Source organism: Mauremys mutica, unplaced genomic scaffold (genome assembly GCF_020497125.1).
Source record: "Mauremys mutica isolate MM-2020 ecotype Southern unplaced genomic scaffold, ASM2049712v1 Super-Scaffold_100186, whole genome shotgun sequence".
Lineage (NCBI taxonomy): Eukaryota > Metazoa > Chordata > Testudines > Geoemydidae > Mauremys > Mauremys mutica.
Window position 1 is genome coordinate 1,034,258 of NW_025423282.1, and position 67,266 is coordinate 1,101,523.

The 67,266-nt window shown below is 50.7% G+C and overlaps 1 long non-coding RNA gene, 9 other non-coding genes and 1 pseudogene across 10 annotated transcripts; 6 read left to right on the forward strand and 5 right to left on the reverse strand.

Annotated features, from left to right (window-relative positions):
• The first annotated feature begins 3,967 nt into the window (after positions 1-3,967).
• Positions 3,968-4,039, forward strand: TRNAD-GUC. Its single transcript has one exon. It is a non-coding gene; the product is annotated as a tRNA-Asp (tRNA).
• Positions 4,040-9,737: 5,698 nt separating this feature from the next.
• Positions 9,738-9,819, reverse strand: TRNAS-UGA. The gene has a single exon. It is a non-coding gene; the product is annotated as a tRNA-Ser (tRNA).
• Positions 9,820-14,258: 4,439 nt separating this feature from the next.
• LOC123359751 lies at positions 14,259-14,373 on the forward strand (annotated as a pseudogene).
• An 18,969-nt stretch (positions 14,374-33,342) lies between these two features.
• TRNAK-UUU lies at positions 33,343-33,415 on the reverse strand. The gene has a single exon. It is a non-coding gene; the product is annotated as a tRNA-Lys (tRNA).
• A 1,239-nt stretch (positions 33,416-34,654) lies between these two features.
• TRNAM-CAU lies at positions 34,655-34,727 on the reverse strand. The gene has a single exon. It is a non-coding gene; the product is annotated as a tRNA-Met (tRNA).
• Positions 34,728-38,165: 3,438 nt separating this feature from the next.
• TRNAV-AAC lies at positions 38,166-38,238 on the forward strand. Its single transcript has one exon. It is a non-coding gene; the product is annotated as a tRNA-Val (tRNA).
• An 878-nt stretch (positions 38,239-39,116) lies between these two features.
• TRNAR-UCG lies at positions 39,117-39,189 on the forward strand. Its single transcript has one exon. It is a non-coding gene; the product is annotated as a tRNA-Arg (tRNA).
• Positions 39,190-44,066: 4,877 nt separating this feature from the next.
• TRNAF-GAA lies at positions 44,067-44,139 on the forward strand. The gene has a single exon. It is a non-coding gene; the product is annotated as a tRNA-Phe (tRNA).
• Positions 44,140-47,783: 3,644 nt separating this feature from the next.
• Positions 47,784-58,536, reverse strand: LOC123359744. The gene is made up of 3 exons (XR_006575913.1): positions 58,476-58,536; positions 50,053-50,170; positions 47,784-47,909 (listed from the first exon to the last, which is right to left on the reverse strand). It is a non-coding gene; the product is annotated as an uncharacterized LOC123359744 (long non-coding RNA).
• A 500-nt stretch (positions 58,537-59,036) lies between these two features.
• On the forward strand, positions 59,037-59,110 carry TRNAN-GUU. The gene has a single exon. It is a non-coding gene; the product is annotated as a tRNA-Asn (tRNA).
• A 763-nt stretch (positions 59,111-59,873) lies between these two features.
• TRNAM-CAU lies at positions 59,874-59,945 on the reverse strand. The gene has a single exon. It is a non-coding gene; the product is annotated as a tRNA-Met (tRNA).
• Positions 59,946-67,266: the final 7,321 nt, after the last annotated feature.

Consider the following 67,266-nt stretch of genomic DNA (forward strand, 5'->3'; position numbering starts at 1 on the left):
AGGGAGAGAAGTTTAAAAAGAAACTGAACCTTTCCTCCGCCTGCCGGCTGTGACTGCTGAGGACATTTTCCTTCTCTGCTCCAGGGTCTCTCTTCTGCCAGATTCTCAGCAAGTCAGGCCCCCTGCAGACTATGGCAGAGCAGTTTGGTAATAGGCTGCAGGACTCACCCCGTAAGAATGTAGCTGCTGTAGCACCTTGACTGTCCATGGGCCAAATCCTGCAGCCCTGGATAACCTCCCACTGATGGCGATGGGAATTGAGCCTTTGTAACTAGCTGCTGGTACCTGCAGTCTCAGCTATGGATTAAACTGGTGGCAAACACAGCTTCAGCCAAAGACGTGAAGGATGTAAGAGCAAAGCTGGCCCTGGGGAGCTGCTGCAGTCCCATCACCACAGCTGGAAGGGAGAAAAGGAAAAACTCCCTAAAGTGCTGGGAGCAACACTGAGAAAAGGAAGTATCAGAGGGGTAGCCGTGTTAGTCTGGATCAGTAAAAGCAGCAAAGAGTTCTGTGGCACCTTATAGACTAACAGACGTTTTGGAGCATGAGCTTTCGTGGGTGAATACCCACTTCATCAGATGCATGTTAAAAACACTTAGTTTAAACTGGAACTGCCTGTTATTAAAGGCTGGTTTCCCCACGTCAGTTCCATAAGCTCTGCTAGAAATGCCCTGGCTTCTCTCCTGCCTCGGTGGGAACTGCAGGGAATCGTCCCCTGCTGCCCTTGGCTCCAGGCTGTTTTTCCTGGGGAGGGGAGGTGGAATTGATTTGTTCGCTGTTGAGAAGGGAGCCAGGCTAGTTCTCAGGGAACGAGAACTCCCAGCATCTTCCCAGCCCAGCCCAGGCTGCTGCCCTGTCCCAGCCTCTGTTCCCCTGGGGGCCCTGCGTGTTTGACTCTGGAGCAGGCCGGGAGCAGCAGCTGAGGCAGAGGACAGCCTGGGCCGGGCAGATAAGAAGGAGTTTAGCAAGCAAAAAAGGTAAAATGGCAGCGGAGTGTTACCTTGGATTCGATGGCATTTCTCCATTGGTCTGTCTGTTTTGGGGCAGGGACAATAACACGGCCTGCTGCTTTCGTTATTTCAAAGGGCAGTTTACAATTTTCATTCTCACACACGGTGCATGTTGTGTATTTGGTTGTCATGGTTTTTGGTTCCTATGGTAACTGAGTTAGATTATTAGGGGATAGCTCAGCCAGCTTCAGCCGGCTGGGTGAGTTCTCTGAGTCTGTAAATAAAATGGTGGTTTTGTTAGCTGTCTGCTGTCTGGCCTCAAGTGATTTCTTCCTAAACCGGCTGCCCCCAAGGATATAACAGGGGGTCATCCGTGAGGGGCTTGGACCACTGACCTATCAGCTCTTAACTCCCAAACAATCAGTAAATCTATTATCAGTGCCAGTGAGTGTAATTTAAATCATAAGAAAAACCACACTGGGCTAGACCAAAGGTCCATCTAGCTCTGAATCTTGTCTTCTGACAGTAGCCAATACCAGGTGCTCTAAAAGGATCTCAACAAGGCACCCCTGGGAATTAAACCGAGATCTCCTGTTTACAAAGCAACTACTTTAGCCAGCTAAACCACCGTGCCTGCCTGTAACTAAAATACAGTGTCTGCTCATACCTGATTCCCTGCATTCCCACCTGAGCCTGACAAGCTTTGCTTGTGTTTGGATTCTGCAAAGCAGAGGAGCAGGTGAGGTTTTCCTTGCAAGCTGTGTGTCTGTGTGTGAATCTTTGGCCAGGTCTGCACTACAAAGTTATTTCAGCAGAATTATATTGCTCACGTGTGTGAAAAACACACTATGCTCCCTCGGTCAGCGGCTTGTGGCTGGTGTACACACTACAATGCCACGTCTGGCGACAAAACTGTCCTGTTTTGGTGACAAAATAAAACGACTTTGATGAGCAGTCTAGAGCTTTTTGCAGTAAACTTAAAGTGAGAGTGTCAGTGTAGACGCTGCTGTTCATTATATCACCATAACTGCCCTCTTCCAGTGTCCCACAATGCCCGCCGTGAACTCGCCTGCCCTGCATTCCTGCTGCAGAGCCATGGGCCCCTCCCCTTTCATCGCTCTGGGAAGTTCTGACAGCTGAGCCTGCTGCTCTGCTCCGGCAGCCAGGAGCAAATCACTGCCGTGGATGCTGCTCTCTCCTGCCCTGCGAACACAGAGCAGGGTGGCGGGAACTTCCTTCAATGGGGGGCCCCGGCATCCGAACTGTGACACCCCCAGGACACCCCTTCCCTAGAGGAGGCTCTTACCTTCTAAACAGGGACGGCAGTTTTCTAGTAAAATCACTAAAAGGGAAGGAGAAAACTCAAAATAGGTGCCTCCTGGCGCTCACGTACCTGAACCCGAATACTCTCTCAGTTCTCAAAGAGAGACCAGGAGAAGGAGACTTGCTGAAGCAAAGCCACAGGGGTCTCTGAGGTTTCCCTGGCCCCTCGCCCCTGTCCTGCCTGGCTGATGTCAGCATCTCTCTGTGAGGTCACCACCTCCCCACCACCTTTGACCAATAGTCTGAGGTCCTGCAAAAGGCCTTTGTGATGTCACTGCCTGTCATGGACTCACAGATCCTGCCCATTCTTGGCCCTGTGCAGTCCATGGGGGGTGCTCCTTTCAGTGCGACAGCCCTTTTCGGGGGTCCACTCTCTCTCAGGGTCAGGCCCCTCCACCTCCTGGAGCCGCACCTCTCTGAGCCTTAGCACGTCTGTCTCTGCCATGGGCCCCGTCAGGGAGTCCACGCGCTCTGGATCCCCTGGGCCTCCTCACCCCCGAAGGGGTTGATGCCCCCTGTTCTCTAGACCGGAGTGACTCTCAGCCAGCATAAAACAGGAGGGTTTATTGAGAGTTGAACACAGCACAGGAAACTCTCAGGGCCTCAGGCCTGGCCTCTCACAGTAACAGCACATCCCAGTCCCCCTGCAGCCAGGTGGGCTCTGCCTGCTTCCCCTCGCCAGCCCAGAGCCCCCCTGCTTCCCAGCTAGGCCTCTTATATCCCCGGCCCCAAGCCCCACCTCTGTCCATTGTCTTTTCTCCAGGTAAACAGGGTTGCCTGGGCCTCCTCTCCTCTCCGCCCCCCTCTGGCTGGAACAGGTTGGTCACGGGGTCCTCTCCCCGCAGCCCATTGTCCTCTCACTGGCCAGAACTGGCTGTGACTCCTGAGCTGTGTCTCCGGGTCACCAGGTCACCAGTCGCTGGGGTCTCCATCCTCCAGGCCATCAGCCGGGGTCCCAAGTCCCTCTCCGGTCCTCTGTAACAACAAACTCCCTCTCCCCTCACCTCGTTAAACCAGTAACACCCGGGGACACTGAGTCCCACTCCCTGTGCATGCGAACCACTGGAAAACACAGAAAACCCCAAGAAAATCCCCAACTTTGTCACAGAGCCCAGCACACCTCTCCTCCTCTGGGCACTTAGAGCAGAGGCAGCTGGTGCTAACAGCTCCAAGGGAAGGCTTAAAAGCCACAGAACAATTGAGGTCAGGGCCAGAGGAGGGCAGGACCATGCCTATGTGTGGCCTTCAGACAGGCACAAAAGCACCCAGCCAGGCTGCTCCCTGCCATGCCAAACACCCACTGAAGGGAAGGATCTGCGTGCCTGGGAAGCTGCGTCCCTCCAGAGGCGCTTGAGAAGCCAAAGGGGCCGTGGGTGAGTTTGTGATGAGGTGAGTGTGAAGTGTGGAAGGGGGAGGGTGGCAAGAGGAGGTTTTGAGAGGAAAAAAGGTGCTGCTGAGCTGGTAGGGGAGGGCAAGGTCCCAGGCGGGTGTTGTGTGAGGAGCTGTGTAGGCCCGGAAAGGCGTCCTGCTGGGCAAGGGCAGGTGAGGAGGGCCAGGGCTGTTGCTGCGGCCAAAGCCTTTGGGAAGCAGAAGAGGGCCAGGGGTGTTGTTGCCTGCTGGGGCCCATGCGACGGTGTAGGGGTACGCTGACCATAGCTGGTCTGTGGGAGCTTGGGCCACTCACCGTGCCCCTTTCCTCGTTAGTATAGTGATGAGTATCCCTGCCTGTCACGCGGGAGACCGGGGTTCGATTCCCCGACGGGGAAGATGACCTCTTTTGAAGGGGGGACAAAGAAATCCCTGGCCTGCCCGCCACATGCCTTGCATTCTCCTTCGACGGCCATTTCCCTTCTGTTATATCCTTGGGGCAGCCGGTGTAGGAAGCAATCACTTGAGGCCAGAGAGCAGACAGCTAACCAAAACCTCCATTTTATTTACAGAGACAGAGAGTTCACTCAACCGGTTGAAACCGGCTGAGCTAACCCATAATAATCTAACTCAGTTGCCATAGCAACAAAAACCATGACAACCAAATACACAACATATTCCTCCCCCCCTAATAAGAACATCCCCTAAATAAAACACACACTAGACTAGAGAAGGAGGGTAGACTGCCTCCATTCCCGGCTAAATCCTGGGGATTATTTTGCCCCATAACTGTGGGTTCGCCCTAGCTAAAGATCCAGCCGATGAGGAGGCCTTCTGTCTCTAGGTGGATTACGGCTAATTCTGCTGTTATTGCACCCAAAAGCACTAGGGGCTCAGGGTCCGCAGCACGAACAGGTGAGGAGGTGGTATCAGCTCGTGCTGGGCAAAGGGGTATCTCAGCTGCCGGCAGTAATGGAGGAGAACAGTCAGAAACAGGTGACTCGTGATTCAGTCCCTCACCAGAAGAGGTGAAGTCAGACCCCTCAACTGCAGATGGGTCCTGCGGACTGGCATGACCTGGCAACAGCTGATCTACATGTCGCCACCAGGTAAGATTCTCTGCAGTCCGGACTGTGTAGGAAACAGGTCCTGTTTGAGTGATGACTGTGGCCGGAACCCATTTAGCTCTGTAAGTATAATTCCGAGCCAAAACTGGCTGTCCCGGGCTAAAGGTTCTGTCTTTTGCTCTGGGTGCCCGTCTGATGACTTGATATTGCTGCTGATGTTGCACAATTTGTCGGGGTTCAGAAGGTTTCAGCAGATCAAAGCAAGTGCGCAGCTGTCGTCCCATCATTAGAAAGGCCGGAGATGCGTGGGTCGTAGCATGAGGTGTGTTTCTGTAGGAAACTAAAAAGGTATCCAGATGCTTTTGAATGGAGTGTTGTCCCCTTGCTGATTTCAAAGCGTTTTTCATTGTCTGCACAAATCTTTCAGCTAATCCGTTGGTGGACGGATGATATGGTGCTGACGTGATGTGGTGTATCCCATTTGCCTTCATAAAATTTTGAAACTCCTGAGAAACGAACTGCGGTCCATTGTCGCTCACAAGTTGTTCTGGCAGACCAAAACGACTAAAGAGTCCTCGTAGTTTTTGGATAGTACTCTCTGCAGAAGTGGACTGCATTATAGAGACTTCTGGGCATTTAGAATGGGCATCTATTGCCACCAAGAACATGCTTCCTTCAAGGGGTCCAGCAAAGTCAACGTGAATACGTTGCCACGGGTTTTCAGGCCAGTCCCATGGGTGTAGGGGTGCCCACTGGGGTGCATTCCTCACACCCTGACATGACATACAAGCTTTTGCCTTCTCTTCAATAGCGCTGTCCAGTCCAGGCCACCAAAAATAGCTTCATGCAATTTCCTTCATGCGCACTATTCCACAGTGACCGGAATGTAGCTGTTCTAACATCTGTGATCTCAGTGGTGGTGGAATAATGACACGTCTCCCCCACAACAAACAACCAGATTGGACCGATAACTCCGTCCGCTTGGACATGTAGGGAACAAGGTCGGATGAGACCGGAGAGGTTTGTCGAGATTTTCCATGCATCACCAGGTCCATAACGTGGGACAATACTGGGTCAACGCGAGTTGCCTTCTTTATCTGAGTAGCAGTGATGGGTGTATTCTCTACCTGTTCAAAGTAGAAGATTTCCTTTTGGGCACTATCTTGGTGTTTGACCGGCAAAGGCAACCTTGAGAGGCCATCTGCATTGCCGTGTAGAGTGGATTTCCGATATTTGATTTCATATGTGTGTGCTGAAAGTAACAATGCCCAACGTTGCATACGACTAGCAGCTAATGGGGGAATGCCTGTGTAGGGTCCAAAAATTGATGTCAGAGGTCGATGGTCTGTGAGAAGAGTAAATTTTCGCCCAAACAGGTACTGATGAAACTTCCGAATTCCAAAAATAATTCCTAATGCCTCACGTTCGATTTGGGCGTAGTTAGTTTCTGCTTTGCTTAGAGTGCATGAAGCAAAAGCAATAGGTCTCTCTTCTCCTGAAGGCATAATATGTGACACGACTGCTCCCACTCCATAAGGGGAGGCATCGCAGGCCAATTGCAGGGGTAAGGATGGATCAAAGTGCGTTAGAACTTCAGAATTTAACAATGCATCCTTAGCTTTGTTAAATGCAACATCACAGGCTTCAGTCCACTTCCAGGCCTTGTTCTGCCCAAGGAGCTCATGAAGTGGTTTTAGCAGTGTGGCTAACTGTGAGATGAACTTTCCATAATAGTTCAGTAGTCCTAGAAATGAGCGCAGCTGGCTTACATTTCGAGGTGGGGGAGCCTCCACAATAGCTTTAACTTTTGCAGGGGCCTTATGAAGACCTGCAGAATCGATGATGTGTCCCAAATATTCAACAGAGGGCTTGAAGAATTCACACTTGTCTTTGCGAACTCGTAGGCCATACTCTTCCAGTCTTTGTAGGGTAGCCTCTAAATTCTTTAAGTGATCCTCTTCATTTCTTCCAGTGACCAGGATATCATCCAGATAGCACTGAACTCCTGACAAGCCACACAAGATCTGGTCCATAGCCCTCTGGAACAGGGCGGGAGCCGATGTGATTCCGAAGGGTAGGCAACAGTATCGATAAAGCCCCTTATGAGTCACAATAGTTAACAGCTCTTGGGACTTTTCATCGACGTGCATCTGTAAATATGCTTGACTCAGATCAATCTTACTGAACTTTTGTCCCCCAGCCAGGCCTGCGAAGAGGTCATCGATGCGGGGAAGCGGGTATTGCTCTGCACACAACACTGGGTTGACAGTGACTTTAAAATCACCGCAAATCCGGAGAGAGCCATCTTTCTTCACTATTGGAATGATAGGAGTGGCCCATGAGCTATGGGTAACTGGTATTAGGACTCCATTGGTGACCAGGCGCTCCAGGTCTGCTTCAACTTTTGGCCTGATGGCATATGGCACAGTTCGGGCTTTCAGATATTTTGGTGGACTGTCAGGTTTAATGTTCAATGTCACAGTGATTCCCTTCATACTTCCCAAATCATCTCCAAAAACAGCAGCATGTTTCCTTAGTATAGGGGTTAGACTGGTTTCTTCTTTAGTCATCTGGTGCACTTCTGCCCAGTTCAGCTGAATCTTCCCAAGCCAAGACCTACCCATTAAGGCTGGGTAGTTACCTCTCACCACAAACAGTGGCAATTTAGCCGCCTGTCCATTGAGCTCCACTTTAACATCAATAGTGCCCAACATGGGCACAGCTTCACCTGTATACGTCTTCAGAACAGTTTTTGTTGCCTTAAGCGGAAGATGCTGTAGCTTTTCCTTATACACAGTCTCAGGAACCAGCGAGACAGCTGCACCGGTGTCTAGTTCCATGCGTATAGGTTTGCCCTCCAATAAGGGGGTTACCCAGTAGTCATGTGAGCCCGCTGCCAAAGACAAAACATGCAGTGGCACTTCCTCTTGTGATGAGGTGTCTCCTTGATCATCCTGGGTCTGCTCTAGAGTATGCAAGGTTCCTCTTTTTGTCGGCCAGACCACAGGCCTCTTTTTCTTTTGTTTACAGGCATACTCAATGTGTCCCTTTTTGCCACAGTGTCGACACACCAGGTCCTTACACCAGCATTCTGATGCCTGGTGTCCTGGCTTACCACAGCGGTAACATTCTTGACTCTGCACCGTTTTGTGGGTCAGTTCTTGTGACACTTTTTGCACCCTAGGGGGTGCACCGATGTATTGTGCCTCCCTTGTAGCCAGTTCCATGGAGACAGCAATATCAACAGCCTTCTGTAAGGTAAGCTGAGCCTCTGTCAGTAGGCACTTCCGTATAGCTTCACTGTACAGGCCACACACTAACCTGTCACGCAGGGCATCATTTAACATTTCTTTAAATTCACAGTGTTCTGCTAGCTTTTTTAGAATGGCTACAAATTGTACAACTGTTTCATCTTCCTTTTGGTCTCTTTTGTGGAACCTATATCTTTCAGCAATTACCAGTGGTTTTGGGGAGAAATGAGACCCCAGGATTTCCACAATGTCACTGTAAGATTTCGTCTCAGGCTTAACAGGGTGCAGTAAGCTGCGTAGCAGAGAGTAGGTTTTAGCCCCTACAACAGTTAAGAATATTGGCACCTTCTTCGCTTCTGTAATGTCATTTGCAATACCAAAAAGCTCAAAACGCTCAGTATACACATGCCACTGCTCTGTATACTCATCAAAGGGCTCCAGGGGCCTGGTCAGAGTAGCCATGATTTTAGTTTCACTTTCACAGTCAGTGCAAACAAGCAGCTTTTTTTGTTTGTTTGTTCTTTACGTTAACTTCTACTTCCTTCTGTTACTGAAGCAGCATGGGAGTCTCACCCTCGTCGCCAGTGTTATATCCTTGGGGCAGCCGGTGTAGGAAGCAATCACTTGAGGCCAGAGAGCAGACAGCTAACCAAAACCTCCATTTTATTTACAGAGTCAGAGAGTTCACTCAGCCGGTTGAAACCGGCTGAGCTAACCCATAATAATCTAACTCAGTTGCCATAGCAACAAAAACCATGACAACCAAATACACAACACCTTCGCACCCCGCACTGATGACTTTCACCTCCGGAGAGACAATTACCTCGCAAGGACACGCTCGCCCTAGCCAAAGCCTCCCCCGGGGCCTGCACGTGGGGGCACGTTTCAGAGCTGCAAAGGGAAATAGGCTGGCCAGGGCCATGAGGACAATGGCCCAGACAAACGGGGAGGGAGTTGGTCCAGGGGTGGAGGAAGACAGAAAAAGGGACAGGCATGGGATTGGCTTCCTGTCTTTTTTCCTTTGCTCAGCATTTGACCTGTGACTGTAATGGGGAGACTTGAGAAAGACCTGTGGCCGCCGGCGAGGTAGGTGGCCGCCCCGAGAGCGCAGAGCTGAGCATTTTCCGCTGGGTTGCTGCCTGCGCCCCCAGCGCCTGGCCGTGATCGTATATTGATGTGGTGGAGTAGGGGCTGTCTATGTGGGGGATGGGAAAACCAGGGAGGATTTTACGTGAGACACAGGTATTCAGACTGTAACATGAGCTAGGCCTGGGGAGGGGAGGTGACACCTCTGCCCAGGAGCTAGACAAAGAAAAGGAGCTGATTGGATAGGGTGGGGTCAGTCTTCGGTTTGGGAGCTGGGTGATGGGTTTTCAGGGGATCCTAGCGAGCTCGGCTTAGAGGACTTGTTTCTCCATAGCAGAACCAGTGGAGGGAGGGCGGTAGCTTCCTAGTCCTCTGACCCAAGCTCACAGCAGCTGCAGAGGGGATACACCTTTCTTCAGGGACAGGCCAGGAGTCGCACTGAGCGGATTTACGTGAAGGAGAGCACATCAACATGGCTAACCTATGGGGCATGGGGTACTAGGTGAGTGGCAGAGGCTTCAAGCGCTGAGAGTTTGCCTGACACCTCAGGGACACAGTGTGAGGTGGTATCCCAGGGATCTCGATGAAAGGAGCAGAACAGGATTGACTTGGGTTGGGGAGAGAATTGAGAGTGTTTCAGGTGGTTGTACAGAGGTATTGCCCAGGTGAGAGACTGGCTAAAAAAAAGACCTTGCTGTGAGCAGGATTTGAACCTGCGTAGGTGGGCCTTATTGGATTTCAACTCCAACACCTTAACCACTCGGCCATCACAGCTGTGAACCCAAAACTCCCCCAACGCCAGAGAAACTGGTAAAGAATCACAACGCCCAGGCGTGAAGTCATCTGAACTACAGAATTCCCACCGCAAACCTGGCTCCCAAAGCACAGGGAGGATTGGGGCTTTGTTCTCTTTGCTTAGCCATGTGCAGTCGCACAGAGAGCACGTTTAAAAGTCTCCCCTCCCACAGAGTGGGAATGGGAAATGATTCTCAACTTGAAGCCTGATGTGAATGAGGATGTCTAGACCACAGGGCCAGGGACTGATATTAGCTAGAGAAACCACTGTCAAGTTTTAGCCAGTTATGACAAGTTAGCAAATAAGAACAACCTCAGGTCTCAGTAACTGCTACAGGTAGCAAAGTCCTACAGGGAGCAGTTTCTGGCACTACACCTGCGCAGCTCTGCTCCCCGGCTCTTCTCGGGCTCCTGCTCTCTCCTTAGCTCTGCCCCACTCTGTCCCAGGCAGTTCCAGCTCCCAGGGAGGATGGGACCCCCTGGCCTGGTGACTCCCTCATTACACTGCCTGGCCTGTCAGTGCGGCTAACTTGGAGCTTTGGCCTCTCCCCATTGCCCCTGGGGACTGTCAGTCTCAGGGTCCTGATTTCCCATTGGCCCTTCCCCCGGGACTGGGAACTAGCCAACCAAACCCCGCCCCCCACCCCGCTAAGTTTTAGTAAAGGGCCAAGAGCCCCCTTACACAAGCCAGCCCCGTGAGGGTCACCGATGTGCAGAGAGGGCAGCATGAGCTGGTCCCATGGTGTAATGGGCAGCACTCAGGACTCTGAATCCTGCAATCTGATTTCAACTCTCAGTGGGACCTTGTGTTGGCTTGTGGTGAAGCCCTGGAGCTTACAGGGCTCAACTTCCCTGCCTCCAGCTGTGCAAGAGCCAGTCTCCCCCCTCCTGCTGGGTGACTCACATCTCCTAGAGCCAGGTCTTTGGCTGCGGTGGCCACAATGGGTTGGGGCTCTAGAGCTTGGTACCCTGATGGTTGGGATTCTTGCTGCTTCACCTGATGCCCACAAGTTTGGCCCTTGTGTTTCCTTCCAAACTTTTCCTCTGGCCCACATGGAGCTTGAAGAAAGGAGGGTTAGGGCTGGGATTGAGAGTCAGGGCTTGGCAGGAGGGAGGAAGAGTCCCAGTCTGGAGCCCCACACACCTTCCCTCCTCCTCTGGGCACCTAGAGCAGAGGCAGCCCAGCTCTGTCTCCTGGACACCTCGGCAGAGCAGGTGAGTTCATGTAAATACAGTCTGGTCCCAAAGCCTCCCCCAACCCTGGTCATCACTAGCTGTCAGGGGAGAGTCATTCACACCTTGCATCCAAACCATCATTTGAAATTCTGAGGTTGGCCAACATTGCCGAAGCCAATGCACCGACATTGTCAGAAAAAACAACAGCTGGGTGAGGAACCCGGCTTTGTCCAGACTTTTCAAACCTATTTTACTTTCTCAGGTACAAGTATTTTTCATACCTTGTATCTGCTTTTAAAGTGTGTGTTAATGTTTCAATTTCCATTCAGATTTGCAAACAGTGACAACATTGGCAGCGCTGCATGTAACTACCTGACCACTGGGGGGCGGGGTGTTGGGGAAATTCGGGGAAGGGGTGCACAGCCCCCTGGCTGGGGGGCGTATAGGAAATGCCGGTTTCACTGAATTGAGTCTCCTACTTCAGCACCTCAGTAGGTCACATCAGAGAGGAGCTGCAGGGTCTAGGCAGTGGGGTGCCTGTGCCTTTAAGAGCCCAGCCCTGGGAAGCCCATGCTGAGAGGTGCTGCCTGTGGGAGGGGAAATAGAAAAGCCCCTCTGCTCCCCCCACCCTGTTTTTGCAAACACTGGAGTCTCAGCCCCCCGGGGTAACTGTTACCCCTCTGCCCCTGCCTGTGCCGGGGTTTAACCCTCTGGCAGCGCCTCCCCCTGGGCTGAACTCCGGCTCCTTCCCCCCTCCCTGACTCTGCCCTTCAGCCCCTCTCCTAACTCTGCCTCCAGCTGCTTGACCCCCCGACCAGTCAATTTCCACCCCCTGCTCAGACCCTGGCCACCCCCTCCTCTGATTTGCCCCCCTTTGCCCCTCTTTAATCCCTGTAAAAAGTAGGGAGGGCTGGGTCCCATTCGGGGGGGGGGCGGCTGGGCTCCTGGCCCCTGCCTCCTCAATGCTCAAAGCGCCCCCCACGATCTTGCGGATGTTTGCCGAGTGCTGCAGGGTCACCTGCAGGGAGAGAGAGATGCGGTTAGGGGGTGATGCAGCCAAGGGTGCCTCACCCAACACTGAGATGCAGCCACCTCTGGGGTGGGTTGCACAAGTCAGGAAATGAATTTGGAACAGGAAATGCACTGAAAGGACCGAGGCAGCTTCAGGAGGTGGAGAAAACCAGAAAAAGCAGGAGCCCTGGATCCCAGCCCTGCCCCTCCCTCACTCTATGCACTAACCCCCCTCCCCTCCCCTCCCAGATTTGGGGGGAGAACCCAGGAGTCCTGGTCCCTAGCCTTGCCCACCCCCATATTCCATCCACCAGCTGTCCCCCCAATTGCAGGGCAGCGCCACGGGGCACACCAGGGGCTGCCTGTTTGCACAGGACAGGCAACACCAGTGCCTTGGGGGAGAGACGATGCTAAGGGAGAAGCAGGCAGCAGACACCCCCACGACAGAGTAAGAAGTGCTAGGTGGCGCCGTGCTGCAAGGAGTGAGGGGGGCTGGCAGGGAATGGGAGGATCTCCCCTCACAGCGGGTGCATCTGTCTCCCCAGCAATTCCTCCCCAGCCCTACCCCGGCCCAGGCTAATCCCGTCCCAGCTACCAGGGTTACATTTGGCCTGGATTCCCCAGCTGCTGGAAGAGGGGTGTGGGGCTGGGAGGCATGAGCCTCTACTCCCCCTTCCCCCGACACAGTTGCATGGGAACTGATCAAAGGAGCCTGCAGCACTGCTGCCTAGAGGAAACTGAGGCACCAGCCAGTGACAGACACATCATGGCTCTCCTCATCCTCATCCTCCTTTCCATATACAACCCGGGGTGGGGGGGGTAAAGTCAGGGCAGTTGCATAGTTAACCTGTGGAACTCCTCGCCAGAGGATGTTGTGAAGGCCAAGACTATAACAGGGTTCCAAAAAAGAACTAGATACATGAACAGAGGACAGGTCCATCAGTGGCTATTAGCCAGGGTGGGCAGGGATGGTGCCTGTAGCCTCTGTTTGCCAGAAGCTGGGAATGGGCGACAGGGGATGGATCACTTGATGATTCCCTGCTCTGTTCATTCCCTCTGGGGCACCTGGCACTGGCCGCTGTCAGAAGACAGAAGGATACTGGGTGAGATGGACTTTGCGTCTGAACCAGCCTGGCCGTTCTTATGTCTCCCTGGGCGCAGCAGTGACACCCAGTGGGCAGTCAGAGTAATGAACAGAAGGTGTTTTCCTTGGCGCAGCAGTGACACCTCGTGGTCATTCAGGGAAATGCACAGAAGGTGTTTCCCTTGATACAGCAGTGACACCCAGTGGCCAGGTGGCGTAATGCACAGCGTGTGTCTGCCTTCTAGGAGCAGTGACCCGCCACTGACCAGTCACGGTAATGCACAGAGTGTGTTTCCCGCCAATCTGGGTAATGCACAGAGCATGTTTCCCATGGAGCAGCAGTGACACCCAGTGACCAGCAGGGGTGACATCAGACTCTTCTCATTTGGTGGGGGACTGAGGTGGGCTAGGCAAAAATTTGGGGGGGCTGTGCCCCCCATCACCTGGCCCCACCTTTCACGGGGGCCATGCCGCCCATGCCTCTGCTCCTTCCCACTTAAAGGCCAAGGGTTAGAGCAATACAACCTTTATTAAAATAAAATAGTAAACAGGGTTTACTTTAAATAATCTAAAGCTGTCCAAATTTTAGTATTAAATCCAAAGTGCTTAAAGATCCCATCAATAACCAAAGCCAAAATAAAAAATTGAAACCAAAAACAATGCTTAATTTAAAACCCAAACACTAAGAAAAACTTTGTTTTTAAAAATAAAAACTAACAAATACCATAAATTAATAATTTCAACTTTTTATAGAAAAGGTGTGCTACAGCAGGATGATAAAATAACATAAAATAAATAAGCCTGACCACTAAAATCTCCTATAAAGGAATCGAATCCTTGAATACTGGCCAAATCTGTATAAAATATGCAGAACAATGTCAAAACTGGTGTTGTAGGTCAGCCATTCAAATCCAGCAAATGTCAATTAAAAGCTCCATTCCAATTTAAAAAAACAAAACAACCCAATAAACCAAAACAGTCACAACCTGAAACAAACCTACACAGAAGCAAAATTAAACCTGTGCCAACATTGGAACAAATGATGTAAATTTCTAATTCTAACTTCTTGTTTCTCCCAGGGGAAAAATGTTTTGCACCCCAGTAACCAGGCTGTCACTGCAGCTTTCCTTTCACTAAATAAGATTTTTACCCAAAAAAGTGGCAGTATCATAACCAATGAAGTTAATCTGAGGTGTGATTATTGCTAGTTGAAAACTTTTCCCTCAGATTTCTTTATGAGAAATTGAAATTGTATCTTCGCACTAATATCCCAAGTGTGCAAGTCCATCCCCTCAGAGCAGCCCCACACCCTGAGCCCAGGGGAGAATCCCAACTGGTTTGTGCATTTGTAACCCTGGGGCCTAAAGCTGATGAGAGAAAGGGAAGTGAGCCATCTTGGAGCTTTCCGATACCACCTGCTGGGAGCAGAGGGAATTGACTGAGTAACATCCTGGCTAATTTTCACCTTGTTCTCCACCAGCAGGCTCAAGAGTGACTTGACCATGGCAGCACCCTATGTACATTTTGGAGCCATTGGGGTGAAATGTGAGTACTTTTGGGGTTGGGACCCACATGAGAAGGGATGTGGACACACTGGAGAGAGTCCAGCAGAGGGCAATAAAAATGATTAGGGGGCTGGGGCCAGGGCCGCCCAGAGGATTCCGGGGGCCCGGGGTCTTTGGCGGCAGGGGGCCCCGCTTCGGCGGTAAGTCAGTGGCGGGGGGTCCTTCCATTCCGGGACCCACCACCAAAGTGCCCCCAAAGACCCATGTGGGGACCCCCCTCCGCCGAATTACCGCTGAAGCAGGACCCGCCGCTGAAGTGCAGCCCCCACCGCAGGTCTTCGGAGCACTTCGGCGGCGGGTCCCGGAACGGAAGGACGCCCCCACTGCCGAATTACCACCAAAGACCCGGCTGCACTCTGGCGGCGGGTCCCGCTTCGGCGGTAATTCGGCGGCGGGAGGAGTCCTTCTATCCCGGAGAGGAAGGAACCCCCGCCAGCGAAGACCGGGAGTGCAGAAGCTCCGGGGGCCCGGGCTCCACGAGAGTTTTCCGGGGCCCCCGGAGCGAGTGAAGGACCTCGCTCCAGGGGCCCTGAAAAACTCTCGTGGGGGCCCCTGCCTGGCCCGGAGCCTGGGGTAAATTGCCCCACTTGCCCCCCCCTCTGGGCGGCCCTGGCTGGGGCACATGACTTACGAGGACCTACAGGCCATATCCTGTATGTTAAGCTAAGGCAAAGTGAGCATCTCTATAGTGTGACCTTTTACTCAGAAAGGAAAATTGACCTTTATCTTGTTACTTAAATAGAGAAATACCCACACCTGTCTAAGACCTTTACCTAGACCTATCAACAATGGACAATGGCATAGGAGTTTTTTTCAGTGTTGTACCCACAGACTTAACAGGTACACCACAAGGGAACTTGTGCATATGTACATGTCATCAACACGCACAAACATACTAGCCTATGAAGTAAGTGTACCCTAATGTTTTGTGGGTAAGGAATGAAATTTGGGCATAGGAGGAAGGATTTCCGGTGCTTGTGCCCTATAAAAGAGGTAACCCACCTCGCTAGAGCACGTCGCTCTATCATTCTGACTTACTTCCTCCACTCTCTCTCTCTCTACTATCAATAGGCTGTACTTGTTCTTAAACTTAAAGTTTCAAAGTAACTCGGCTAAGCTCGGTTTCCCTAAGTTTTTATTCTTTGTTTATTAGGTTTTGATTTTAAGTTTAACTTAGTCAAGTAAACCCAAAGTAACATTAGCTTTTTCTAAGCACTGCATCTTTCACTCAAGAATTGAGAAACCTGAACTGCAAGGCTAGTCCTGTGTCTCTTACCACCAGGTTATCAAGGAAGGGTGTGAGTATATTAACCAATCCTTTGTTGCATATAATGCCATATGTATCTTTTGAATAGCAGTAATGCAACTGTAACTTTATAACTCAATTAAATTAAATAAAATGTAAGCTAATAAATTACATTTTCATCATATTTTCCAAATTAATATTATTAGTACACCCTAAATCAGGCTGCATGGGACAGAGAGTTGGCGTGCAGGGGGATGAGAGCACTGGCTCTGGGGGTGCAGGCTCTGGGGCGGGGTTGGAATGAGAGGTTCAGGGTGCAGTAGGGGGCTCAAAGTTAGGGCAGAGAATTGGGCTGTGAGGGCTCTGGAACAAGGCCAGGAAAAGGAGAATTGAGCTATGCAGGGCCGTCCTTAGGATTTATGGTGCCCTAGGCGAGATTATTAAACTGGTGCCCCTCTGCCTGATCTGCTCTTAGCAACACAAATATAAGCATACAGTATTGGAAAACTTGCCACATTCACGTTATTAAAACCAGTTTAACTTAATTAAGCACACTGTAATGCTGATGCACTAGCACTAAAGAAGTAGCACTATAGAAAAAATTCTGATTTGACAGAATGATGCAAATAATATAATTTTTTAATTTGTCAAAATTTTATTGGAAATTTATATGAAGAGGTATTGAAACAAAGATTTGTTTTTAATTAAAAGCAATCTTTCTGGCTTTTTTGGCTGCAAAATCAGTTTAATAAGCTGGGTTTCCAAACAGTGGGAAAATATAACCCTAGTTTTATTGCTAGGTAAAGCACAAAGTGACCAAAATGAAGTCAGCACAGAATCATCTCATCTAGATTAAGGTAGTACAGAAATGTTACAGAAGTCCTATTGTGCCTTATTTTTGTTTGGAAAGACATTAGCAATAGCAGCACATTCACATGATAAAATACATGCTAAATCACTGCCTCTAAAGTTCCATCAAAAACTGACATTTTCACAGCTCTAGCATGATCTGCTGTACAGATTCTTCACAAGGAAGTGTCCCTGGCCTTTTTAACTCATATTAACTATGTATTTACTTTATGAAAGGTGGAGAAAACATTGTGAAAACGTAAAATATTGTCTGCCCAACTTCTGGGCTGGCAAAAGCTATACTGACTCACAGGAAAAAAAAAAAAGCAGGAGAATCTTAGTACAACATATGGTCAGTCTATACCAGCGGTCGGCAACCTTTCAGAAGTGGTGTGCCAAGTTCACTGTAATTTAAGGTTTCTCGTGCCAGTAATAATATGTCTATATTATATAAATAAACTATCGGTATTATCTGGGGTCCTGGCCCCCCGTCCTGCTCAGGCCACTGCCAGCTGAGTAAATGGAACCCCAGACCGGCAAGCGGGCTGAGCGTGGCTGGTAGCTGGAACCCTAGACAAGGATCCCAGGCCCTGCTCAGCCCGCTGCTGGTCTGGGGTTCTGACCACCAACTCCTGCCAGCCAGGATCCCAGCCGCCAACCCCCCTCAGCCCGCTACCAGCCTGGGATTCTGCTCACTCAGGCTGGCAGGAGGCAGACAGGAGCCGGCGGCTGGGCTGCTGACTGGCAAGGGGCCGGCAGCCGGAACCCTGGAGTAGCAGTAGGCTGAGTTCTGCCGGCACCTCAGACTGGCAGCAGACTGAGCCACTCAACCCCCGACCGGCCCTGCTCAGCCCGCCACCAGCCCACTCAGCCCGCTGCCGGCTGAGTGAATGGAACCCCAGGCTGACAGCAGGTTGAGTGGTTCAGCCGGGGGCTCAGCCCGCTGCCAGCCTGGGGTTCCTTGGGGGTCCCCAGGCCAGCAGCAGGTGCTGAGTGGGGCCGATGGCCGGTATCCCAGCTGGCAATAGGGCAGCAGCCGGAACCTTAGAGCAGTGATGGGCTGAGCCGCTCAGCCTGCTGCTGTGTACCATCAAAAATCAGCTCACCTGCCACCTTTGGCACGTGTGCCGTAGGTTGCCGACCCCTGCTTTATACTCTAGTAAGGAGATGAGCATATTACAGTTGCTGGAGGGCTCTTATCAGGAGTAACAGGCTATAGGAAAGTCAGTCGACATTTTTTGTTTCTCTGATGAAAACTGGCCCACTCCCTGCCTCAAACCAAACCTGTCACTAATAATTGTCAACAACTTTTATCTGTTTTTGGCTAAGATATTGATTTTTTTAAAAAAAATATTGAAATTGGATTCAGGATTGTTAGCAAGAATTTTTGGCAAACAAAGTTGTTAAATGACAATCTAAATGGCAACACAGTCCTACTTTCATGCTTGGCTCACCCTCCAGCCTGCTGGTCCAACAGCTGCAGTAGACCCCAAAATCCACCTCTTGGGGTGCAGAGTGGCAACAGCAGCAGCAAACCCTCAGGTCCAATCACACGCCACTGGGCACCACCACCAGCCTTATGGACCATGGTGAAGTTAGCACAGCATCTGATCTCAGGGACAGGTCACCCATGGAGCCACAGCAGCTCATCCTGCTCTGTGCAGCTCCCCCCGGATGAGATGGATCGCTGGCAGCTGCCAGCCCGGGGGAGAGGCGCTCCCCAGCTAGGGTGATGTAGCGAGTCAGTGAGGCTCCCCTCCTACCCAGCAGAGGGCGCTCCCTCCCAGAAGCCCAGCTGGTCTGAGCCACCACTTCCTGTCCCTGCCCCCCGGAAGTCAAGGGGCGGGACAGGAAGTAGAAAAGGAGGACGCCAAAGCTCAGTCTGGAGCCAGCCACCGCCGGGAGCAGACGTGCCAGCGGGGGCTCCAGACTGGGAGCCCTCTAGGACCCAATGCGGCGATCCAGACTGGCCCCCGCTACCCCGCGCCCGGTACGATGAGGAACCAGCAGAGCTTCCCCGGGATCGGTACTCTGAGGAGCTGCTGAGACTCCCTCGCGCCGGCTACGAAAAGGAGCCGCCGCCGCTTCCGCCCTGCTGTTATCCGGAGGAGCCGCCTGAGCACGCCTGGCCGGACTTCCAGCAGGAGTTGCCGGACCTGCCCCCAAGCCCTGGTCCCGAGGAGCCCATGCAGATGGACTGGCCCGAACTCCCGGCGACCGAGGAGCAGGTACCGGTAGAGGGGGAGATGGAGTGTAGCCCGGGGATAGCCGACCCATGTCAGGCTATAGGCACCGAGGTGCCCATGTCAGTGTGTTGCGGTCAGGACCCCACTGACCAGCGGCAGTGTTAGCCGCTAATAGGGCCCACGGGCTGGGACACAGTGGAGTGGGTGGGCCTGTGTCCCCCCTGCCACCCCACTCACGGGTGGCAGTCTCCCCCTCACCCCAGCGCAGACAGAATCGCCTGCACTGATCCGAGTGGTTGGTATTGCTCAGTTCCTGCCACCAGGACCTGAGCCCCATTGAACTACTGTTGCCCGGCCCCTGCTCCAGAGGGCCTGGGTTTATATTGAACTACTGTAACCCCGCCCCTGCTCCAGAGGGCCTGGGTTTATATTGAACTACTGCTGCCCCGCCCTGGTTAAGGGCCTGGGCTTAGACTGACTGACTGTGTGCCTTCTGTGCAGCCCCTGCCTGAGGGCCTGCACCTGAGAACCTTCACGAGACTGATTGCTGTGCAGACCTGAGTCTAGGACTGCTATTGTGCTGCCCCGCCCTGGTTAAGGGCCTGGGCTTATACTGAACTGCTGTGGCCCAGCCCCCTGATCCAGAGGGCCTGGGCTTATATAACTTGCTGTTGCCCCGCCCTGGTTAAGGGCCTGGGCTTATACTGAACTGCTGTGGCCCAGCCCCCTGATCCAGAGGGCCTGGGCTTATATAACTATACTGACTCACAGGAAAAAAAAAAAGCAGGAGAATCTTAGTACAACATATGGTCAGTCTATACCAGGGGTCGGCAACCTTTCAGAAGTGGTGTGCCAAGTTCACTGTAATTTAAGGTTTCTCGTGCCAGTAATAATATGTCTATATTATATAAATAAACTATTGTTATTATCTGAGGTCCTGCTCAGGCCACTGCCAGCTGAGTAAATGAAACCCCAGACCGGGTGCGGGCTGAGCGGGACTGGTGGCTGGACCCCTAGACAAGGATCCCAGGCCCTGCTCAGCCCGCTGCTGGTCTGGGGTTCTGACCACCCAGTCTGACAGGAGGCAGAGTGGGGCCGGCGGCTGGGCTCCTGACTGGCAAGAGGCAGGCAGCTGGAACCCCAGAGTAGCAGTAGGCTGAGTGCTGCCGGCACCCCAGACTGGCAGCAGACTGAGCCACTCAACCCTTCACTGGCCCCACTCAGCCCGCCACCAGCCCACTCAGCCCGCTGCCGGCTGAGTGAATGGAACCCCAGGCTGACAGCAGGTGAGTGGTTCAGCCGGCCTGCTCAGCCCGCTGCCAGCCTGGGGTTCCTTGGGGGTCACCAGGCCAGCAGCAGATGCTGAGTGGGGCCGGCGGCCGGTATCCCAGCTGGCAATAGGGCAGCAGCCGGAACCCCAGAGCAGTGATGGGCTGAGCCGCTCAGCCTGCCACTGCATACCATCAAAAATCAGCTCACCTGCCACCTTTGGCGCGTGTGCCATAGGTTGCCGACCCCTGCTCTATACACTAGTAAGGAGATGAGCATATTACAGTTGTTGGAGGGCTCTTATCAGGAGTAACAGGCTATAGGAAAGTCAGTCGACATTTTTTGTTTCTCTGATGAAAACTGGCCCACTCCCTGCCTCAAACCAAACCTGTCACTAATAATTATCAACAACTTAATTTTCTGCTTTTGGCTAAGATATTGATTTTTTTTTTTAAATATTGAAATTGGATTCAGGATTGTTAGCAAGAATTTTTGGCAAACAAAGTTGTTAAATGACAATCTAAATGGCAACACAGTATTGATTTCATGCTTGGCTCACCCCCCAGCCTGCTGGTCCAACAGCTGCAGTAGACCTCAAAATCCACCTCTTGGGATGCAGAGTGGCAACAGCAGCAGCAAACCCTCAGGTCCAATCACACGCCAATGGGCACCACCACCAGCCTTACGGACCATGGTGAAGTGAGCACAGCATCTGATCTCAGGGACAGATCACCCATGGAGCCACAGCAGCTCATCCTGCCCTGTGCAGCTCCCCCCGGATGAGATGGATCGCTGGCAGCTGCCAGCCCGGGGGAGAGGCGCTCCCCAGCTAGGGTGACCAGATCCAGATGTCCTGATTTTATAGGGCCAGTCCCGATATTTGGGGCTTTGTCTTATATAGGCACCAATTACCCCCACCTAGAGTGACCAGACAGCAAGTGTGAAAAATCAGGACAGGGGGTGGGGGTGGGGGGGGTAAAAGGAACCTATATAAGACAAAGACCCCAAAATTGGGCCTGGCCCTATAAAATAGGGATATCTGCTCACCCTACCCCCACCCCCTGTCCTGATTTTTCACACATCTGGCTAACCCCAGCCCAGCCCTGTGTGACATTCCAATCCTGGCTCACTGCCCAGGAAGTGAGTTTCTTTCACTTTCATTCCTCAGCAGGCAGCCAGCCTTCCCCCCACCTACCCCCCAGCTCCTCACCCAACCCAGCCCTGACGGAGAGGAGGGAGGGGAGAGAGAGGGATGTTCCTGGGGAGGAGGGAGAAAGGAGGGGGTGCTCCATGGGGCAGGGGGGGAGAAGAATGGAAGTTATGGGGGACAACAGAGGATACTGGTTCCAGAGCCGCAGAGCCTGCCTCACCTCACCTCAGCCGGGGGGAAAGAGTCACACTCACAGGTGAGCTCCTTCCCCAAACCCTACCCCCTCCCCTTCCCAGAGACCTCAGCAGCCGATCCCCTCCCTCAGACTGTGCTGCATTCGGCTCTCTCTAGGATCCAGCAGCCCTGCTCTTACATGCTCCACTGCTTCCCATCTGTCCAGGCTCCCAGCAGAGAAGTGCCCCCAGACCTAGTGGTGCCCTAGGTGGCTGCCTATGGCTAAGGACGGCCCGGGAGACGTGAGAGAGAGATCAGGCTAGAGCAGAAAATGGTTGGGGGTGGGGTGGATAGTTTGAAATGCAAGGAGAAGAAAAAAAAATCTTCCTCCTGCTCCCTCTCATCAGAGCATCTAAAAACCAAGTGAGAGATACCTCTCCCCCACTGAAACATCAACTCTGGTGGGCTCGGGCTGAGGAAGGAACTTCTCTCCCCAGCAGCTCCAGCATGCCTGGGCTGGGCCATGGACACCTCCCCCCAAAGATCTGGTGTGCCTGGCCTGGGACAGGGGAGGGGCTCCTCTCCTCTCCATTGGGGACATGGCGGGATGAGAGATGTGACAGGGCTTTACGGGAAATCTTTATTTGCCTGATTCATGTGCCAGTCCTAGTCCTTGCTGACCGAAACAAACCGTTTATCCTGCATGCTGATGCCAGTTTGGAGGGTCTGGGAGCAGTCTCCTACCAGGAAGTGGAAGGTAAATGTAAATCTATAGCCTTTGCCAGCTGAGGACTGTCTGATAGCGAAACTCGCTATCCCATCCACCAGCTGCAGTTCTTGGCCTTGAAATGGGCCATCACTGAGAAATTTCCAGACTACTTGTCCGGTGCTCAGTTTCAGCTATGGACAGAGAACAATCCACTGACTTCTGTGTTATCAAGGGCTAAGCTGGATGCTACAGGGCAGAGATGGGTGGCTACTTTTGCTAGCAATAACATCAGCATTCAATACCAGTGAGCTGGTATAATAGGGAGTGTGATTTATCAGGATCACCAGTTCTTGGCTGGGGGGAGGATGTCAGTAGGGTCAGAATGAACTCTACCCTGCCATCTGTTGGTGATGTGATGCAAAGGCATTTAGTTGCTGATGTGCATGGTCACACCCACCCCACATTGCATGATGGGGGTGCTTGTCCATTTGGTGATTTTGGCTGCTGTGGGATGCCCAAACTCTTTCTTAATAGGGCAGGAGTAATAAAGTGTAGTAATCCTGGTCATATGAATCAAAAACAGTAGAACGGTACTTAGCAATTCATGATTTCGGGACTCACCAGAACCTACATAAAAATCGTTAGACAAGGGACATGGGTTCCAAAGAATAGCAATTTAAGAGAGATTGAAAATAGCTATATGTGTTTAACGTCATGAGATGCTTCTAAACTCTCTAAATGCACATTTTATGGTTTTCTTCTTTCTTTAGTTGAAAAATAGAATTAATTATTATCCCATTACAAATAATGTGTTAAGCATACGTTTAAAAACTTAGACAGATATGTAAAAAATTGAGTTATACTGAAGGAGGTGGACTCTGACGCTACTTAAAAGCTTAAGTTCATAGGAATATAGCAGAATAAGCACTTGGCAGAAAAGTTTTGCTGGAAGAGTTAGCAGAGCGAGATTGTTAGTCACAGGTCAGTGGGTGGGTTTATGCAAATACTGGACTCTTGGACAGGAGCGGGAGCGGGGGGGGGGGGGTGCACACGACTTCCGTGGCACGTGCACCACCTCTGCAACTAACGTTTGCTACCTCACTCCCTAACAACACACAATTTACCTCTCAGGACCAAAATACACCGTCAAAGAGATCTAACAGCATAAGCTTAGGGTGAGCAACTGCAGCACTCACAACAATTTGAAGAGATTCAAAACCGCCTCTGCCTCTGTCTTTCCACACCAGGGACAGCAGAAAGGACATCAGCAGCACCTGCAAGAGACCAACCCATCCATTTCTACCTCCCTCCACATGCTGCCATTAGGAACCCATACCCCTTAATGGTGAGGACTTTCTAGAACAGGGTGACGCTCTCAGGCCTCAAATGCCAGGTACAGTTACTCTGTCCTTGATCCAAAATAAATGGGAAAATACACTGGATTACTCCTGCCCCACTAACAAAGAGACTGGGGATATCGCAGCAGCTGAAATGACCGTTTGGACAAGCTCTCCCATCATGCAATCCGGGGTGGGTGTGACCATGCAAATGACATCACCCCAAAAGGCCTTGACGACACATCACCAACAGATGGCAGGGCAGACTTCATACTGACCCTGCTTCAACTAGATTGTGGCAAAGATTCAAAAACACCGAACGTTAAACCTCACCAAACGCGGGTCAATCCGTCCTCATCCTCGTAACCGCTCGTTATACTCTACTCCTGAACGTAGCTCTCACATGGACAACATACCCTCCTAACTCAGTGTGCCTAAGGAGGGGTGAACCTGCCCAGGTTGGAAGCGGAGCAGGTCAAAACTCCTGTGCTGATCAGTAGTGGGATCGCGCCTGTGAATAGCCCCTGCAGCATAGCCTGGGCAAGACAGTGAGACACGGTCTCTTTTTATACAGACACCTCTCCCCCTGCAGAGCGGGGGATGGGAGCACAGACACGATGGGGATTCTGACTTGGGGGGAGGGACGCCCCCCCTGCAACACGGATCTTGAAAAGAGGAACAGAGACACCCACACACCACAGAGCCTGGATTGGGGCAGCGGGAACCACACACGGGAGCTAGTTCATGGGGTGGGGGACACACCCATATGCTCCGTTGCACCATTCTTAATGAGAAGAACGGGGGCATCCACACAACACGGATCCTTAACGGGCGGGGGGACACTCACACACTCCACTGTTAACCCGGAGGGACAGGGGCACCAGACACTCCCAGTAGCGTGGAGAACACCCACATCCCCCGGATCCCTCATGGGGGGGTAAGACAGAGGGGATTGTAATGGGGCCCAGCGCACCCACGCACCAGGGATTGTTAAGGGTTAAAGGGACAGGGACACCCACACACACTGAAATCACGTCCTTGGAGGAACGCAAACCCTCCACAGAAGGACCTGGTCTGTTCGATGATGGCAGCCCAGCCTGGGTGAGTCAAAGTCTCTTTTTATACAGACACGTCCCAGAGATCCTGACTAGGGGGAGAGAGACACCCACCCACCAGAGATCCTTAATGGTCTAGGGTGCACCCACACACCAGGGATTCTTATGGGTGGGAGGAATGGAGACAGCCAGACACACTGAGATCACTTCCTCCCAGGAGCCTGGGCCAGACAGGGAGACACAGTCCCCCTTTACAGATCTGCCAGACAACCTTCCTCCCACCCCCTCCACACAATGCTCTTATCTGGAGGTGAAGCCAGGGAAACCACATGGAGGATTCTTATCTGGGGAACTGGGGGGACCCACTCACCACCAGAGATTCTTAAGGGCAGGAGGAACAGGGACTCCCACCTCTGCAGCATGGGGGTGGGTCGCCTGCTGGGATCATCTGGGCATATTTCACCTCGTCAGCTCCCTGCCATTGCCTTGGGGGGCCCTTGTTCGCTGCCTCTGGCACCCAGTTTAGCCTCCTTCCTGAGGGCTGAAACGCTTTGATCTATCTAAGGTCTGTGGGATCAATGTGTGTCATGGTGTAATTCTGTGTTATTCGGGGGTCAGACTAGCTGAGCTAATGGCCCCTTCTGCCCTTAAACGCCATGAAAACATTTCCCTGGTTTCTCCTTGCGCCTGACAGACACCACGGTGAGGGGCCCAATAGACGATCCTGCACACAGCGCTCTGGCTCTTACTTTACTTGGTGACGTCAGTGCTTTCCTAGCTCCTGGACGGGGGATGGAGGGCACCGAAACATCCGGGATCTTACCTGAGAGGACAGAGGAGCCTGCAGCTCGACATGAGACAGTCCCCGTCTGGCCAAGGCACAGAGCTCACAAGCAGAGTTTAAAGCTCGAGCTGCCAGGCCACAAAGCAAGCCGGGCTCCGTGGCTGGTGCCTGTGATCCCAGCGCCGGGGGAGGCTGAGGCCAGCGGATCGCTTGAGCTCAGGAGTTCTGGACTTCAGGGGGCTGTGCCGATCGGGTGTCTGCACTAAGCGCGGCATCAATGTGGTGATCCCGGGGAAGCTTGGGGTCCCCAGGTTGCCTAAGGAGGGGTGAACCGGCCCAGGTCAGACACGGAGCAGGTCAAAACTCCTGTGCTGATCAGTAGTAGGATTGTGCCTGTGAATAGCCCCTGCAGCGTAGCCTGGGCAAGACAGTGAGACATGGTCTCTTTTTATACAGACACCCCCCCGTAGAGCCTGGGAGGGGGGATGGGAGCACCCACACGCTGGGGATTCTGACTTGGGGGGGAGGGACGCACCCAAGCAACACGGATCTTGAAAACGGGAACAGAGACACCCACAGATCCGGGATGGGGGAAGCAGGGGAAACCACACACGGGAGCTAGTTCATGGGGTGGGGGACAGAGACACCCACCAGAGATCCTGGATGGGAGCACCCACATGATGGGGATCTTGAACTGGGAGGAGGGAAGCACCATGCACCAGAGGTTCTGAAGGGGAACAGGGACACCCACACACCAGGTGTCTTGCAGCAAGAGCTGCGGTCTTGATTTACACAGGGCAGTGATGGGGAATTAACCACGTCCCTTGCGGAGCTTGTTCCACTAGATGATTAGCCTCATTGTCAGGGTCGGCTTTAGGAAGTGCGGGGCCCAATTCGAACAGTTTCGACGGGGCCCCGGCAGGGATGACTAAAACAAAAAAGCACTTAAAAAAAACCCTTTCATTTCTTCCATGTATTATTTACTTTCCATGACTATATAAATAATAACAAAATTATCTATTACATACATTACATCATATATTAATTAGCTGATTTGCACTTTCATATCAGGAAAAGAATTTGTTTTGATAGTTGTACAACTGATTTTCTTCACTATTTTATTAAAATTTATAAAATATTTCCTTGTTAATATAAAATTGCCCCCATCCTTTCCCCCGCCCCCCAGTGCCGCCCGGCCCCGTGGAAACAAACCCTCCTTCCCCAGCTCCGCCCCATCGAAGCAAGGTTCAGGGGCGGGGGCAGGAAGAAACGGCACATGGGGTGACCAGATCACAGCAGTAAAATAGGACCTGCCCCCCTCCCTGCTGGGCCCCACCATCACACCCCTCTTCACCCCCTAGCCCCCTGCTGCCATCACATGCCATCACATGTGGCTTCCTTCCTCCTCTGCTGCCTCTCACCATAGCCTCGGTGGGGAATGGGGCTGCCCCTTTGTGATGGAGTAGGGACTGTTTGTGTTCCTGTTGAGGTGAGAGCCAGGTATTCAGCTGTAACATGAGCCTGGCCTGGGGGAGGGGAGGTCGTCACCTCTGGCGGGGGCTAGACAAAGGGAAGGGTGGAGTGGAGTCAGTCTTCGGTTTTGGAGCTGGCGGGTGGGTTTTCAGGGGATCCTAGGCTGGGATCCAAGCACCCTGAACCCCCCCAGAAAGGCCAGATTGAGGGGTCCTGGCTCTGAACACAAGCTGGGCTGTATCCTGTGTTCCTGTTGTTCAATAAACCTTCTGTTTTACTGGCTGGCTGAGAGTCACTGTGAGTTCAGGAAGAGGGGTGCAGGGCCGGACTCCCCCACACTCCGTGACACCCTTGCCCAGTGTTTGCAGGAGTGGTGGCTGGGGGGAAACCCAGTCAAACTCGGGTTTTACTCTTTTGTTGATGGGTCACTTTAACCCATTACACACCCTTTTCCGCCTCTCTCACCCCGCTTTTCTACTGGGCTTGTTTGCTCTTTTCGGTGGAGCCAGATGAAAACCACAAACCTCAGTGAGAGCAACAGGCTGGAAGACTAGACTGAACCCACCACCCAGCCTAGTCCATCCCAGAGCCCAGGACTGAGGGCAAATGTCCCCCCACCCCCAGGCCACCTTCCACTCCTGGCCTCTCCCAGCACTGCCAGAGATTCTGTATGGCTGCATGAGGCGGGATTTCAACTGGACTCCCCCCGCTAAATTCACCCCTGTTTTGCAACCACTCTGCACCAAGAGCACCTTCCTTCCCTGCCCTAGAGCTGCTGGATGGCTAGAAAGCTGAGCTGGGCATTTGATTGATCTGGAATATTATCATGCCCCCCTCAAAAAAAACTTAATATCCCCACAGCTTTGGGGGAGGGGAATAGCCCCCCCCCAAAAGCTGGTCTAATTTATTGTTGTAGGGCAAACGAAGGAGCCATAGTTTAATGGAAATATTCAGCCCCTACAGATCTTGCAGCAGGGAAAGCAGAGTTGATGGGAAGGGAACTGGTCTGGATAGGAGCCCCCGTCCTCTTTCTTTGCAAAATAATTTGGAGAGGGGAATCAGATCACTCCGTGCCTCAGTTTCCCTTCTTGCCGGGAAGTGGGGGAGGAGAGATAAGTCTCAGCCTGCCGTGTTGCAGACCTTTCGCATTCTTCCCTCTTGATGTATTTGGTTTCCTCCTCCAAACCTCCCTCTCTCTCTCACCTGGAGTTCACAGCACTAAGGGTATGGCTACACTGGCGAGTTGCAGCGCTGGTAGTTTGCAGCGCTGGTCGTCCAGCTGTGCAGGGCCAGCGCTGCAGTGTGGCCACACTGACAGCTACCAGCGCTGCAGTGTGGCCACATTGGCAGCATTTCCAGCGCTGTACTGAGAGGTGCATTGTGGGCAGCTATCCCACAGAGCACCTCATCCCGTTTTGGCGCCGTTTTGGCGCTGAGTATTGTGGGAAGGGGAAGGAAGTGTGTGGGTCATTCCGCTTCCTGTTCCAACGCCCCGTGGTGCATCGCTTCACTTCCCAGCAGTCATTTTCGCCGTCCACGTTTCTTGCCATTGTGAGTTCAGCACGCTGTGAAATGGAGCCTGAGCTGCTGAGGAATTTGCTGCTGACTGTCGCCAGCACATCACGTTTGGCAGTTGAGCTATTCCTCCTTCAGCTCCAAAGTGACAGTGAGGAGTCCGATGATGATATGGATTTTCCTAAAGCGGGTGACATGAAATTGCTTGTGGCGGTAACGGAAATGCTCAGCACCGTGGAACGCCGCTTTTGGGCTCGTGAGACAAGCAGTGAGTGGTGGGATCACATTGTCATGGAAGTCTGGGATGACGAGCAGTGGCTGCAGAACTTTCGTATGAGAAAAGCCACTTTCATGGGACTGTGTGCTGAGCTTGCCCCCACCCTGCGGCGCAAGGACACAAGATTGAGAGCTGCCCTGATGGTGGAAAAGCGGGTGGCTATTGCAATCTGGAAGCTGGCAACTCCAGACAGCTACCGGTCGGTCGGGAACCAGTTTGGGGTGGGAAAGTCGACCGTTGGAATCGTGTTGATGCAAGTTTGCAGGGCCATTAATCGCATCCTGCTAAGGAGAACCGTGACTGTGGGGAACGTGCAGGACATTGTGGATGGCTTTTCAGAAATGGGTTTCCCTAACTGTGGAGGGGCAATAGATGGGACGCATATTCCTATTCTGGCACCACCCCACCTAGCCTACGAGTACATTAATCGCAAGGGGTATTTCTCTATGGTTCTCCAGGCGCTTGTGGATCACCGTGGGCGTTTCATTGATATTTACACAGGCTGGCCTGGAAAAGTGCATGATGCACGCATCTTTTGAAACAGTGGCCTGTTCAGGAAGATGCAGGAAGGTACATTTTTCCCAGACCGAAAGATCACAGTAAGGGACGTTGAAATGCCCATTGTGATCCTTGGGGACCCCGCTTACCCATTAATGCCTTGGCTCATGAAACCCTATACAGGGAAGCTGAACAGGAGCCAGGACCGTTTCAACTACAGGCTGAGCCGATGCCGAATGACTGTGGAGTGTGCTTTTGGCCGTTTAAAGGGGCGCTGGTGGGCGCTTTATGGGAAGCTAGACTTGGGGGAAAGCAGCATCCCTGCGGTTGTATCCGCGTGCTGTACCCTCCATAATATTTGTGAAGGGAAGGGTGAAACATTCAGCCAGGCATGGACCAACGAGGTGCAAGTCCTGGAGGCTGAATTTGCACAGCCAGACAGCAGGGCTACTAGAGATGCCCACCACAGGGCAACAAGGATTAGGGATGCCTTGAGGGAGGAATTTGAGGCTGAAAGCCAACAGTAATGTTTTTTTGCCTTGACCAGGAGTGACGTGCACTGGTTACAGTGCTTTTAAGTGCCTGTGTTTTCATTGGGGTTTGTTATCTTTCACTTTATGCAATAATAAAAACTGTTTCATAATCAAAGAAATCATTTATTTAAAAAAAAGGAAGTACACGGGCAGGGGGGTTGGTTGTTGAACTGTACATTCATAGTTTTGCATATGTACTGCCAGGAGTGCTGTGCACCTCAGGATTGTACTGTTGCATGGTGATGGGGGTTGAGTGCAGAGGGTAAGGGTCGTAGTTCTCTGGGCTCATAGGTGACCGTACAGGTGTCGGGGGCAGCTGGTGATGGTGTAGGTAAGAACCTGGATGCTGGGGAACGGGACTTGGAGCTGACATTGGTGCATAGGGGAAAGAGGTTTGGGAGGGTGGGCGTTTGGCACGGTAGTGCTCTGCCTGCATTGCTACCAGTGACTGCATACAGTCTGTTTGGCGCGCAATGAGGTTTATAAGCTGCCTCGTGGTTTTCTTCAGCGTCAACGCCTTTCTCCTGCTTTCTGTTTCCCTCCAGTGCTGCATCTTTTCTCTACAGTCATGCGCATTTTTATTCTCTGTTGCACACTGGTTCATAACTGCCTTCACCAAATCTTCTTTGTTTTTGTTAGCTTTCCTCCTCAGGTTTTGAAGCTTTCTTTCAGTCACTGATAAGACCGGCCCAGGACTACTCAAGGTCACTGTAAAAATACAGCAAATGATACATTTTAAGAGAGCTTGCATTGTGTATAATCTGAAGTTATTTTAAAGTCTCACAAGCATTCCTCACACATTTCAGCAACTGCTAGAGAATTCACAGCCTCCCAGAAATGGTAATGGTAATTAACCTTGGGTTTCCTTCCGCGGTGTGCTCGAGCAGGGTGCTTCTTGCTTCATGGCTAGACTGCCTGTTTTTGGGCTTTGTTAAATGCAGCACTGCCATGTCCCTCAGGAATTAACCCTGGGGTTCCTGCCGCGGTCTGCTCGAGCAGGGTGCTTCTTGCTTCATGGCTAGACTGCCTGTTTTTGGGCTTTGTTAACCCTGGGGTTCCTGGGGTTCCTGCCTGCCGCGCTATGCAGTTGGGGAAACCAGCACTGAAACACTCCCTCCATTTCCCACAGGAGTTAATACTTGAAGATATCTCCCTTCTGCGGGTTACCAAAGAAGCAAGGGAGGGTCTCCTACAACAATGCGGATTCCGCCCTGGCCCTTATGCAGCTTGCCTCTGTGCAAGCATGGTTCCCCCACCCCTCCTGGAACAGTGGCACGGACGCGTTAGCCTGAATGGGACAGGGACCACAATGGCTCTCCCTTTAAACTTGGTCACGCGAATTGCCTATGCTCTTGCAGAAACTTTTGAAGAGATTACAGAGGCAGATTACTGCGACGTGATAGACCACATCAATGGGATATTCCATGTCTAGGCATGCAGGCATGCAGCCATACCATCCCCCCTCCTCTCCCAAAACCTTTGCATTGCAATAAAAGCTGCTTACCTGGGACCTGCTCCTGTGATTCTTCTGCACCAAGTTCCAGGGGCTGCGACTGGCTAGCTTCCTCCTGGCTTGAGAAGAGCTCCTGACTGCATGCCTCCTGGGACTCCGGGGTGTCTTCCCCCACCACAGTAGCCTCACTGTCTGCCTCCCCCTCCCCCTCCTCTACCGGCTCTGAACTGTCCATCGTGGTCCTTGGATTTACAGAGGGGTCACCCCCATAAATCGCATCCAGCTCCTTGTAAAACCGGCAGGGCGTGGGGGCACTGCCGGATCTGCGGTTCCCCTCATGTGCTTTGCAATAGGCACTCCGCAGCTCCTTTACTTTTACCCTGCACTGCAGCGCGTCACGCTCATGGCCCCTTTCCAGCATGGCTCTCGATACCTGGGCAAAGGTATCATAATTCTTACGGCTAGAGCGCAGCTGTGCCTGCACAGATTCCTCCCCCCAAACACTGATGAGGTCCATCAGCTCGCCATTGCTCCATGCTGGGGCTCGTTTGCCACGTGGAGGCATGGTCACCTGTAAAGATTCACTGATTGCATTCCATACCTGGCTGAGCAAACAGGAAGGGGATTTTTTAAATTCCCGGGGCATTTAAAGGGAGGGTCACCTGAGGCCAGGGAAGTAGAGTCTGACCTGATGAGCAGAGTGGCTGAACAGGCATTCTGGGATACATCCTTATACCCTGGAGGCCAATCACAGCGCTGGTGTGTGGCCACACTTGATGACCAGTGCTGCAGCACCAGCGCTGGAATCCTTATTCCCCATGCCGAGTGAGGTGTACGGCCAGCGCTGCAGCCAGGGAGTTGCAGCGCTGGAAGTGCCTTGCAGGTGTGGCCACTTACTAATTGCAGCGCTGGTGGAGGCTTTCCAGCGCTGCAAATCGCCAGTGTAGCCATACCCTAAGTACCGGCTCGGGGCTTTTTTCCTGGGTTACGTGATCCCGACTTTAGTTTTGAACCAGACACAGGCAGGCACCAACTCACCCTCAAACAGCAACACCATGTAAACCACAAAACCAGCCCAATATTACAAACCTGCGGGGAATCACAGGGGCAAACACTCACCGCTGGAAGCCCCAGCAGCTGCTCAGGTGAGTGAGCTGCACTGCAGAGATTCCTGTCTCCCACCGAGCCAGAAGCTCCCTCGGCGTCTCCTCCAGGTGAGTGCTGGGGGTGGGGGAGGGGAAGGAAGGCAGCAAAGCACATGTGCCTTCTCCCCCCTCCCCCCTCCTGACCTGCAACACCCAGGCGGCTGCCTCTGCCTCAGCCGGCCAGGGTCTCTCGTTGCCTAGCAACAACAGCTGCTGCTTCCGGGACAGACGCTGCCATTGTGGGGCCCTCTCAGGCGCGGGGCCCAATTCGGGGGAATCGGGCAAATCGGCCTAAAGCCGGCCCTGCTTGCAGCCCTCCTCTTCCGCCCTGACTGATAGGGGGGAGTATTGAGCCTCCCTCCCTTAGGCCCTTCAGCATCCCTGGGGAACACCAACGCCGCCCAACTGACTTTGGGCCAGTAGGTCAACCAATAGGGCTGCCTCCTAGGCCAGGCTGCAGCCCAGCTTCAGGACTCAGAGGAAATGGAGCTCGCATCCCTACCTACAGGACTCCAGGCACGGCCAGGCTTCTTGATCAAACATCCCCTCTTGTGCTCAAGTCACAATAGCTAGCGGGCAAAAGACAGGCTTTCATGGCATTGGAGAGAGCAAGATCGAGCCTTGGAAGACCCAGCAGGGTTTGTGGCACAGGAATTGCCCTCAGATCCTACCGAGACTTCAGCTCAGATTGCAGGATTCAAAGTCCCGAGTGCTGCTCTTACACCATGGGACCAATAGGGAACCCCCAGACCTCTGCTGAGCTCTGGTGTGGATGACCCTGTGGGGGCAGCCCTGCATTTGCTCACCAAGTTGTCATGCAGCAGTTTGCTGCAGCTCCCAGAGGCCTTTCTTAATCCAGCCTGAGAGGCCAGTGGGCATGTGAGGAAGTTGCCCCTTCAGTCCCAGGCAGTACATGGCCCTTCCTAGTGAAAAGCCAAGTCCTGGGGGAAAAAAGGTCAAATAACACCCTAGAGAGATGCCTTCTTCCATTTTGAGAGGAAGGGTTCCTGCTTCATCTGACCAGGGACTTGAACCCTGGACCCTCAGATTAAAAGTCTGACGCTCTGCCAACTGAGCTAGCCAGGCTCACATATAAAAGAAGCAAATTTCATGCAGATGAGAAACTCGTCATGAAAATGAGGGCAGGAAACAATACAGAAAACTTGCTACTCGTGCTCTCTTAGCAGTCCTAGCCCCAGCCTGCTCCTCCATCCGGCGCCCTGAGGCCTTATTCTTTTTTTAGTTAAATATCAAATCCAGGAGAAAACACAGTTATACAAAGCAAAACGAAATCACAAACAGAAATGTCATTGGAAATACAGAAATAAAAAAGGAAAATGCAATCCCCATCACTTTATTGTTTCTGGGCCATTCCTGTATCGAGAGCACCCGCGAAGGTCCCTGTCTGCTTATGAGAAACCTGGAGGAACTCATACCACAGCCTGAACATGAAACTCAACTGCTCCCAGGTGCTGCAGGAAAACCCTTTCCCTGCTGTGATGTTGCACTCCATTGGGTTTAATGAAAAGGTGCTAATAAGTGTGAATATAAAGTGACTGGACTATGCTTCATGCAAAAGGTCTCTTGTAAGGTATCATTACACAGCTTATAATCTACTGTGTGTGTTCATCCTATTTGTATGAACCGATCATTCCTGTATCTGAAACTAGAAATATGAACTATAACTCTGAGGTCCTGTTGTAATGATGCAAAGTGTGGGCCTTTAATAGTGGTTTGGACTCTTGATGGCTCCCATTAACCAGGACAATTGACTGGAGATGGCTCTGTCCTGCACCATTTGTGAGTCAGGCCAGGAAGAATGAAGGCTTGGGGGGTCTCACAGGACATGTGACCATGTCACCTGGTACAGGAATCCATCTTAAACCTGGGGCTTTTCCCCAGGAGAGAGACAAAAGATTCCTGCCTTGTACCAAAGCTATATAAGGGGGTGGAACAGAAGAAAGGTGGCTGCAGTCATGAGAAATCCGCTAGCTACCACCTGAGCTGGAACAAGGACTGTACCAGGCGAAAAGATTGGGTCCAGGCAAGAAATAAGTCTAGTCTGCGAAAGAAGCTTATTGGAAGATCTCTGAGGGTGAGATTTGATCTGTATTGAGTTTCATACTGTATTAGGCTTGGACTTGCATGTTTTTGTTTTATTTTGCTCTATGAAGAATACAAGCTCCACAGAGAAGGAAAAGTTAATGCCATAGAGAAGTCTCTCTGTGTGTGAGAGATGGGTGGGAGGGTGTCTAGAAACCACTCTCCTCTAGTTTCTTTTCTCTGATTTCCTGTAGAAAATCTGAAGCAGGAAGCAGAAGCCATTGCCTTCTCTGAGGCTTGAACTCAGGACTTTCAGATTATGAGACTGACACGCTACCAACTGTGCTAAGAAGGTTTGGAAAAGTTTTAGGCTCAGTGTATATAGGACCCTTCTACAGCAGTGACTGGGGCAGGGAAGGAGCCAGGGGTTTGCTGGAAGAAGCAGGGAGCTCTGCTGCCCACAGACCTGTCCAGGCAGCTTTCTCAGCAGCAAAGAAATCAATTCATGCTGCCAGTGAACAATCTACTGGAACTAATGGCAGCACAGGGGGGATGTTTCCAAGCTGTGCACCTACCTCTTCATTTTAGAACTTACTCTCTTTTTTTCTAGCATGGCACTTTCCATGGAAATTAGGCAAAGCAAACTACACAGGTAAGAGAAACAAGTTGGGGAAGGTACATGGGGAACAGAATCTAGTGCTCCACATAAGGCTTCAATTTATAATCCCAACACCTTGCCCTGCTGTACTAACCAGTTGCACCACAGCAGATGCTTTTTAGGTGCATTCGGGAAGCAGGTAGTTCCCAGTCTCTGTGGGTGACACCTTTGCCTGGTAATTGAAAGGCTGATGCATCAAACCTAACTCAAGATGCAGCTTTTCAGCCATGAGACTCCAGGACATTTTAACAGGAAGAAAATCTCCTCCTTTCTGGTTTAGCCCCATTTGACTCCTGCCCGTCTTCTCCCCTCGTCCCCCAGTCTCTTTCCTTCCCCATTGGGGCTGTGCAGAGAGGAGCCCCAGTCAGTCTCTGTCACAGAGAGTCTGTATCCCATAAAGGGAGGGAGGGGTCGCTCCAAAACACTGATAATGGGGAGGGGAGGGGTGTCTGTGATTAGGGGGAGAAAGGATGGAGAACTAACAGTGGGGTCCAGAGAGATTCCCCCAGATTGGGGAGATCCCCTGCTGTCCCCCATCAGCCAGCTGTGGGAAGAACAACTTGGGATTGCTTGGGGAAGCCACCTTTAAAAACACAAGTGTAACATGCTAGTTACATTTTAATAAGACCAAAGCCTCAATCCCAGGGTCACAATCACTGGAATGGCTTTGCCTTGATATTTTACCAGCCGCAGACACAAAGCGAGTCAAATTACAGTTTCCGTTTGGAGTCAGTGCTCACACAAGAATCTGGAGGCTTTTAATTCCTTAGGTTCTGCCGCCATTTCATTTTTGTCCTGTTCCAAGATTTATCCTTGTGCAAAGCAATGTTACGCCCTTGGGAGTGTCCCCCTCCCTGGTCCTGCCTGCTGACCATGGGCAATTTAAAAGAGCCTGGGGACCCCCGCCACCACCGCCAGCAGCACAAGGGGACTAAGGCACTTTCCTGCCCGCCCTCGCTCTGTGTGGCACGCCACTCCCGGAGACGGCTGGCACGTCCCTGCGGCCCTGGGGTAGGAGGGGTCTCTACGCGCTGCTCCCTCCTCGAGTGCCAACTGTGGCAATGGGAGCTGCGGGGGTGGAGTCTGCGGGCAGCGGTGCGCAGAGACACCCCCAGCCCTCCCGCTTACGGGCTGCTGCCGTGGTGGGGTGGGGTGCGGGTTGCTTTTGGGAGATGCCCGAGGTAAATGCTGCACCCCTCACCATCTCCTGCATCCCCAACCCCCTGCCCCAACCCAGACCCCACACCAAAACTCCTTCCAAGACCGTGCTCCCCACACACCCTCCTGCACCCCAACCCCCTGACTGAGCCCAGACCCTGCACCCAAACTCTCTCCCAGAGCCTAGCCCCTCTCCTTCCCACACCCAAACTCCCTCCCAGAGCCTTAGGCAAGTGTGTGTGGGGTGTGGGGCAGGACTTGGTCCCATTCTGAGCATCACCAAAAATTATATAAACCTGCCTCCCATGTCCAGTCCAACCTTCTGCTGATGCACCCCAGCCCACACCCGTGCAGGCTTTGAAGCTTCCATTACTTACATTCCAGGACCCCTTTGCCCAGAGGGAGCTTTCACCCCACTCCCAGCCAGGTTACTGTCCATGGGATCACTGTAGGGGGGGTGATACCAATGTGATATATGCTATTATGTGCCAGCAATGCCCCTCTGCCATGTACATTGGCCAAACCAGACAGTCTCTACGTAAAACAATAAATGGACACAAATCACATTTCAAGAATTATAATATTCAAAAACCAGTTGGAGAACACTTCAGTTTCTCTGGTCACTCATTTACAGACCTAAAAGTTGTAATATTACAACAAATAACCTTCAAAAACAGACTCCCACGAGAGACTGCTGAATTGGAATTAATTTGCAAACTGGACACCATTAAATTAGGCTTGAATAAAGACTGGGAGTGGATGGGTCATTACACAAAGTCAAACTATTTCCCCATGTTTATTTGTCCCCCTACCATTACTCACACCTTCCTGTCAACTGTTGGAAATGGGCCGTCCCAATTATCACTACAAAAGGTTTTTCCTCCTGCTGATAATAGCTCACCTTAACTGCTGACTCTCATTATAGTGTGTATGGCAACACACATTTTTTCATGTTCTCTGTGTATATATAAGCAGCAAAGAATCCTGTGGCACCTTATAGACTAACAGACGTTTTCCAGTATGAGCTTTCATGGGTGAATACCCACTTCGTCGGATGCAAGTAGTGGAAATTTCCAGGGGCAGGTATATATAAGCAAGCAAGAAGCAAGCTAGAGATAACGAGGTTAGTTCAATCAGGGAGGATGAGGTCCTGTTCTAGCAGTTGAGGTGTGAAAACCAAGGGAGGAGAAACTGGTTCTGTAGTTGGCAAGCCCTTCACAGTCTTTGTTTAATCCTCAGGTGATGGTGCCAAACCCGCAGATGAACCGAAGCCCAGCAGCCCCCCCCGAAGTCCGGTCCCGAAGCCCCCCTGCCGCAGGATGGCCACCCCAAGACCCGCCACCGCGCAGCCAGGGAGGCCGAAGTGCTCTCCCACAGGCCCCCGCACACCGCCATTCCCAACATCTGATTTGTGTCCATTCATCCCCCTCCTTAGAGATTGTCCAGCCCGGCCGATGCACACAGCAGAGGGGCATCGCCGGCACACGATGGCATACATTACACTGGTGTAATGGTGGTGATGGTGTACAGTACAGATCCAGACTAACACGGCTACCCCTCTGATACTTGTGTATATATATATATATATATATCTTCCTGCTGCATTTTCCACTGCATGCATCCGATGAAGTGGGTTTTAGCCCAGGAAAGCTTATGCTCAAATAAATTTGTTAGTTTCTAAGGTGCCACAAGTACTCCTCTTTCTTTTTGCAGATAAATTAATGGAGGTTAAGTCCATGAATGGCTATTAGCCAGGCTGGGTAAGGAATGGTGCCCCTAGCCTCTGTTTGTCAGAGGGTGGAGATGGACGGCAGGAGAGAAATCACTTGATCATTACCTGATAGGTTCAGTCCCTCTGGGGCACCTGGCATTGGCCACTGTTGGCAGACAGGATGCAGGGTTGGATGGACCTTTGGTCTGACCCAGTATGGCCATTCTTACGTTCTTATGAAGGGAGGGGCAAAGGCCTCTAACAGAGTTTCTGTAGTGTAGTGGTTATCACATTTGCCTAACACGCAAAAGGTCCCTGGTTCAAAACCAGGCAGAAACATACTGGCTTAATTTTCCGAGCTCCTACTGGCCTGTCCCTGCTGTTGTAGGAGCAGCAGTGATTTCTATGCTCAGAAGGTCTGTTATACTTCCCCTGCTCCCACTTTTGTCTCCTCTCCCTCTCTGAATGCCTGTGAAGTGGCTTTCCCCCTCCCCAGCCCTCCTGGAATGCTCCTGGGATGAATGGGCTGGTTGAAGAGCAGAAGAGCTTCCAGGTAGACAAGGTGTCTGGGACGCTAATTAGGCAGCGCTCACACACCCAGAGCATGGACACTGCCCAAGGTGGAGTGTGACCAACCAGATGCAGCCAAGTCATCTCTAGTCACAGGCCATGAGGAGCAGGTCCTTAAAAGGGGAAGGGGCCCTGTGCTCAGGAGAGCACTCACAAGCTTGTACCTCCAGTGAATGCCCTTCGCCCGGACCGCCTGGCCAGTGGTTCTCTGCGTTGTATTTCGCCCCAACCACTTGGCACCCTGGGCGGCTGACTAGTTCGCCTAGTGGTTGCACTGGCCTTGGCCACTGCCTGTCAGCAGGATTCCTCCTCAGTGCGACTAAATCTCTGCACCTAGACAGCCGGTCCGTCCGCTGCACCCCAATCCCCCATGCCTGAGCCTCCCTGCCAAAGCCCTGCACCTGGCTCCAGAGAATTAAGTCTCACGTGTCGCTGGGAACTCGACTTCTTGTGCCCAGAGAGTCTCGGCCCCCCTCAGTAGCTGACCTGAGAAACACAGTGTCTGCAAAAGCAGCAAAGAGTCGTGTGGCACCTTATAGACTAACAGACGTATTGGAGCATGAGCTTTCGTGGGTGAATCCTCACTTCGTCGGATGCGTCAGTATCTGCCTTTTCCAAAGAAGTGCCTGGAGGGCCTTTTCCTATGTGACCATGTGGCCTAATGGATAAGGCGTCTGACTTCGGATCAGACGATTGAGGGTTCGAGTCCCTTCGTGGTTGTGCTTGTGCAGTTTTACCTTTGGGCTGAACGTCCTGCTCCCTTCAGGACTGGAACCTCTTCTTGGCCGCTCAGGCCAATCCTCTGGCTTCAGCTAGAGCCCTGGGAAGGAGTTGGGGGGTGGGTGTAACAAAGGCTGGGGCATGAGCCCCAGGTGCTTCCAGTCTTGCCTTTGCCCTTCCTGACTTGCCAAAGAAAATGGGCGGCTGCCCGGGCTAGCGTGTGGAGCAGTTTCCCTCTTCCAAGTGTGCACCTGTCCCTGTGCTTGAGGGGGTTTGCTACATGGAGCCTGGGTGTTTCTCTGCTTCTCGCCAGCTGGGGAAAAGCCTCTTGGGGTAAAATCTCCTGCCCCACTGCCAAAGTGAGCATGGAGAGTGGGAACAGTAAGAGGGACCACCGGGGGGCTGGCCCTGCTTTCCTACCGTCGTCGATAATGGCCACAGAGCATCAGCAGCCGCCCCACATGCTGGTCTGTGGGTGGCCTTCAGTGGGTGTTTGGCATGGCAGGGAGCAGCCTGGCTGGGTGTTTTTGTGCCTGTCTGAAGGCCACACATAGGCATAGGCCTGCCCTCCTCTGGCCCTGACCTCAGTTGCTCTGTGGCTTTTAAGCCTTCCCTTGGAGCCATCAGCACCAGCCTCCTCTGCTCTAGGTGCCCAGAGGAGGAGAGGTGTGCTGGGCTCTGTGACGAAGTGGGGGATTTTCTTGGGGTTTTCTGTGTTTTCCAGTGGTTTGCATGCACAGGGAGTGGGACTCAGTGTCCCCAGGTGTTACTGGTTTAACAAGGTGAGGGGAGAGGGAGTTTGTTATTACAGAGGACCGGAGAGGGACTTGGGACCCTGGCTGATGGCCTGGAGGATGGAGACCCCAGTGACTGGTGACCTGGTGGCCCGGAGACCCAGCTCAGGAGTCACAGCCAGTTCTGGCCAGTGAGAGGACAATGGGCTGCAGGGAGAGGACCCCGTGACCAACCTGTTCCAGCCAGAGGGGGGCAGAGAGGAGAGGAGGCCCAGGCAACCCTGTGTACCTGGAGAAAAGACAATGGACAGAGGTGGGGCTTGGGGCCCGGGATATCGGAGGCCCAGCTGGGAAGCAGGGGGGCTCTGGGCTGGCGAGGGGAAGCAGGCAGAGCCCACCTGGCTGCAGCGGGACTGGGATGTGCTGGGCTGAGGGAGGCCAGGCCTGAGGCCCTGAGAGTTTCCAGTGCTCAGGGCCGGCTCTACATATTCGGCCGCCCCAAGCAGTTATGCACGGGAGACGCCCCGGAGCCCCGGGAGCAGCAGACCTCCCGCTGGCTTGACTGGTGAGGGTCCGCTAGTCGCGTGGCTCGGCTGGACCTCCCGCAGCTGCGGACGGTTGGCTGGTCCGGCGCCTCCGGTTGAGCTGCCGCAGTCATGCCTGCGGGAGGTCCAGCCGAGCCGCGGGACCAGCGAACCGTCCGCAGTCATGCCTGCGGCAGGTCTTGTCGTCCCGGGGCTCCGGTGGACCTCCCGCAAGCATGACTGCGGCAGGTCCACCGGCCCAATCTGCCGCCCCTGACGACAACTGCCGCCCCACGCGCGTGCTTGTCGCGCTGGGGTCTGGAGCCGGCCCTGCCTGTGCTGTGTTCAAGTCTCAATAAACCCTCCTGTTTTATGCTGGCTGAGAGTCACTCCAGTCTAGAGAACAGGGGGCATCAACCCCTTCGGGGGTGAGGAGGCCCGGGGGGTCCAGAGAGCGTGGACTCCCTGAGGGGGCCCATGGCGAGAGACAGACGTGCTAAGGCTCAGAGAGGTGCGGCTCCAGGAGGTGGAGGGGCCTGACCCTGAGAGAGAGTGGAACCCCGAGAAGGGCTGTCGCACTGAAAGGGGCACCCCCCACGGACCGCACGGGGCCAAGAGTGGGCACGATCTGTGAGTCCGTGACAGGCAGTGACATCACAAAGGCCTTTTGCAGGACCTCAGACTATTGGTCAAAGGTGGTGGGGAGGTGGTGACCTCACAGAGAGATGCTGACATCAGCCAGGCAGGACAGGGGCGAGGGGCCAGGGAAACCTCAGAGACCCCTGTGGCTTTGCTTCAGCAAGTCTCCTTCTCCAGGTCTCTCTTTGAGGACTGAGAGAGTATTCGGGTTCAGGTACGTGAGCGCCAGGAGGAACCTCTTTCGAGTTTTCTCCTTCCCTTTTAGTGATTTTACTAGAAAACAGCCGTCCCTGTTTAGAAGGTAAGAGCCTCCTCAAGGTTTGAAACCTATTCAGTCTGATCCATCTGGTGACAGTTGAATTTTAGGCATGGAAAACACTAGCTTAAGAGGCAAAATTTTATTGCGCACCTGGGATTTTGTCCCTTAGAACCACTGGGGTCATTAGGGTTTGTCCTTTTTGTTTCACCTTTTCCTCCATCCCTCCCTTCCTCCTTTCTCTTTGTCTCTTGCTTCTTTTGTCTTTTCACCTGTTCCCCTCCCAACACCAGGAGCAGTGTATGTGTGTGTGTTGCGGGGGAGTGCTCTGCAGCTCCCACTGTGGGAGGTCCACCCAAAAATGTGGGGCTGAAATAGTGCTCGGGCAGTGATCCCCACCGGTGACCTGGGCCATCCTTTGGGCTCTCTGGTGAGAACCCTCAGCCTCCCGTCCTCAGTCTCTACCCTGATTGGCTGAGCAGGGGGTTATTGACAGGGAGGACACTCAGGTCCTTGTTGTTCTCTTTTAAGCCCAAGTAAATAAGTCAGAACCTGTGATATGTTTGCCAAATTTTGCTGCTTCGCTGCATTAATGATCTCTGAGCAGTTCATGATTCTCTCTAACATTGCAGTTCTCCTCAAATACTTGCTGAATAATTACTGTGCACTGTTGTTGGTCTGGAGCTCATCTGAGAGCACTTTACTCAGGTCATTCAATGTGTGAAATTCAAGCCTGCCACTGGCTGGCTGTGTGACCTAAGACAAGTCAATTCTCCTTTCTCAGCCTTAGCTTCTCCCTCTTTCAAGTAGGGATAATAATGATCCGCTCCTACCTACCTCACGGTGGGTGGAGGATGGGGATCCATTAGAGAGTGTCACTAGGAGTATCAGAGGGGTAGCCGTGTCAGTCTGGATCTGTAAAAGCAGCAAAGAGACCTGTGGCACCTTATAGACTAACAGATGTATTGGAGCATGAGCTACTGCACATGGCTAAGCAAAGAGAACAAACCCCAAATCCCCCCTGTGCTTTGGGAGCCAGGTTTGCTGTAGTTCAGATGACTTCATGCCTGGGCATTGGGATTCTTTACCAGTTTCTCTGGCATTGGGGCAGTTTTGTGCTCACAGCTGTGATGGCTGAGTGGTTAAGGCGTTGGAGTTCAAATCCAATAGGGTTCCCCTGCGCAGGTTCGAATCTTGCTCACAGCAAGGCCTGTGTTTTAGCCAGTCCCTCACCCGGGCAATACCTCTGTACAACCCCCTGAGACACTCTCAATTCTCTCCCCACCCCAAGGAAATCCTGTTCTGCTCCTTTCATAGAGATCCCTGGGACACCACCTCACACTGTGTCAGGCAAACTCTCAGCGCCTGAAGCCTCTGCCACTCACCTGGTGCCCCATAGATCAGCCATAGCCCTGGTTCTGCTCCTCTCTCTAGAGTGTGAAAGGAGCCGAGTCAGCGAATCCATGGGAGCTACGGGGCTGCAGAACCAACAGAGGAAAAATAGGTGCTCAGCGCCCACTGGCAGCCAGCTCCTCCCCCCCCCCACTACAGGCCTTGCTGACAAGCTCCTCCTCTTCCCCTTCAGCGCCTCCCACCTGCCAGTGATCAGCTGTTCGGCGGGGTGGGGAGGGGGAGGAGCAGGGACAGCAGGAGGTGGGGGAGGGAGAGGAATGGGGCAGGAAGGTGCAAGCCGGGAAGAGATGGGACAGGGGTGGGGGCTTGAGGGAAGGTGGGAAGTGGGGGCAGGGCCTGGGGTGTAAAGGGGGGGATTTGTCCTGAGCCCTGCACCCCTTTAGGGCCGGCCCTGCAGGGAAATGCTATCACAGTGACAATACAACTGACCAGCATTGCGGGGGAGGCTGAGGGAGATCCGCACTCACCAGTTCTCTTCTCTCCCCCACGGTGAGCCAGACACTGCTCTCTCCTGGCTCTCACTCTAGCAGCTGGACGCCAAGGAGCCATTTCCCCACAGGAAGCGCATTGAGTGCCCCTGTGGTGCTGGGGGGTTGGTGCTGCTGCTGCCTGTGGGGCTGGCAGGGGGGCCGATGTCTGCACAGACTCTCAGCTGCCAGGCCGGAGGGGGCACTTGGGACCTTACCAGACTGGCTCAGTGAAGACGGGGGGTTGACAGAGCAATACAGACCCTCTCCAGAGCACGGAGCAGCAGCCGCCCATGCAGCCAGGCAATGAGCATTTCCCACAGCCTGGAGCCGAGGGGGAGGCGGCAGCTGCTGCTCCAGCTCCTCGGGGACAGGCCCTGTCAGCCAACAGCCACTTCTTACTCCCCACAGCTAAGGGCGTCGGGTTCCTCCGGTGGGGGGTGGAGCAGCCGTTGGTTTTCCTGTTCGCACTCCTCTGCGGTGTGAAAATCGGGGAGGGGAGGCAGAAGCCCCACTTCCCTCCCGAAACGACGCCCAGTGGGGGAAGCCAGGACAACAGGGTGGGGCGGCAGGTGGTGGCCAGACTCTCACCGCCAGGGTCTAGTCTAGCTCAGGGTCCAGCTCAACTTCCTCCCCGCGCCACTGGCCCCCAGTCCCCTTCCACCACCAGGTCAGCCCGGGCACTAGGGCAGGAACGGGGTGAGGCAGCAAGTCAAGCTGAGCAAGGCAGGCAAAAGCGAGTCTTGTCTTCATGGGCCGCTCACAATGACGTCCTTTTTGTGTGCAACGGCTGCAAAAACCTCCCAGACAGAGAAGCAACAGGCCAAACTACTACTGTGCAGTTGCCAAAGTAGCTCAGTTGGGAGAGCGTTAGACTGAAGATCTAAAGGTCCCTGGTTCAATCCCAGGCTTTGGCAGGTTCTTTCATCCTCTTTGTGCAGGGGCAGCTTGTTCTTTGGAAGCACAGTGGTGCCTGCACCCAAAGTGAGCAGGGCTAGCCTGGGGCAAAGCAATTTTGGGGGCCCCTTCCATTAAAAAAGTGGCAATACTGTATTCTCATGGGACCCCTGGGGGGCCTGGGGCAAATTGCTCCACTTGCCTCCCCTCTGGGTGGCCCTGAAGGTGAGTCTCTGATATTTGCTCTGCAGTAGGAAAACATAGAATGGGCTTCTGCCCCTAGTTAGCCCACCTGACCTTTAAGGATGAGAGCTGTCTTTCCCAACATGGCAGGAAGAGAGTGAGGCAGGGTGACCCTCATGAATGGTGCCAGAGGGCTGCTGGGCAGTGACAGGCAGGGATTGGGGATGAAAACTCCCCTGCGCAGCTGATCGAGGGCAGTACCAGGGAAGGGGCGTCTGTGAAAGTGGCCCTGTGGAAGGTGACAGGGATTTGGGGGCCCAGGAGGAGGCGCTTGATGTTCAGTGCCTTGGAGCAGCTGGACTTGGCCATGGTGGGTGTTCAGGAAATGCACATTAAGAACTCTAGGGTAGCTCAATAGGCAGAGGGTGATTGGAGGAAGGGCCTCCTGGCCAGGGAAGAATGATGGGGCTGGAGTCTTGTTCTTCAAATTTGCGGTGCGAGTACAGAAGTTGGTGGAGCTCCAACCAGGGAGGGCATTACTGGTGGGCTTTGTGCTCTGTGGCACTGGTTACTGCTATATTAGTGTGTATGGTCCCCAGTTAAGGCATGAGAGGGAAGATCAAAGGCCCCCTTCCTCTGGACTGCATGATGTTTGTTATTGGGGGGAGGGGTTAATTGTGTCAGCCGGCCTGAGCACCGCTGGTCCCGTTTTCCCAACCTTCAGGGGAAACATTTTTACAATGAGCACTACCTGGCACAGGTCTGTAGTGAGGTCGCCTTAGAGGAGCTCACTCCAGCCACAGAGGGGGTTCACCTTTCTGCGGGGCCAGACCAGGACTCGCACTGACCGGATTTATGCTTAGCTTTTGTGTCTTTAGCACGTTGCTTCTCAGATTCTTTCTTGGCCTGACTTGTTACACTTTGACACTTAACAGGCCAGAGTTTTTGCAACTTCCTATTATCCTCACTAGGATCTGATTTCCAATTTTTGAGGAATGACTTTTTGCCTCTAACGGCCTCCATTACTCTGCCATGTACCTAGAGTGGCGTTCTGCTGGTCGTCCTATTGTCGTTTCTGATTTAGGGCAAACATTTCATCTGAGCCTCTAATTGCGGTGTTTTTAAACAGTCTGCATGCTGCTTGCAGGCACCTAACACTTGTGATAGCAGCTCCTTTTAATTCCATTCTAACCATCTGTACTTATGCCAATAGGTCGACTTTAGGTCTTTAACTTTGAGCGGTAGCTAAGAAGATGGTAAATCGGGCAGAAACCCATTCGACAAACCTCTTCATTTCCTTGTTATTTCCTGACTTCTTCATTCATCCCCTTTTCCTTATTTCCTGGCTGAGGCGGCAGCCTGCCAGGGAGCTCCCCGGCACCTCTGGCTGCCTGGGCTGAAGGCAAGAGGCGGGCGTGGCGTGGGCCTCCTGTCCCGGAATGAGGCTGCAGTGCTTCCTGGTCCCCTTTTCCCACCCACACCGGCAGGTGGCTGCTGCGGGAGAACACGAGGGAGGCTCTGGGGGCGCTGGGCAGCGCTGTGTGTGTGGCTGTCAGGGGAAAGAGCCGAGGCTCCCGACTCGACCTGCCATTGACTCGCGTGGCTCTGTGCGCCGTCAGCCGGGGCGGGCCAGGCTGCGGACGTGACTCAGGCTTGGGCCGCATGGCCGCGCTTTCCTGACGAGGCATGAGGCAGGCCAAGAGCTTTGCAGAGTGTACAGGGAAGTGGGAGGGAGGCGTCTGAGCCGGCCTGTCTCGTCCACTTCTCCCTTGCTCCTTGGGCAGAGGTGGGAAGGGAGCGAAACGTTCCCGGCTGAAGGTTTTGCGCTCGGCCTTGAGGATTAAACCTGAGGCTCCGGCATGGCTGCTGGGAGATGGGCTTTTGCAGCACAGCCCCCACACTCTTGTAGGCAGCAGGTGACCCCACTGTGTCCAGGAGGGAGCCTTCGAGGTGGCAAAAGGGGAACATCACGGCTCCCAGCAGACCTTGAGGAGCCCACAAGGAGCCCTCAGTGGCATCCCTGGGGGAGCATAACCCCCCCTCCTTTCCATTAACAGCTGAACTCACTGACCCATGATACCACAGAGACACCTACCAGCAGCTGTTTGCCAGGGCTGCTGCCCAGCACCCTGCAGCGCTTCCTGCCGGTGCCAGAGCTCACCAGGCACTAGCCTGGAGCCAGGGCCGCTAGGTGCTGCTGAAGAAAAGCCAGCAGAGGGACACAGTGGAAGCGTCCTGTGCCCATAACACAGAGGTTGATAAATCAAAACCCTCTTCTGCCAGCACCAGGCCTCCTGCTTCCTTCACTGGGCCTGCAAGCGAGGGGGCGGCTGGCACAGCGCCAAGAGTCTAACCTGTGAGGCAGGAGGCGGCTGACGCCCGCAGCCTGCTGGGGAGCTCCCAGAAGTTATTAAGGGACAGAGACTCCTCAGTGCCCTTAGTAACAAGGGTTTGGGGGTCACCGAGGCCGGTAAGGGGGTCACTATGTTGGCCCTATAACCCTGGGGTCAGGTCACTGTGCAGCTTTGATCTAGAGCTCGGATCCCAACAACCGACCAGCAGCCCACAGCCTCCCCCTGGGTCTGCCCCACCTGGTTCCTCCTTACAGGCCGACCTCACCCCCTTCCAGCCCCGGATTCACCCCCTAATCATCCTACTGCCACTCAGAGCCACAGCCGTGGAGGTGCTGAAGGAGGGAGGGGTGACTCTAGCGTGGGGTTCTTCTCTAAAGATGGCTGGCAGAAAGGTGGTGCTCAGCTCTGTCAGCGACCTGCCCAGTTGCCTCGCTGCCAGGGGATGCAGACATTTCTCTAAGGCACATAAAGGGGCTATTTAGTGTTGAAGCAAATGCGAGGAATGTGCATTTATGAGAGGAAATTTCCATCTCTTTAGCAGCTGTACATCAGGGCTCCAGTGGATAAGGCATTGGCTTCCGAAGCCAGAGATTGTGGGATCAAGTCCCATCTGGGGTGAAGATGTACTTCTTTCCTGTGTATTGGAAGGAAAGGGCCTTATTTTCAACCAGGAAGCTGGGAGATGTTTCTTTGTTTGAGCACAAAGTCCTGGATCTTGGGAACAATCACCAAGGATATTAGAAGGCTCAGTCTGGTGACCTAATGGATGCAACCACACACCCCCATCCCAGGGCAGTCCCATCTGAGAGCCAGGATCCATGGAGCAACATTCCCCTCCTGCCTTGACAGGTGGGCTGTGCAGATGATGGTGGAGGGCAGCAGGATGGGAGGTTGCAGTAGCACTGCCTGGGCTGTATCTGCGCCAAGGATAAATGGAGGGGGTCATGCAGCCTGTGCCTGACACTCCACAGTGCTACATTCACTCCAGGAACAAGTCAAATCCTGCCCCAAGGGTGGTGAATTCCCATGTGAGCACACAGTGCCCCTGTGCACCACACATGCTGCACACACATCAACTGCACCAACAGAGACACAAACTGCACACTGAGGAGACAGCTGGTTTGTTTCCAGGTTGCTTTTATTTCCAAAGGTACTGAGGTGTGGTCTCTCTTCTTTTTCCGTGGGCAGAAACGCAATGGAGGAGAATCTCACATCCCTGAGCTGCCAGGTGACAGTGGCAGGAAGAAAACGCACTGCAGTGAAATTTAAAAAACACTCATAAATAATTTAACAATGAGAAGTAATTAAATAAAAAAAAATCCAATGGGGACACATGCTGGTGGCTTGTTCCCACCCCAGAGAGCGAGGGGCAGGGAGTGTGTGACAAGGCAGGTGGTTAAGTCTGAGGGAGCATATTCATATTTCGTACAAGTTAAACAAATTATAGCAGACAGCTACAAAATACTCCATTTGGTAACATCAATACAGAATATATAAATCTACAAGCAATACAGCCATACACAGCTAAGACAGGGTGTCCACTTAATACCAGAGTTCCCACTGCCAAATAGCTGGAAGTGCCTTCACAGTCACTGCTAAACGAAACAACATTTTACAGAACCAAGAGCAGCCCTGCTGTGCCGTTAGGAAGGCCTGCAGGAGACTCAGCAAATCAATCTATGATTCTGTGCTTCTGCTTAGTAGTTACCAAGTGTGATCAATGGAAGCGGGGGGGGGGGAGGGTTGCTCCCTTTTTTGGACACCCAGCCAGCCAGTAGCTATAAAATCCCTCGGAGGCCTGGTCTACACTATGACTTTAGGTCGAATTCAGCAGCATTACCTCGATTTAACCCTGGACCCATCCACACGACAAAGCCCTTTTTTTCAAATTAAAGGGCTCTTTAAATCGATTTCTTTACTCCACCTCCGACGAGGGGATTAGCACTGAACTCGGCCTCGCCTGGTCGAATTTAGGGTAGTGTGTACACAATTTGAAGGTATTGGCCTCCGGAGCTATCCCAGAGTGCTCCATTGTGACCGCTCTGGACAGCACTCTCAACTCAGATGCACTGGCCAGGTAGACAGGAAAAGGCCTGCAAACTTCTTAATTTCATTTCCTGTTTGGCCAGCGTGATGTGCTGATCAGCACAGGTGACCATGCAGAGCTCATCAGCATGATGTGCACATTGTCGGGACACATTGCCCGTCCCATACTTTGTGAGAAGTCTATGACCATGTCTATGTCCTCATCACTCTTGTCACTGCTGTCGCCTCCTTGCCTGGTTTTGCTTTTGCAGCTTCTGGTTCTGCACTGAGAAAAGGTGTGAAACAATTGTCTGCCATTGCTCTGATGGAGGGGGGGCAACTGACGGCATGGCTTACAGGGAATTAAAATCAACAAAAGGGGTGGCTTTGCATCAAGAAGAAACACAAACAACTGTCACACAGAATGGCCCCCTCAAGGATTGAACTCAAAACCCTGGGTTTAGCAGGCCATTGATTTCACAAAACAAATCAGGTCAATTTCTTGTTTTGATCCATCTAGCTTTTACCTCTTAGGCTTGTAGCAAGCGGGGCAGTACAACTGCTAGCCATCGTCATCGCCTGGCTGCTTGGCAGAAGATGGGAATGACCTGGCTGAGTCACTCCCTTGTCTGCCCAGGCGCCCCAACTGATCTCACTGAGATCAGCTAAAAGAGCACCTAGGAGTACAATGACAATGGCTACCAATCATAATGCACCTTCTGCTGCCAAAAGCCAATGAGCTGCTGCTGTGTAGCAATGCAGTCCCATGTCTGCCAGAACCCAGGAGACGTACGGTGTGACGGTGAGCTGAGCGGGCTCCATGCTTGCCGTGGTATGGCATCTGCTTAGGTAACCCAGGAAAAAGGTGCGAAATGATTGTCTGCTGCTGCTTTCACGGAGGGAGGGAGGGAGGGAGAGGAGGGTCTGATGACATGTACCCAGAATCACCCGCGACACTGTTTTTGCCCCATCAGGCATTGGGATATCAACCCAGAATCCCAATGGACAGCGGAGATTGTGGGATAGCTACCCACAGCTACCCAAATTGCAACGCTCCAGAAGTCGACGCTCCCTTGGTACTGTGGACGCAGTCCACTGACTTAATGCACTTAGAGCCCTTTGTGTTGGGACACACACAATCGACTGTATAAAAACAATTCCTAAAAAACCCACTTCTATAAATGTGACCTAATTTCATAGTGTAGATATAACCCAAGACACTTGATCACAGCATGGATAGGCTAAGAGACTACTTACACTTTGGCCTGGTTTACACTGGGGGAAGGGCGGGGAAACAGGGTCAATGTAAAACACAAAACTTCAGCTACAAGAATAGTGTAGCTGAAGTTGATATATCTTATTTTGACTCACCTCCTGTCCTCACAGCACAGGATTGACAGGTGGGGCTCCCCCATCCACTCCACTCCCACCTCTTACCCTGGTAAAGGTGCAGAATCAACAGAAGCACATTTGGTGATTGATTTACTACCTGCAGACAAAAGACAATAAATCAAAGTCCAATAGATGACTTACTACCCAACAATCCAGTGAACAGAAGTTCACTGGGGGGAGCTTCAAAGGTCCCATTTTGCTGCCTCTTGGCCTCAGTGCTTTCAGCTGGTGGTCCAAAGAGCGGGCTGGATGCCATTCAGAAACCCATCTGCCAGCAGCCGTGCCGGAGGCTCAGGCTTAATCCTCAAGGCCGAGCACAAAAACTTTCAGCCGGGAACATTTCGCTCCCTTCCCGCCTCCGCCCAAGCGGCAAGGGAGAAGCGGAGGAGACACGCCGGCTCAAAGACGCCTCCCTCCCACTTCCCTGTACGCTGTGCAAAGCTCTTGGCCTGCCTCATGCCTCATCAGGAAAGCACGGCCATGCGGCCCAAGCCTGAGTCACGTCCGCAGCCTGGCCCGCCCTGGCTGACGGCGCGCAGAGCCACGCGAGTCAACGGCAGGTCGAGTCAGGAGCCTCGGCTCTTTCCCCTGACAGCCACACACACAGCGCTGCCTAGCGCCCCCAGAGCCTCCCTCGTGTTCTCCCGCAGCAGCCACCTGCCGGGGTGGTGGGAAAAGGGGACCAGGAAGCACTGCAGCCTCATTCCAGGACAGGAGGCCCTCGCCACGCCTAGGCCTGCCTCTTGCCTTCAGCCCAGGCAGCCAGAGGTGCCGGGGAGCTCCCTGGCAGGCCGCTTCGCCTCAGCCACCTCTTGCCTCATGGCCTAGGCTCTTGGTGCTCTGCTGGTCACTGGCTCGCTTGAAGGCCCAGAGGGAAAAGAAACAAGCGCACGCCTAGCAGAGGATGGTTTCGATCCATCGACCTCTGGGTTATGGGCCCAGCACGCTCCCGCTGCACCACTCTGCTGGTTCTTCACACCCTCCCCCTGCCACCTAGCTGCCACTATCCGGATTAGTGTCTTGCGCGCTCTCGTGCTGGCAGGCAGATGCGCAGGCTGCTAGGCAGCTGCCCTGGTCACAGGATTTTACAGCTTCTACAGGGTAAAAGGGATCTATTTGGGGTTTGGACCCCATTGGGAGCTGGGTAGCTGAGTGCCGGAGACGGGAGCACTTCTTAAACAGTTTTCAGTTAAGCTTTCAAGCTTGTGGGGGACGAGGTTCAGCCTTGGATCCGTGTCTGCAGCAGGCAAGCACGTCTGGCTCAATCGCCCCCCCTCTCCCCCCCCCACTGTATTAGCAGACTAAAACCCGGAGCAAACGCACACACCTTGCAAAGGAACAGGAGCCGGGATCTCGAACAAAAGTCAACATTTTATTAAGATGACTGTCGAAGAAAAACTCAGTTCTCGCTTTTCGTTTGGGTGCAGCAAAACCAAATACTTTATTATTTCTCCAGTAATTACCATGGAGGGAGAGAGTGCCATAGGACACAGGGTCACCCCAGTCCTGGACAGGTCTCTCAACTGGTAAACAATCACAGCAAGCCTTTATACCTTTTACAGACAATTTCTAACAATAATACAGACAGTAAAAAGCAACAAATACATTTTGTTTATACATAAGCTTCTCTGCTATCTCACTAGAAAAACAAGACTGCAAGACTGCATATTGCAAGGTCGTAATAACTTTCACACAATTCCCTCTGTCTTACATTATCTTGCTTCCTCACGTCACCAGGGTCACAGTTAACCTAACTCATGCTAACTAACATTCATTAAGATCTCTTTAAAACCTTGTTAATTATTTACTGGCTTCCACACTCCCCCCTTTTGTACTTCTAGTACAACAAACAATTTCAACTCTCAATTCGCATGAAACCATGGACTTCAGATTCTACAGCAAACATGTCAACCGTCATGGGACGTAATGACAATGCATGATTAGAATGAACATGAAAGGTATTGCTATTCTTACGTTATTTACAACAACAACAACAACAATAATATAATCCTAAATTAACTAACAACATTACAAACAATAACAATCCCATAGGAATAATATAATGGGGCTGTTGTACAATTGCGAACACAAAGCACAAAACATCATACCTAGTACATAAAGTAAACACTCTATAAGCTGTATGAAAGGCATTCCTTCCAGCTTGATATATATTCTAAAGCATGGGAATTTGCCCTTGCAATTCAGAGATTCTTAGAACCTTTGGTAACAATGAAAGCAAATTTTGAAACCGATCAGGCATTATTCTAGTCCAATCAAAATATACCTAAAATCTAAGAACTACTTGCAATATTTTATCTGCATTCTATCTACATTCTATCTGCATTCTATCTGCAGGCCAGTAAATGATATAATTGCCTGCAGCAGTGGTAAAATCAATATGTATATCCCATCAGGTGTTATTCTAGGGGTACTGTCTATAAATCAGGTAGGTATACCAGGTGGTCTAATTTCCCAGATGTCTCGGTAAATAATTCAGTTCCACATGCATCCTCCCCATGGACCCAGCAGGATTCGGTATGTGGGAGCCCACACCCCCTAACTGGTCCATATGCTTGGAAGGAGCACTGTGAATGTCCACACTTCCATCCAGAAAGTGTCCAAGTATGTCTTCATGACCACAGATCAGATGGTACTCCTGACGTGTCTGTAAGGGCAGTGGGCCAAGTCTGGTCCAGATCCCACTGCAATGCCTTCCCAGCCTCAGTGATATTCAATACCATCTCTGTCAGTCTCCTTCTGGGTCATAGAACTAAGGGTGGAAACGACAATCTGGGTATGTAGAAAACTGGATAAGGGCAATGTCAGTTAAAATCCAATTAGGGAGGGCAATACATACTGAAGGATTTATCCAGAACACAGGGCGCAGCCTGTAGAATAAACCCCAAAATCCAATTAATACCACAGTCCCAAGCATGGGTCCCACAAATTTCTTCCTGCCAGAATGTAATTCTTTGTTTCTTCACCAGGGGTCAGTTCTCAATGTCCTTTTCAGTCAGGAATTCCTGGACTTTGGCAATGTCAGTGGAGTGAGTGCTTCTTCTTCTTTCCCAAAACAATTAAGGTTCAGCATCCTACAGGGGAGAGGTTTCCAGCACATATCACCCTGTAATAGCTGTGCTTTTTCTAGAAAAGTCTAAAGGCACAGTTGGTCTGTCAGTGGACAAGGGAGCTTTTTCCCTGCTGTCCAGAAGTACAGTAGAACTAGAAGAAAGAATAGGCTAAGCATCAATAGGAAAATTCGTCTGATGTGGAGGGGTGTTTTTGCAGTGAGAATCCTGGGTCCAAGCAGTCAGTCTGTGGCACTGCACAGCGGTGTCGGTAGTCAGCAGGACTTGGAAAGGGCCTTTCCAGCATGGAGCCAAGGCAGTCTTTCGCTGATGGATCTTTATGTAGACCCAGGCTCCTGGTTCCAACGAGTGGCAAGGTTGCACAGGATCCTTTGGTAGTGCTTCCATCACCTGTGTATAAAAAGACTTAACACATTTCATTAGTGCCTGACAATATTTAAGCATTATGTTATCCAGCAAATGAATGTCCATCTGAGCTGGGGTTAGTGGGGATGCAGTTGGTAGTCACATTGGGCGTCCTGTCAAAACTGCATGAGGGCTGAGTCCAGTCTTTCGATTGGGAATGGCTCTCATACACATCAGTGCCAAAGGAAAGGCATCTGGCCACTTTAAGTGTGTCTCAGCACAAATCTTGGCCAGTTCATTTTTTTGTAAGTCCCGTTCCGGCGTTCCACTGTCCCAGCAGACTGTGGGTGGTGAGGGCAGTGAGTTGCACATAACCCCTTTACAATCTGTCCAGTAAAATGAGTTCCACGACCACTGTTGATAGTCACAGGGATGCCAAAACGTGGTACAAAATCTGTAAGCAAAGACATCTACTGTCCTGCAGGGAAAAGCTTCAACCCAAGTGGTAAATACATCAATTAAAACTAATACATATTCATAACCACAACATTTAGACATTTAAATAAAATCAATCTGAATATTTACAAAAGGTCCCAAGGAGGAGAGTGGGCTGGCCGGTGCACACCAATCTCGTGTAACTGCAGCAAGCATTCCCCCCCCCTTCTCTTGGTAGGCAGCCAAGCGGTGTCCTTGATTGGGGCCAGCGCATGTTAGCCATTCTCTTCTTGGCTTTTTTTTTTTTTTTTCATTTAACCTACAAAGGAAACTTTTACTCTTCAATTATACACCTTTTTCATACCATAAACACATAAACAGTACTGTTATACAGTACAGAAGTATTATCATTCAATGTATGCCACATATACCCTTTCACTAAAATAACCTTATTACAGAACTTTGGAAGAACAAGCCAGGACAAGCACACCCACTTTGAGAAGTCCACTTAATATAACTTCTAGTCCAATAGCTATCCACCATCCCCAGCCCTCTGGCTAAAAGTCTGAGATAGCCAGAAGGATCCCTTGTACAATATGGGGAGTGGGTTAACTTTTCATGTCCTCGCTTCCAATTAACCCTGTCAGTATGCAAATTTTAACAACAATTCTCAATTAAAAGATGTGGCCAATGTAGTTTCTTTCTCTTACTTAAGAAAATGTATTAGACTTTAGTATATCACATTTTCTGATGTAACCAAACACTTTGTATTCTAAATTGAACAAAACAAGTATCTGCATCTCAATCCAACATTTCCGCTTGATATCAAATCAGACCATCTCATGAAAATATTAAACACAACAATTCTGGCTACGAAAAAAAAAAAAAACAAGACAGAACATAGAACACACAACATAATTTTTTACTGTGCTAGTAAATCAAGGTACGTTGAATGCTGTGCTGCTGGCATTAGTTTTCTTTGATTATCTGAAAGACAAACAGAGGTCCACCCCGTCTGGGCAATTAAATACTTAAAATATACAAATACTCTTGTTGATTCTAGGCAAAACAGAGGAATTACCCCATATTTTCTCGTATGTGTTTCTTAGACAGCCTTGGTTTCAGAGGCCTTTACCTTATCAGTTAGTTAATTTGCAGTAACACAGATTATTTCTGGCTTGCTTTTTATTTCTTCTAACTCCTGCTTTTAAACACTGAAAGAAAACATCACCACTTATAGTGCCTGTAGAGCCTAATAAAATTTTCATTACATAGCACTGTATACAGTCTTCAACTGATTTAACAAAATTAGTCACAGCCAAATTATTACAATCTAATAAATTTATTTGCCTGAAATTATTTACAAACAGTTCAAAGACACCAAAACTGTTCTCTTAAAAATCACTCGCTTTTCCCTTCCAACAGCCACTTTACCAATTCAAATCACCATTCCAAATATCCTCTTGAGTATTTGAAATCCTCATGCTTATATTCACTTACTCCTTCTTTCCACTACACCCTCAAAAGTTTCCAACCTGTTTTCCAATCACTCTGTCTGTTGCCTGGTCGCCTGGGCCCGATCCTTTTTTCTCGCTGAATCGTCCCGTCCATGGACACTAGCTTGTTCCACAACCAGTTTAGCTAGGATGGTGAGCTTCTCAACTAGCCCCACCCTACTGGTCTTTTCCCCAAAATATTTCTACTCACAAGACTACCTGAGTCCTCCCTAGTAAGGCTTGCCACCTGGGCAAAAATACATGGCCATTCACTTAACACATAATCCAGACCCCTTTGGGGGTCTACCCAGAGACCCACCCATTTGTCTGCTGACACTTAAACAGAAAAGAAAATTACACAAAAAGCAAAAAATTACAGTCTAAGCCAAATTTTTCTACTTCTATTATATTGTCCGCTACGGGGGGGCGGGACTGTAAAAATCTCAGGACAACCTCAGAGCTTCATCGCACACATGGCTTCCACCCTGAGGAATTACGAACGAGAAGTTCAGTTCCGCTCACACACCTAACGCCCAAATGAACAGAGCAGAAAAACATCAGTAACCGGTTAAACAAAACAGAGCCAAAGCTAAATAGTGTTTCCTTATTCTATTAGAGCTCACCTTTAATCATGCAACCAACAATACCAAACAAAGCAAACACAAAATAACAAGGGTAAACAGAGAGATGGTGTAAATTCTGCAGGGCCCCCCCATTATTAATTGCACACCAAACTGTGACAAATTCCTGTTACTAATTTATCCCTCATGTCAGGTGATCAGACTGACAGAGCATACAATCAAATTTTAAAGCTTCATTAAAAATAATAAAACAACAATGGAGAGTGTTGGGAATGCTCCCACCTCACACAGGAAAACATGAATGCCCCAAGCCTTAAACCACTTCAATACTCACACATGTCTCACTGGGAAGTTAAGCTTTGCAAATATAATTCCAATTCTGTAACTTGTACAGCCTTTGCACTTAGCATAGTCCGTACTGATTCATGACCTTGAAGACAAAACAACTTCTCCTTTATCTCAGGGCTAAGCCGAATTTCAAATTAACCCGTTCCTAGACAAATTGCTCACACTGTGTCAGAGGCTTTTCTCTGTGATTAAAGCTCCACTGAGATATATGATCTTATCTAGATTGAAGGTACCTTCTAATGGGCATTGTTTAAATGAATTTTTTCACGCATGTACAGATTCCAATCATTTAAATACCTGCAGATTTTAGAACCATAATGTACGTACATGTAATATGCTGGGGTACCCTTAGGGGGTGAGGTGGAATATTTAGACAGTCCCTTACCCATTTTCCACTCACACAGGAGAAACTCACAAGGAAAGGGGAGGGAAGATGGGTTCACACACTCCTAGACCCAGGCAGCTTCCTCGCCGGACAATGCCTGGCCGAGTCAGCCCACTGTGGGTCGGATCTCCTAAAGATCCACTAGTTACCGGGCTAGCCCGGTAACAGCCACTCACACTGGTGTACACACACACACACCAAGGCCTCTTTTTCTTCCTTTTTCTTTTTTCTTTTTAACCCTTTTTATCTCTTTTTTTTTATTTTAACCATGATGCATCTTTACCTGGTCCGGACCAATACCATGAGGCGGTATGACAACCCCTCTTGAGGCGGTAAAAACCCCTCAGCACCGGTGCATTCTAATGCATTTACCTATGCATTACCTTATGCATTTACCTATGCATTTACTTGGCCAACTCAGCAGTTCCCAGTACTGCTATAAACTAACCTTATTGGGGCCTCTCCCCAACACCACTTGCATCTGATCCTGCTGCACAGTCAATAAGTTCAGATGGCGTGAGCCCAACAGAGACAGACGTCCTCACGGAAAGTCCTCCTCCGATACCCCAATAGAGATTTCAAAAGGTCTCATACCTCTCATGTGGCGCCATGGGGTTCGAAGGGGAATGATCCGTAGTAGCCGTCTGTGGGTCCGTGGGCGTTGCCATCCCGGACGAGCCCCCAAATTGTCGAAGAAAAACTCAGTTCTCGCTTTTCGTTTGGGTGCAGCAAAACCAAATACTTTATTATTTCTCCAGTAATTACCATGGAGGGAGAGAGTGCCATAGGACACAGGGTCACCCCAGTCCTGGACAGGTCTCTCAACTGGTAAACAATCACAGCAAGCCTTTATATCTTTTACAGACAATTTCTAACAATAATACAGACAGTAAAAAGCAACAAATACATTTTGTTTATACATAAGCTTCTCTGCTATCTCACTAGAAAAACAAGACTGCAAGACTGCATATTGCAAGGTCGTAATAACTTTCACACAATTCCCTCTGTCTTACATTATCTTGCTTCCTCACGTCACCAGGGTCACAGTTAACCTAACTCATGCTAACTAACATTCATTAAGATCTCTTTAAAACCTTGTTAATTATTTACTGGCCTCCACAATGACGTTCAAAGAAAAAAAAAGCGTACAGTACAGAGTTTCGGCATAGAAGTTTCTGGTGCTCAGGGAACAACGTACAGCTTACCCAAGGGGTGCAAAGTTCGGTTTAAGATCGGGTGGCATAAGGAATACATAATCTGCAATAGCCCTGACTGGGGGGTAAAAGGTTAACGTACAGATACTGAGTTAGGAGGGTATGTTGTCCATATGAGGGCTACGTTCGGGTGTGGAGTATAACGAGCGGTTACGACGATGAGGATGGATTGACACGCGTTTGGTGAGGTTTAACGTTCGGTGTTTTGGAATCTTTGCCACAATCTAGTTGAAGCAGGTTCAGTATGAAGTCTGCCCTGCCATCTGTTGGTGATGTGTTGTCAAGGCCTTTTGGGGCTGATGTCATTTGCATAGTTACACCCAGCCCGGATTGCATGATGGGAGTGCTTGTCCAAACGGTCATTTCAGCTGCTGCGATATCCCCAGTCTCTTTGTTATTGGGGCAGGAGTAATCCAGTGTATTTTCCTGTTGATTTTGGATCAAGGACAGAGTAACTGTACCTGGCATTTGAGGCCTGAGAGCGTCACCCTCTCCTGAAAAGTACTCACCATTAAGGGGTATGGGTTCCTAACGTCCGCTTGTGGTGGGAGGTAGAAATGGATGTTTGTTGGTGTCTTGCAGGTGGTGCTGATGTCCTTTCTGCTGTCCCTGGTGTGGAAAGACAGAGGCGGTTTTGAATCTCTTAAAATTGTTGTTAGTGCTGTAGTTGCTTACCCTAAGCTTATGCTGTTAGATCTCTTTCACGGTGTATATTTTTGGTCCTGAGAGGTAAAAGGTGTGTTGTTATGGAGTGAGGTAGCAAACGTCAGTTGCAGAGGTGGTGCACGTGCCCCCCCCTGGCCCCAGAGTCCAGAATTTGCATAAACCCACCCACTGTCCTGTGACTAACAATCTCGCTCTGCTAACTCTTCCAGCAAAACAGGCCAAAGAAAGTGTATGCGAGCGCTGTACCACAGCCCCGTTGCTCTTTTCGGTTCCTTCCCACAGAACTTTCGCTCCATACCAGTCCAGTTCCTTGCTGTTGCTTGTCTAACCACTGCATGCATGTGCTATACCGTACCCTGAGCTGATTCCCGGCTTTTGTGCTCAATACAGCTTTAGCCCTCCGTGTCTCTGTGGCGCAATGGGTCAGCGCGTTCGGCTGTTAACCGAAAGGATGGTGGTTCGAGCCCACCCAGGGACGACGCTAAGCCTGTGCTGCTTCCTTGCTTCCCCGAGGCCTGTGGGGGTGCCTCAAAGGTCCCATTTTGCTGCCTCTTGGCCTCAGTGCTTTCAGCTGGTGGTCCAAAGAGCGGGCTGGATGCCATTCAGAAACCCATCTGCCAGCAGCCGTGCTGGAGGCTCAGGCTTAATCCTCAAGGCCGAGCACAAAAACTTTCAGCCGGGAACATTTCGCTCCCTTCCCGCCTCCGCCCAAGTGGCAAGGGAGAAGCGGAGGAGACACGCCGGCTCAAAGACGCCTCCCTCCCACTTCCCTGTACGCTGTGCAAAGCTCTTGGCCTGCCTCATGCCTCATCAGGAAAGCACGGCCATGCGGCCCAAGCCTGAGTCACGTCCGCAGCCTGGCCCGCCCTGGCTGACGGCGCGCAGAGCCACGCGAGTCAACGGCAGGTCGAGTCAGGAGCCTCGGCTCTTTCCCCTGACAGCCACACACACAGCGCTGCCTAGCGCCCCCAGAGCCTCCCTCGTGTTCTCCCGCAGCAGCCACCTGCCGGGGTGGTGGGAAAAGGGGACCAGGAAGCACTGCAGCCTCATTCCAGGACAGGAGGCCCTCGCCACGCCTAGGCCTGCCTCTTGCCTTCAGCCCAGGCAGCCAGAGGTGCCGGGGAGCTCCCTGGCAGGCCGCTTCGCCTCAGCCACCTCTTGCCTCATGGCCTAGGCTCTTGGTGCTCTGCTGGTCACTGGCTCGCTTGAAGGCCCAGAGGGAAAAGAAACAAGCGCACGCCTAGCAGAGGATGGTTTCGATCCATCGACCTCTGGGTTATGGGCCCAGCACGCTCCCGCTGCGCCACTCTGCTGGTTCTTCACACCCTCCCCCTGCCACCTAGCTGCCACTATCCGGATTAGTGTCTTGCGCGCTCTCGTGCTGGCAGGCAGATGCGCAGGCTGCTAGGCAGCTGCCCTGGTCACAGGATTTTACAGCTTCTACAGGGTAAAAGGGATCTATTTGGGGTTTGGACCCCATTGGGAGCTGGGTAGCTGAGTGCCGGAGACGGGAGCACTTCTTAAACAGTTTTCAGTTAAGCTTTCAAGCTTGTGGGGGACGAGGTTCAGCCTTGGATCCGTGTCTGCAGCAGGCAAGCGCGTCTGGCTCAATCGCCCCCCCCCGCTGTATTAGCAGACTAAAACCCGGAGCAAACGCACACACCTTGCAAAGGAACAGGAGCCGGGATCTCGAACCAAAGTCATCATTTTATTAAGATGACTGTCGAAGAAAAACTCAGTTCTCGCTTTTCGTTTGGGTGCAGCAAAACCAAATACTTTATTATTTCTCCAGTAATTACCATGGAGGGAGAGAGTGCCATAGGACACAGGGTCACCCCAGTCCTGGACAGGTCTCTCAACTGGTAAACAATCACAGCAAGCCTTTATACCTTTTACAGACAATTTCTAACAATAATACAGACAGTAAAAAGCAACAAATACATTTTGTTTATACATAAGCTTCTCTGCTATCTCACTAGAAAAACAAGACTGCAAGACTGCATATTGCAAGGTCGTAATAACTTTCACACAATTCCCTCTGTCTTACATTATCTTGCTTCCTCACGTCACCAGGGTCACAGTTAACCTAACTCATGCTAACTAACATTCATTAAGATCTCTTTAAAACCTTGTTAATTATTTACTGGCTTCCACACTCCCCCCTTTTGTACTTCTAGTACAACAAACAATTTCAACTCTCAATTCGCATGAAACCATGGACTTCAGATTCTACAGCAAACATGTCAACCGTCATGGGACGTAATGACATTGCATGATTAGAATGAACATGAAAGGTATTGCTATTCTTACGTTATTTACAACAACAACAACAATAATATAATCCTAAATTAACTAACAACATTACAAACAATAACAATCCCATAGGAATAATATAATGGGGCTGTTGTACAATTGCGAACACAAAGCACAAAACATCATACCTAGTACATAAAGTAAACACTCTATAAGATGTATGAAAGGCATTCCTTCCAGCTTGATATATATTCTAAAGCATGGGAATTTGCCCTTGCAATTCAGAGATTCTTAGAACCTTTGGTAACAATGAAAGCAAATTTTGAAACCGATCAGGCATTATTCTAGTCCAATCAAAATATACCTAAAATCTAAGAACTACTTGCAATATTTTATCTGCATTCTATCTACATTCTATCTGCATTCTATCTGCAGGCCAGTAAATGATATAATTGCCTGCAGCAGTGGTAAAATCAATATGTATATCCCATCAGGTGTTATTCTAGGGGTACTGTCTATAAATCAGGTAGGTATACCAGGTGGTCTAATTTCCCAGATGTCTCGGTAAATAATTCAGTTCCACATGCATCCTCCCCATGGACCCAGCAGGATTCGGTATGTGGGAGCCCACACCCCCTAACTGGTCCATATGCTTGGAAGGAGCACTGTGAATGTCCACACTTCCATCCAGAAAGTGTCCAAGTATGTCTTCATGACCACAGATCAGATGGTACTCCTGACGTGTCTGTAAGGGCAGTGGGCCAAGTCTGGTCCAGATCCCACTGCAATGCCTTCCCAGCCTCAGTGATATTCAATACCATCTCTGTCAGTCTCCTTCTGGGTCATAGAACTAAGGGTGGAAACGACAATCTGGGTATGTAGAAAACTGGATAAGGGCAATGTCAGTTAAAATCCAATTAGGGAGGGCAATACATACTGAAGGATTTATCCAGAACACAGGGCGCAGCCTGTAGAATAAACCCCAAAATCCAATTAATACCACAGTCCCAAGCATGGGTCCCACAAATTTCTTCCTGCCAGAATGTAATTCTTTGTTTCTTCACCAGGGGTCAGTTCTCAATGTCCTTTTCAGTCAGGAATTCCTGGACTTTGGCAATGTCAGTGGAGTGAGTGCTTCTTCTTCTTTCCCAAAACAATTAAGGTTCAGCATCCTACAGGGGAGAGGTTTCCAGCACATATCACCCTGTAATAGCTGTGCTTTTTCTAGAAAAGTCTAAAGGCACAGTTGGTCTGTCAGTGGACAAGGGAGCTTTTTCCCTGCTGTCCAGAAGCACAGTAGAACTAGAAGAAAGAATAGGCTAAGCATCAATAGGAAAATTCGTCTGATGTGGAGGGGTGTTTTTGCAGTGAGAATCCTGGGTCCAAGCAGTCAGTCTGTGGCACTGCACAGCGGTGTCGGTAGTCAGCAGGACTTGGAAAGGGCCTTTCCAGCATGGAGCCAAGGCAGTCTTTCGCTGATGGATCTTTATGTAGACCCAGGCTCCTGGTTCCAACGAGTGGCAAGGTTGCACAGGATCCTTTGGTAGTGCTTCCATCACCTGTGTATAAAAAGACTTAACACATTTCATTAGTGCCTGACAATATTTAAGCATTATGTTATCCAGCAAATGAATGTCCATCTGAGCTGGGGTTAGTGGGGATGCAGTTGGTAGTCACATTGGGCGTCCTGTCAAAACTGCATGAGGGCTGAGTCCAGTCTTTCGATTGGGAATGGCTCTCATACACATCAGTGCCAAAGGAAAGGCATCTGGCCACTTTAAGTGTGTCTCAGCACAAATCTTGGCCAGTTCATTTTTTTGTAAGTCCCGTTCCGGCGTTCCACTGTCCCAGCAGACTGTGGGTGGTGAGGGCAGTGAGTTGCACATAACCCCTTTACAATCTGTCCAGTAAAATGAGTTCCACGACCACTGTTGATAGTCACAGGGATGCCAAAACGTGGTACAAAATCTGTAAGCAAAGACATCTACTGTCCTGCAGGGAAAAGCTTCAACCCAAGTGGTAAATACATCAATTAAAACTAATACATATTCATAACCACAACATTTAGACATTTAAATAAAATCAATCTGAATATTTACAAAAGGTCCCAAGGAGGAGAGTGGGCTGGCCGGTGCACACCAATCTCGTGTAACTGCAGCAAGCATTCCCCCCCCCTTCTCTTGGTAGGCAGCCAAGCGGTGTCCTTGACTGGGGCCAGCGCGTGTTAGCCATTCTCTTCTTGGCTTTTTTTTTTTTTTTCTTCATTTAACCTACAAAGGAAACTTTTACTCTTCAATTATACACCTTTTTCATACCATAAACACATAAACAGTACTGTTATACAGTACAGAAGTATTATCATTCAATGTATGCCACATATACCCTTTCACTAAAATAACCTTATTACAGAACTTTGGAAGAACAAGCCAGGACAAGCACACCCACTTTGAGAAGTCCACTTAATATAACTTCTAGTCCAATAGCTATCCACCATCCCCAGCCCTCTGGCTAAAAGTCTGAGATAGCCAGAAGGATCCCTTGTACAATATGGGGAGTGGGTCAACTTTTCATGTCCTCGCTTCCAATTAACCCTGTCAGTATGCAAATTTTAACAACAATTCTCAATTAAAAGATGTGGCCAATGTAGTTTCTTTCTCTTACTTAAGAAAATGTATTAGACTTTAGTATATCACATTTTCTGATGTAACCAAACACTTTGTATTCTAAATTGAACAAAACAAGTATCTGCATCTCAATCCAACATTTCCGCTTGATATCAAATCAGACCATCTCATGAAAATATTAAACACAACAATTCTGGCTACGAAAAAAAAACACAACAAGACAGAACATAGAACACACAACATAATTTTTTACTGTGCTAGTAAATCAAGGTACGTTGAATGCTGTGCTGCTGGCATTAGTTTTCTTTGATTATCTGAAAGACAAACAGAGGTCCACCCCGTCTGGGCAATTAAATACTTAAAATATACAAATACTCTTGTTGATTCTAGGCAAAACAGAGGAATTACCCCATATTTTCTCGTATGTGTTTCTTAGACAGCCTTGGTTTCAGAGGCCTTTACCTTATCAGTTAGTTAATTTGCAGTAACACAGATTATTTCTGGCTTGCTTTTTATTTCTTCTAACTCCTGCTTTTAAACACTGAAAGAAAACATCACCACTTATAGTGCCTGTAGAGCCTAATAAAATTTTCATTACATAGCACTGTATACAGTCTTCAACTGATTTAACAAAATTAGTCCACAGCCAAATTATTACAATCTAATAAATTTATTTGCCTGAAATTATTTACAAACAGTTCAAAGACACCAAAACTGTTCTCTTAAAAATCACTCGCTTTTCCCTTCCAACAGCCACTTTACCAATTCAAATCACCATTCCAAATATCCTCTTGAGTATTTGAAATCCTCATGCTTATATTCACTTACTCCTTCTTTCCACTACACCCTCAAAAGTTTCCAACCTGTTTTCCAATCACTCTGTCTGTTGCCTGGTCGCCTGGGCCCGATCCTTTTTTCTCGCTGAATCGTCCCGTCCATGGACACTAGCTTGTTCCACAACCAGTTTAGCTAGGATGGTGAGCTTCTCAACTAGCCCCACCCTACTGGTCTTTTCCCCAAAATATTTCTACTCACAAGACTACCTGAGTCCTCCCTAGTAAGGCTTGCCACCTGGGCAAAAATACATGGCCATTCACTTAACACATAATCCAGACCCCTTTGGGGGTCTACCCAGAGACCCACCCATTTGTCTGCTGACACTTAAACAGAAAAGAAAATTACACAAAAAGCAAAAAATTACAGTCTAAGCCAAATTTTTCTACTTCTATTATATTGTCCGCTACGGGGGGGCGGGACTGTAAAAATCTCAGGACAACCTCAGAGCTTCATCGCACACATGGCTTCCACCCTGAGGAATTACGAACGAGAAGTTCAGTTCCGCTCACACACCTAACGCCCAAATGAACAGAGCAGAAAAACATCAGTAACCGGTTAAACAAAACAGAGCCAAAGCTAAATAGTGTTTCCTTATTCTATTAGAGCTCACCTTTAATCATGCAACCAACAATACCAAACAAAGCAAACACAAAATAACAAGGGTAAACAGAGAGATGGTGTAAATTCTGCAGGGCCCCCCCATTATTAATTGCACACCAAACTGTGACAAATTCCTGTTACTAATTTATCCCTCATGTCAGGTGATCAGACTGACAGAGCATACAATCAAATTTTAAAGCTTCATTAAAAATAATAAAACAACAATGGAGAGTGTTGGGAATGCTCCCACCTCACACAGGAAAACATGAATGCCCCAAGCCTTAAACCACTTCAATACTCACACATGTCTCACTGGGAAGTTAAGCTTTGCAAATATAATTCCAATTCTGTAACTTGTACAGCCTTTGCACTTAGCATAGTCCGTACTGATTCATGACCTTGAAGACAAAACAACTTCTCCTTTATCTCAGGGCTAAGCCGAATTTCAAATTAACCCGTTCCTAGACAAATTGCTCACACTGTGTCAGAGGCTTTTCTCTGTGATTAAAGCTCCACTGAGATATATGATCTTATCTAGATTGAAGGTACCTTCTAATGGGCATTGTTTAAATGAATTTTTCACGCATGTACAGATTCCAATCATTTAAATACCTGCAGATTTTAGAACCATAATGTACGTACATGTAATATGCTGGGGTACCCTTAGGGGGTGAGGTGGAATATTTAGACAGTCCCTTACCCATTTTCCACTCACACAGGAGAAACTCACAAGGAAAGGGGAGGGAAGATGGGTTCACACACTCCTAGACCCAGGCAGCTTCCTCGCCGGACAATGCCTGGCCGAGTCAGCCCACTGTGGGTCGGATCTCCTAAAGATCCACTAGTTACCGGGCTAGCCCGGTAACAGCCACTCACACTGGTGTACACACACACACACCAAGGCCTCTTTTTCTTCCTTTTTCTTTTTTCTTTTTAACCCTTTTTATCTCTTTTTTTTTATTTTAACCATGATGCATCTTTACCTGGTCCGGACCAATACCATGAGGCGGTATGACAACCCCTCTTGAGGCGGTAAAAACCCCTCAGCACCGGTGCATTCTAATGCATTTACCTATGCATTACCTTATGCATTTACCTATGCATTTACTTGGCCAACTCAGCAGTTCCCAGTACTGCTATAAACTAACCTTATTGGGGCCTCTCCCCAACACCACTTGCATCTCATCCTGCTGCACAGTCAATAAGTTCAGATGGCGTGAGCCCAACAGAGACAGACGTCCTCACGGAAAGTCCTCCTCCGATACCCCAATAGAGATTTCAAAAGGTCTCATACCTCTCATGTGGCGCCATGGGGTTCGAAGGGGAATGATCCGTAGTAGCCGTCTGTGGGTCCGTGGGCGTTGCCATCCCGGACGAGCCCCCAAATTGTCGAAGAAAAACTCAGTTCTCGCTTTTCGTTTGGGTGCAGCAAAACCAAATACTTTATTATTTCTCCAGTAATTACCATGGAGGGAGAGAGTGCCATAGGACACAGGGTCACCCCAGTCCTGGACAGGTCTCTCAACTGGTAAACAATCACAGCAAGCCTTTATATCTTTTACAGACAATTTCTAACAATAATACAGACAGTAAAAAGCAACAAATACATTTTGTTTATACATAAGCTTCTCTGCTATCTCACTAGAAAAACAAGACTGCAAGACTGCATATTGCAAGGTCGTAATAACTTTCACACAATTCCCTCTGTCTTACATTATCTTGCTTCCTCACGTCACCAGGGTCACAGTTAACCTAACTCATGCTAACTAACATTCATTAAGATCTCTTTAAAACCTTGTTAATTATTTACTGGCCTCCACAATGACGTTCAAAGAAAAAAAAAGCGTACAGTACAGAGTTTCGGCATAGAAGTTTCTGGTGCTCAGGGAACAACGTACAGCTTACCCAAGGGGTGCAAAGTTCGGTTTAAGATCGGGTGGCATAAGGAATACATAATCTGCAATAGCCCTGACTGGGGGGGTAAAAGGTTAACGTACAGATACTGAGTTAGGAGGGTATGTTGTCCATATGAGGGCTACGTTCGGGTGTGGAGTATAACGAGCGGTTACGACGATGAGGATGGATTGACACGCGTTTGGTGAGGTTTAACGTTCGGTGTTTTGGAATCTTTGCCACAATCTAGTTGAAGCAGGTTCAGTATGAAGTCTGCCCTGCCATCTGTTGGTGATGTGTTGTCAAGGCCTTTTGGGGCTGATGTCATTTGCATAGTTACACCCAGCCGGATTGCATGATGGGAGTGCTTGTCCAAACGGTCATTTTCAGCTGCTGCGATATCCCCAGTCTCTTTGTTATTGGGGCA